Source organism: Schistocerca gregaria, chromosome 3 (genome assembly GCF_023897955.1).
Source record: "Schistocerca gregaria isolate iqSchGreg1 chromosome 3, iqSchGreg1.2, whole genome shotgun sequence".
In the NCBI taxonomy this organism is placed as follows: domain Eukaryota; kingdom Metazoa; phylum Arthropoda; class Insecta; order Orthoptera; family Acrididae; genus Schistocerca; species Schistocerca gregaria.
In genome coordinates, this window is record NC_064922.1 from 9,888,173 (window position 1) to 9,960,261 (window position 72,089).

The window sequence follows — 72,089 nt, forward strand, 5'->3', positions numbered from 1 at the left end:
GACTGTTTGAGACATTACTAACATGGAGGAAAGGGCGGATGGTGACTGTTGTATTCAATCCCGATTCAATTTCTGTGTTTCATCAACACTTTGAAGGTCCACAGATTACAGAATGCCTCCAGATGTGCATCGGAAACTACTACTGGTCTTCCAGGAAACGATAAAGGCGTAGACTGTTTGAGACATTGCTCCCATGGAGGAAAGTGCGCATGGTGACTGTTGTATTCAATCCCGATGCAATTTCTGTGTTTCATCAACACTACGATAGTCCACAGATTACAGAATGCCTCCAGATGTGCATCGGTAACTACTACTGGTCTTCCAGGGAACGATCAAAGCGTAGACTCTTTGAGACATTCCTCCCATAGAGGAAAGTGCGCATGGTGACTGTTGTATTCAATCCCGATGCAATTTCTGTGTTTCATCAACACTGTGATAGTCCACACATTACAGAATGCCGCCAGATATGCATCGGAATCTACTACTGGTCTTCCTGGGAACGATCAAATAGTAGACTGTTTGAGAATTACTCCGATGGAGGAAAGTACGCATGGTAACTGTTGTATTCAATCCCGATGCAATATCTGTGTTTCATCAACACTCTGATAGATCACAGATTACAGAATGCCTCGAGATGTGCATCGGAAACTACTACTTTTCATCCAGGTAACGATCAAAGCGTAGACTGTTTAAGAATTACTCCCACGGAGGAAAGTGCGCATGGTGACTGTTGTATTCAATTTCGATGCAATTTCTGTGTTTCATCAACACTCTGATAGTCCACAGATTACAGAATGACTCCATATGTGCATCGGAAACTACTACTGGTCTTCCCGGTACCGATAAAAGCGAGAACTCTTTGAGACATTACTCCCATGGAGGAAAGTGCGCATGGTGACTGTTGTATTCATTCCCGATGCATTTTCTGTGTTTCATCAACACTCCGATAGTCCACAGATTACAGATTGTCCCCAGATGTGCATTATAAGCTACTACTGGTCTTCCTGGGACCGATCAAAGCGTAGACTGTTTCAGACATTACTCCCATGGAGGAAAGTGCGCATGGTGACTGTTGTATTCAATCCCGAGGCAATTTCTGTGTTTCATCAAAACTTTGAAGTTCCTTCAGATTACAGAATGCCTCCATATGTGCATCGGAAACTACTACTGGTCTTCCAGGGAATGATGAAAGCGTACACTGTTAGAGACATTACTCCCATGGAGGAAAGTGCGCATGGTGACTGTTGTACTCAATCCCGATGCAGTTTCTGTGTTTCATCAATACTCTGATAGTCCACAGATTACAGAATGCCTCAAGATGTCCATCGGAAGCTACTACTGGACTTCTAGGGAACGATCAAAGCGTAGACTGTTTGAGAATTACTCCCATTGAGGAAAGTGCGGATGGTGACTGTTGTATTCAATACCGATGCAATTTCTGTGTTTCATCAAAAGTCTGATAGTCCACAGATTACAGAATGGCTCCATATGTGCATCGGAAGCTACTACTGGACTTCTAGGGAACGATCAAAGCGTAGACTGTTTGAGACATTACTAACATGGAGGAAAGTGCGGATGGTGACTATTGTATTCAATCCCGATGCAATTTCTGTGTTTCATCAACACTTTGAAGGTCCACAGATTACAGAATGGGTCCAGATGTGCATCGGAAACTACTACTGGTCTTCCAGGAAACGATCAAGTTGTAGACTGTTTGAGACATTGCTCAAATGGAGGAAAGTGCGCATGGCGACTGTTGTATTCAACCCCGATGCAATTCCTGTGTGTCATCAACACTGTGATATTCCACAGATTACAGAATGCCTCCAGATGTGCATCGGAAACTACGTCTGCTCTTCCAGGGAACGAGCATAGCGTAGACTGTTTGAGACATTACTCCCATTCAGGAAAGAGCGCATGGTGACTGTTGTATTCGATCCCGATGGAATTTCTGTGCTTCATCAACACTCAGATAGTCCACAGATTACCGAATGCCTCCAGATGTGCATCGGAAACTAATACTGGCCTTCCAGGGAACGATCAAAGCGTAGACTGTTTGAGTCATTACTCCCATGGAGGAAAGTTCGCATGGTGACTGTTGTATTCAATCCCGATGCATTTTCTGTGTTTCATCAACACTCTGATAGTCCACAGATTACAGAATGCCTCCAGATGTGCATCAGAAACTACCACTGGTCTTCCAGGGAACGATCAAAGCGTAGACTTATTGAGACATTACTCCCATGGAGTAAAGTGCACATGGTGACTGTTGTTTTCAATCCCGATGCAATTTCTGTGTTTCATCATCACTCTGATAGTCCACAGATTACAGAATGCCTACAGATGTGCATCGGAAACTACTGCTGGTCTTCCAGGGAACGATCAAATCGTAGACTCTTTCAGACATTACTCCCATGGAGGAAAGTGCGTATGGTGACTGTTGTATTCAATCCCGAGGCAATTTCTGTGTTTCATGAAAACCTTGAATGTCCACAGATTACAGATTGTGTCCAGATGTGCATCGGAAGCTACTACTGGTCTTCCTGGGAACGATCAAAACGTAGACTGTTTGAGAATTACTCCCATGGAGGAAAGTGCGCATGGTAACTGTTGTATTCAATCCCGATGCAATTTCTGTGTTTCAACAACACTCTGATAGTCCACAGATAACAGAATGCCTCCAGATGTGCATCGGAAATTACTACTGGTCTTCCAGGGATCGTCCGAAGCGTAGACTGTTTGGGACATTACTCCCATGGAGGAAAGTGAGCATGGTGACTGTTGTATTCAATCCCGATGCAATTTCTGTGTTTCATCAACAGTCTGACAGTCCACAGATTACAGAATGCCTCCAGATGTGCATCGGAAACTACTACTGGTCTTCCAGGTAACGATCAAGGCGAAAACTCTTTGAGACATTACTCCCATGGAGAAAAGTGCGCATGGTGACTGTTGTATTCATTCCCAATGCATTTTCTGTGTTTCATCAACACTCTGATAGCCCACAGATTACAGATTGTCTCCAGATGTGCATCGGAAACTACTACTGGTCTTCCTGGGAACGATCAAAAAGTAGAGTGTTTCAGACATTACTCCCATGGAGGAAAGTGCGCATGGTGACTGTTGTAGTCAATCCCGAGATAATTTCTGTGTTTCATCAACAATTTGAAGGTCCACAGATTACAGAATGCCTCCAGATGTCCATCGGAAACTACTACTGGTCTTCCAGGGAACGATCAAAGCGTAGCATGTTTGAGAATTACTCCCATGGAGGATAGTGCGGATGGTGACTGTTGTATTCACTCCCGATGCAATTTCTGTGTTTCGTCAACAGTCTGATAGTCCACAGATTGCAGAATGCCTCCAGATGTGCATCGGTAGCTACTACTTTTCTTCAAGGGAACGATCAAAGCGTAGACTCTTTGAGACATTACTCCCATAGAGGAAAGTGCGCATGGTGACAGTTGTATTCAATCCCGAGGCAATTTCTGTGTTTCATCAACACCTTGAAGGTCCACAGATTACAGATTGTCTCCAGACGTGCATCGGAAAGTACTACTGGTCTTCCAGGGAACGATCAAAGCGTCGACTGTTTGAGACATTACTCCTATAGAGGAATAGCGCATGGTGAGTGTTGTATTCAATCCCGATGCAATTTCTGCGTTTCATCAACACTCTGATAGTCCACAGATTACAGAATGGATCCAGATGTGCATCGGAATCTACTACTGGTCTTCCTGCGAACGATCAAAGTGTAAACTCTTTGAGACATTACTCCCACGAAGGAAAGTGCGCATGGTGACTGTTGTATTCATTCCCCATGCATTTTCTGTGTTTCGTCAACACTTTGATAGTCCACAGATTACAGACTGCCTCCAGATGTGCATCGGAAACTACTAGTGGTCTTCCTGGGAACGATCAGAGCGTAGACTGTTTGAGACATTACTCCCATAGAGGAAAGTGTACATGGTGACTGTTGTACTCAATCACGATGCAATTTCTGTGTTTCATCAACACTCTGATAGTCCACAGATTACAGAATGCCCCCAGATGTGCATCGGAATCTACGTCTGGTCTTCCAGTAAACGATCAAAGCGTAGACTGTTTGAGCCATTACTCCCATTCAGGAAAGTGCGCATGGTGACTGTTGTGTTCAATCCCGATGCAAATTTCTGTGTTTCATCAACACTCTGATAGTCCACAGATTGCAGAATGCCTCCAGATGTGCAATGGAAACTACTACTGGTCTTCCAGGGAACGATAAAAAGCGTAAACTCTTTGAGACATTACTCCCATGGAGGAAAGTGCGCATGGTGACTGTTGTATTCAATCCCGATGCAATTTCTGTGTTTCATCAACACTCAGATAGTCCACAGATTACAGAATGACTCCAGATGTGCATCGGAAACTAATACTGGCCTTCCAGCCAACGATAAAAGCGTAGACTGTTTGAGTCATTACTCCCATGGAAGAAAGTGCGAATGGTGATTGTTGTATTCAATCCCGATGTAATTTCTGTGTTTCATGAACACTCTGACAGTCCACCGATTACAGAATGCCTCCAGATGTGCATCGGAAACTACTACTGGTCTTCCAGGTAACGATCAAGGCGAAAACTCTTTGAGACATTACTCCCATGGAGGAAAGTGCGGATGGTGACTGTTGTATTCACTCCAGATGCAATTTCTGTGTTTTGTCAACACTCCGATAGTCCACAGATTACAGATTGTCTCCAGATGTGCATCGGAAACTACTACTGGTCTTCCTTTGAACGATCAAAGAGTAGACTGTTTCAGACATTACTCCCATGGAGGAAAGTGCGCATGGTGACTATTGTAATCAATCCCGAGATAATTTCTGTGTTTCATCAGCAATTTGAAGGTCCACAGATTACAGAATGCCTCCAGATGTCCATCGGAAACTACTACTGGTCTTCCAGGGAACGATCAAAGCTTACCCAATTTGAGAATTACTCCCATGGAGGAAAGTGCGGATGGTGACAGTTGTATTCACTCCCGATGCAATTTCTGTGTTTCGTCAACAGTCTGATAGTCCACAGATTACAGAATGCCTCCAGATGTGCATCGGAAACTACTACTGTACTTCTAGGGAACGATCAAAGCGTAGACTGTTTGAGACATTACTAACATGGAGGAAAGTGCGGATGGTGACTATTGTATTCAATCCCGATGCAATTTCTGTGTTTCATCAACACTTTGAAGGTCCACAGATTACAGAATGGGTCCAGATGTGCATCGGAAACTACTACTGGTCTTCCAGGAAACGATCAAGTTGTAGACTGTTTGAGACATTGCTCAAATGGAGGAAAGTGCGCATGGCGACTGTTGTATTCAACCCCGATGCAATTCCTGTGTGTCATCAACACTGTGATATTCCACAGATTACAGAATGCCTCCAGATGTGCATCGGAAACTACGTCTGCTCTTCCAGGGAACGAGCATAGCGTAGACTGTTTGAGACATTACTCCCATTCAGGAAAGAGCGCATGGTGACTGTTGTATTCGATCCCGATGGAATTTCTGTGCTTCATCAACACTCAGATAGTCCACAGATTACCGAATGCCTCCAGATGTGCATCGGAAACTAATACTGGCCTTCCAGGGAACGATCAAAGCGTAGACTGTTTGAGTCATTACTCCCATGGAGGAAAGTTCGCATGGTGACTGTTGTATTCAATCCCGATGCATTTTCTGTGTTTCATCAACACTCTGATAGTCCACAGATTACAGAATGCCTCCAGATGTGCATCAGAAACTACCACTGGTCTTCCAGGGAACGATCAAAGCGTAGACTTATTGAGACATTACTCCCATGGAGTAAAGTGCACATGGTGACTGTTGTTTTCAATCCCGATGCAATTTCTGTGTTTCATCATCACTCTGATAGTCCACAGATTACAGAATGCCTACAGATGTGCATCGGAAACTACTGCTGGTCTTCCAGGGAACGATCAAATCGTAGACTCTTTCAGACATTACTCCCATGGAGGAAAGTGCGTATGGTGACTGTTGTATTCAATCCCGAGGCAATTTCTGTGTTTCATGAAAACCTTGAATGTCCACAGATTACAGATTGTGTCCAGATGTGCATCGGAAGCTACTACTGGTCTTCCTGGGAACGATCAAAACGTAGACTGTTTGAGAATTACTCCCATGGAGGAAAGTGCGCATGGTAACTGTTGTATTCAATCCCGATGCAATTTCTGTGTTTCAACAACACTCTGATAGTCCACAGATAACAGAATGCCTCCAGATGTGCATCGGAAATTACTACTGGTCTTCCAGGGATCGTCCGAAGCGTAGACTGTTTGGGACATTACTCCCATGGAGGAAAGTGAGCATGGTGACTGTTGTATTCAATCCCGATGCAATTTCTGTGTTTCATCAACAGTCTGACAGTCCACAGATTACAGAATGCCTCCAGATGTGCATCGGAAACTACTACTGGTCTTCCAGGTAACGATCAAGGCGAAAACTCTTTGAGACATTACTCCCATGGAGAAAAGTGCGCATGGTGACTGTTGTATTCATTCCCAATGCATTTTCTGTGTTTCATCAACACTCTGATAGCCCACAGATTACAGATTGTCTCCAGATGTGCATCGGAAACTACTACTGGTCTTCCTGGGAACGATCAAAAAGTAGAGTGTTTCAGACATTACTCCCATGGAGGAAAGTGCGCATGGTGACTGTTGTAGTCAATCCCGAGATAATTTCTGTGTTTCATCAACAATTTGAAGGTCCACAGATTACAGAATGCCTCCAGATGTCCATCGGAAACTACTACTGGTCTTCCAGGGAACGATCAAAGCGTAGCATGTTTGAGAATTACTCCCATGGAGGATAGTGCGGATGGTGACTGTTGTATTCACTCCCGATGCAATTTCTGTGTTTCGTCAACAGTCTGATAGTCCACAGATTGCAGAATGCCTCCAGATGTGCATCGGTAGCTACTACTTTTCTTCAAGGGAACGATCAAAGCGTAGACTCTTTGAGACATTACTCCCATAGAGGAAAGTGCGCATGGTGACAGTTGTATTCAATCCCGAGGCAATTTCTGTGTTTCATCAACACCTTGAAGGTCCACAGATTACAGATTGTCTCCAGACGTGCATCGGAAAGTACTACTGGTCTTCCAGGGAACGATCAAAGCGTCGACTGTTTGAGACATTACTCCTATAGAGGAATAGCGCATGGTGAGTGTTGTATTCAATCCCGATGCAATTTCTGCGTTTCATCAACACTCTGATAGTCCACAGATTACAGAATGGATCCAGATGTGCATCGGAATCTACTACTGGTCTTCCTGCGAACGATCAAAGTGTAAACTCTTTGAGACATTACTCCCACGAAGGAAAGTGCGCATGGTGACTGTTGTATTCATTCCCCATGCATTTTCTGTGTTTCGTCAACACTTTGATAGTCCACAGATTACAGACTGCCTCCAGATGTGCATCGGAAACTACTAGTGGTCTTCCTGGGAACGATCAGAGCGTAGACTGTTTGAGACATTACTCCCATAGAGGAAAGTGTACATGGTGACTGTTGTATTCAATCACGATGCAATTTCTGTGTTTCATCAACACTCTGATAGTCCACAGATTACAGAATGCCCCCAGATGTGCATCGGAATCTACGTCTGGTCTTCCAGTAAACGATCAAAGCGTAGACTGTTTGAGCCATTACTCCCATTCAGGAAAGTGCGCATGGTGACTGTTGTGTTCAATCCCGATGCAAATTTCTGTGTTTCATCAACACTCTGATAGTCCACAGATTGCAGAATGCCTCCAGATGTGCAATGGAAACTACTACTGGTCTTCCAGGGAACGATAAAAAGCGTAAACTCTTTGAGACATTACTCCCATGGAGGAAAGTGCGCATGGTGACTGTTGTATTCAATCCCGATGCAATTTCTGTGTTTCATCAACACTCAGATAGTCCACAGATTACAGATTGTCTCCAGATGTGCATCGGAAACTACTACTGGTCTTCCTTTGAACGATCAAAGAGTAGACTGTTTCAGACATTACTCCCATGGAGGAAAGTGCGCATGGTGACTATTGTAATCAATCCCGAGATAATTTCTGTGTTTCATCAGCAATTTGAAGGTCCACAGATTACAGAATGCCTCCAGATGTCCATCGGAAACTACTACTGGTCTTCCAGGGAAAGATCAAAGCTTACCCAATTTGAGAATTACTCCCATGGAGGAAAGTGCGGATGGTGACAGTTGTATTCACTCCCGATGCAATTTCTGTGTTTCGTCAACAGTCTGATAGTCCACAGATTACAGAATGCCTCCAGATGTGCATCGGAAACTACTACTGTACTTCTAGGGAACGATCAAAGCGTAGACTGTTTGAGACATTACTAACATGGAGGAAAGTGCGGATGGTGACTATTGTATTCAATCCCGATGCAATTTCTGTGTTTCATCAACACTTTGAAGGTCCACAGATTACAGAATGGGTCCAGATGTGCATCGGAAACTACTACTGGTCTTCCAGGAAACGATCAAGTTGTAGACTGTTTGAGACATTGCTCAAATGGAGGAAAGTGCGCATGGCGACTGTTGTATTCAACCCCGATGCAATTCCTGTGTGTCATCAACACTGTGATATTCCACAGATTACAGAATGCCTCCAGATGTGCATCGGAAACTACGTCTGCTCTTCCAGGGAACGAGCATAGCGTAGACTGTTTGAGACATTACTCCCATTCAGGAAAGAGCGCATTGTGACTGTTGTATTCGATCCCGATGGAATTTCTGTGCTTCATCAACACTCAGATAGTCCACAGATTACCGAATGCCTCCAGATGTGCATCGGAAACTAATACTGGCCTTCCAGGGAACGATCAAAGCGTAGACTGTTTGAGTCATTACTCCCATGGAGGAAAGTTCGCATGGTGACTGTTGTATTCAATCCCGATGCATTTTCTGTGTTTCATCAACACTCTGATAGTCCACAGATTACAGAATGCCTCCAGATGTGCATCAGAAACTACCACTGGTCTTCCAGGGAACGATCAAAGCGTAGACTTATTGAGACATTACTCCCATGGAGTAAAGTGCACATGGTGACTGTTGTTTTCAATCCCGATGCAATTTCTGTGTTTCATCATCACTCTGATAGTCCACAGATTACAGAATGCCTACAGATGTGCATCGGAAACTACTGCTGGTCTTCCAGGGAACGATCAAATCGTAGACTCTTTCAGACATTACTCCCATGGAGGAAAGTGCGTATGGAGACTGTTGTATTCAATCCCGAGGCAATTTCTGTGTTTCATGAAAACCTTGAATGTCCACAGATTACAGATTGTGTCCAGATGTGCATCGGAAGCTACTACTGGTCTTCCTGGGAACGATCAAAACGTAGACTGTTTGAGAATTACTCCCATGGAGGAAAGTGCGCATGGTAACTGTTGTATTCAATCCCGATGCAATTTCTGTGTTTCAACAACACTCTGATAGTCCACAGATAACAGAATGCCTCCAGATGTGCATCGGAAATTACTACTGGTCTTCCAGGGATCGTCCGAAGCGTAGACTGTTTGGGACATTACTCCCATGGAGGAAAGTGAGCATGGTGACTGTTGTATTCAATCCCGATGCAATTTCTGTGTTTCATCAACAGTCTGACAGTCCACAGATTACAGAATGCCTCCTATTGTGCATCGGAAACTACTACTGGTCTTCCAGGTAACGATCAAGGCGAAAACTCTTTGAGACATTACTCCCATGGAGAAAAGTGCGCATGGTGACTGTTGTATTCATTCCCAATGCATTTTCTGTGTTTCATCAACACTCTGATAGCCCACAGATTACAGATTGTCTCCAGATGTGCATCGGAAACTACTACTGGTCTTCCTGGGAACGATCAAAAAGTAGAGTGTTTCAGACATTACTCCCATGGAGGAAAGTGCGCATGGTGACTGTTGTAGTCAATCCCGAGATAATTTCTGTGTTTCATCAACAATTTGAAGGTCCACAGATTACAGAATGCCTCCAGATGTCCATCGGAAACTACTACTGGTCTTCCAGGGAACGATCAAAGCGTAGCATGTTTGAGAATTACTCCCATGGAGGATAGTGCGGATGGTGACTGTTGTATTCACTCCCGATGCAATTTCTGTGTTTCGTCAACAGTCTGATAGTCCACAGATTGCAGAATGCCTCCAGATGTGCATCGGTAGCTACTACTTTTCTTCAAGGGAACGATCAAAGCGTAGACTCTTTGAGACATTACTCCCATAGAGGAAAGTGCGCATGGTGACAGTTGTATTCAATCCCGAGGCAATTTCTGTGTTTCATCAACACCTTGAAGGTCCACAGATTACAGATTGTCTCCAGACGTGCATCGGAAAGTACTACTGGTCTTCCAGGGAACGATCAAAGCGTCGACTGTTTGAGACATTACTCCTATAGAGGAATAGCGCATGGTGAGTGTTGTATTCAATCCCGATGCAATTTCTGCGTTTCATCAACACTCTGATAGTCCACAGATTACAGAATGGATCCAGATGTGCATCGGAATCTACTACTGGTCTTCCTGCGAACGATCAAAGTGTAAACTCTTTGAGACATTACTCCCACGAAGGAAAGTGCGCATGGTGACTGTTGTATTCATTCCCCATGCATTTTCTGTGTTTCGTCAACACTTTGATAGTCCACAGATTACAGACTGCCTCCAGATGTGCATCGGAAACTACTAGTGGTCTTCCTGGGAACGATCAGAGCGTAGACTGTTTGAGACATTACTCCCATAGAGGAAAGTGTACATGGTGACTGTTGTATTCAATCACGATGCAATTTCTGTGTTTCATCAACACTCTGATAGTCCACAGATTACAGAATGCCCCCAGATGTGCATCGGAATCTACGTCTGGTCTTCCAGTAAACGATCAAAGCGTAGACTGTTTGAGCCATTACTCCCATTCAGGAAAGTGCGCATGGTGACTGTTGTGTTCAATCCCGATGCAAATTTCTGTGTTTCATCAACACTCTGATAGTCCACAGATTGCAGAATGCCTCCAGATGTGCAATGGAAACTACTACTGGTCTTCCAGGGAACGATAAAAAGCGTAAACTCTTTGAGACATTACTCCCATGGAGGAAAGTGCGCATGGTGACTGTTGTATTCAATCCCGATGCAATTTCTGTGTTTCATCAACACTCAGATAGTCCACAGATTACAGAATGACTCCAGATGTGCATCGGAAACTAATACTGGCCTTCCAGCCAACGATAAAAGCGTAGACTGTTTGAGTCATTACTCCCATGGAAGAAAGTGCGAATGGTGATTGTTGTATTCAATCCCGATGTAATTTCTGTGTTTCATGAACACTCTGACAGTCCACCGATTACAGAATGCCTCCAGATGTGCATCGGAAACTACTACTGGTCTTCCAGGTAACGATCAAGGCGAAAACTCTTTGAGACATTACTCCCATGGAGGAAAGTGCGGATGGTGACTGTTGTATTCACTCCAGATGCAATTTCTGTGTTTTGTCAACACTCCGATAGTCCACAGATTACAGATTGTCTCCAGATGTGCATCGGAAACTACTACTGGTCTTCCTTTGAACGATCAAAGAGTAGACTGTTTCAGACATTACTCCCATGGAGGAAAGTGCGCATGGTGACTATTGTAATCAATCCCGAGATAATTTCTGTGTTTCATCAACAATTTGAAGGTCCACAGATTACAGAATGCCTCCAGATGTCCATCGGAAACTACTACTGGTCTTCCAGGGAACGATCAAAGCTTACCCAATTTGAGAATTACTCCCATGGAGGAAAGTGCGGATGGTGACAGTTGTATTCACTCCCGATGCAATTTCTGTGTTTCGTCAACAGTCTGATAGTCCACAGATTACAGAATGCCTCCAGATGTGCATCGGAAACTACTACTGTACTTCTAGGGAACGATCAAAGCGTAGACTGTTTGAGACATTACTAACATGGAGGAAAGGGTGGATGGTGACTGTTGTATTCAATCCCGATTCAATTTCTGTGTTTCATCAACACTTTGAAGGTCCACAGATTACAGAATGCCTCCAGATGTGCATCGGAAACTACTACTGGTCTTCCAGGAAACGATCAAGGCGTAGACTGTTTGAGACATTGCTCCCATGGAGGAAAGTGCGCATGGTGACTGTTGTATTCAATCCCGATGCAATTTCTGTGTTTCATCAACACTACGATAGTCCACAGATTACAGAATGCCTCCAGATGTGCATCGGTAACTACTACTGGTCTTCTAGGGAACGATCAAAGCGACGACTGTTTGAGACATTACTCCTATAGAGGAAAGTGCGCATGGTGACTGTTGTATTCAATCCCGATGCAATTTCTGTGTTTCATCAACACTGTGATAGTCCACACATTACAGAATGCCGCCAGATATGCATCGGAATCTACTACTGGTCTTCCTGGGAACGATCAAATAGTAGACTGTTTGAGAATTACTCCGATGGAGGAAAGTACGCATGGTAACTGTTGTATTCAATCCCGATGCAATATCTGTGTTTCATCAACACTCTGATAGATCACAGATTACAGAATGCCTCGAGATGTGCATCGGAAACTACTACTTTTCATCCAGGTAACGATCAAAGCGTAGACTGTTTGAGTCATTACTCCCATGGAGGAAAGTGTGCATGGTGACTGTTGTATTCAATCCCGATGCATTTTCTGTGTTTCATCAACACTCTGATAGTCCACAGATTACAGAATGAATCCAGATGTGCATCGGAAACTACTACAGGACTTCTAGGGAAACAATCAAAGCGTAGACTGTTTGAGACATTACTAACATGGAGGAAAGTGCGCATGGTGACTGTGTCTATTCATTCCCGATGCATTTTGTGTGTTTCATCATCACTCTGATAGTCCACAGTTTACAGAATGCCTTCAGATGTGCATCGGAAACTACTGCTGGTCTGCCAGGGAACATCAAATCGTAGACTCTTTCAGACATTACTCCCATGGAGGAAAGTGCGCATGGTGACTGTTGTATTCAATTCCGAGGCAATTTCTTTGTTTCATCAACACTCTGAAGGTCCACAGATTACAGATTGCCTCCAGATGTGCATCGGAAGCTACTACTGGTCTTCCTAAGAACGAACAAAACGTAGACTGTTTGAGAATTACTCCCATGGAGGAAACTGCGCATGGTAACTGTTGTATTCAATCCCGATGCAATTTCTGTGATTCAACAATACTCTGATAGTCCACAGATAACAGAATGCCTCCAGATGTGCATCGGAATTTACTACTGGTCTTCCAGGGAACGTATGTGCATCGGAAACTACTACTGGATTTCTAGGGTACGATCAAAGCGTAGACTGTTTGAGACATTACTAACATGGAGGAAGTGCGAATGGTTACTATTGTATTCAATCCCGATGCAATTTCTGTGTTTCGTCAACACTTTGAAGGTCCACAGATTAAGAATGCCTCCAGATGAGCATCGGAAACTACTACTGGTCTTCCAGGGAATGCGATTTCTGTGTTTCAACAATACTCTGATAGTCCACAGATAACAGAATGCCTACAGATGTGCATCGGAATTTACTACTGGTCTTCCAGGGAACGTCCGAAGCGTAGACTGTTTGAGACATTATTCCCATGGAGGAAAGTGCGCATGGTGACTGTTGTATTCAATCCCGATGCAATTTCTGTGTTTCATCAACACTCTGACAGTCCACAGATTACAGAATGCCTCCAGACGTGCATCGGAAACTACTACTGGTCTTCCAGGTAAAGATCAAAGCGAAAACTCTTTGAGACATTACTCCCATGGAGGAAAGTGCGCATGGTGACTGTTGTATTTATTCCCGATGAATTTTCTGTGATTCATCAACACTCTGATAGTCCACAGATTACAGATTGTCTCCAGTTGTGCATCGGAAACTACTACTGGTCTTACTGGGAACGATCAAAGCGTAGACTCTTTGAGACATTACTCCCATAGAGGAAAGTGCGCATGGTGACAGTTGTATTCAATCCCGAGGCAATTTCTGTGTTCCATCAACACTTTGAGGGTCCATAGATTACAGATTGTCTCCAGATGTGCATCGGAAGCTACTACTGGTCTTCCTGGGAACGAACAATACGTAGACTGTTTGAGAATTACTCCCATGGAGGAAAGTGCGCATGGTAACTGTTGTATTCAATCCCGATGCAATTTCTGTGTTTCAACAACACTCTGATAGTACACAGATAACAGAATGCCTCCAGATGTGCATCGGAAATTACTACTGGTCATCCAGGGATCGTCCAAAGCGTAGACTGTATGAGACATTACTCCCATGGAGGAAAGTGCGCATGGTAACTGTTGTATTCAATCCAGATGCAATTTCTGTGTTTCATCAACACTCTGACAGTCTACAGATTACAGAATGCCTCCAGATGTACATCGGAAACTACTACTGGTCTTCCAGGTAACGATCAAAGAGAAAACTCTTTGAGACATTTCTCCCATGGAGGAAAGTGCGCATGGTGACTGTTGTATTCATTCCCGATGCATTTTCTGTGTTTCATCAACACTCCGATAGTCCACAGATTACAGATTGTCTCCAGATGTGCATCGGAAACTACTACTGGTCTTCCTGGGAACGATCAAAGCGTAGACTGTTTCAGACATTACTCCCATGGAGAAAAGTGCGCATGGTGACTATTGTATTCAATCCAGAGATAATTTCTGTGTTTCATCAACAATTTGAAGGTCCACAGATTACAGAATACCTCCAGATGTCCATCGGAAACTACTACTGGTCTTCCAGGGAACGATCAAAGCTTAGCCAATTTGAGAATTACTCCCATGGAGGAAAGTGCGGATGGTGACTGTTGTATTCATTCCCGATGCTGTTTCTATGTTTCGTCAACAGTCTGATAGTCCACAGATTACAGAATGCCTCCAGATGTGCATCGGAAACTACTACTGGACTTCTTGGGAACGATCAAAGCGTAGACTGTTTTAGACATTACTAAAATGGAGGAAATGGCGGATGGTGACTGTTGTATTCAATCCCGATCCAATTTCTGTGTTTCATCAAAACTTTGAAGGTCCACAGATTACAGAATGCCTCCAGATGTGCATCGGAAACTACTACTGGTCTTCCAGGAAACGATCACGTCGTAGACTGTTTGAGACATTGCTCCCATGGAGGAAAGTGCGCATGGTGACTGTTGTATTCACTCCCGATGCAATTTCTATGTTTCGTCAACAGTCTGATAGTCCACAGATTACAGAATGCCGCCAGATGTGCATCGGAATCTACTACTGGTCTTCCTGGGAACGATCAAATAGTAGACTGTTTGAGAATTACTCCCATGGAGGAAAGTACGCGTGGTAACTGTTGTACTTAATCCCGATGCTATATCTGTGTTTCATAAACACTCTGATAGTTCACAGATTACAGAATGCCTCGAGATGTGCATCGGAAACAACTACTTTTCTTCCAGGTAACGATCAAAGCGTAGACAGTTTGAGTCATTACTCCCATGGTGGAAAGTGTGCATGGTGACTGTTGTATTCAATCCCGTTCCTTTTTCTGTGTTTCATCAACACTCTGATAGTCCACAGATTACAAAATGCCTCCAGATGTGCATCGGAAACTACTACAGGACTTCTAATGAACGATCAAAGCGTAGACTGTTTGAGACATTACTAACATGGAGGAAAGTGCGCATGGTGACTGTGTCTATTCATTCCCGATGCATTTTGTGTGTTTCATCATCACTCTGATAGTCCACAGTTTACAGAATGCCTTCAGATGTGCATCGGAAACTACTGCTGGTCTGCCAGGGAACATCAAATCGTAGACTCTTTCAGACATTACTCCCATGGAGGAAAGTGCGCATGGTGACTGTTGTATTCAATCCCGAGGCAATTTCTTTGTTTCATCAACACTTTGAAGGTCCACAGATTACAGATTGCCTCCAGATGTGCATCGGAAGCTACTACTGGTCTTCCTAAGAACGAACAAAACGTAGACTGTTTGAGAATTACTCCCATGGAGGAAACTGCGCATGGTAACTGTTGTATTCAATCCCGATGCAATTTCTGTGTTTCAACAATACTCTGATAGTCCACAGATAACAGAATGCCTCCAGATGTGCATCGGAATTTACTACTGGTCTTCCAGGGAACGTATGTGCATCGGAAACTACTACTGGATTTCTAGGGTACGATCAAAGCGTAGACTGTTTGAGACATTACTAACATGGAGGAAGTGCGAATGGTTACTATTGTATTCAATCCCGATGCAATTTCTGTGTTTCGTCAACACTTTGAAGGTCCACAGATTAAGAATGCCTCCAGATGAGCATCGGAAACTACTACTGGTCTTCCAGGGAATGTTCAAAGCGTAGACTGTTTCGGACATTACTCCAATGGTGGAAAGTGTGCATGGTTACTGTTGTATGCAATCCCAAGGCAATATCTGTGTTTCATCAACAATTTGATGGTCCACAGATTACAGAATGCCTCCAGATGTGCATCGGTAACTACTACTGGTCTTCCAGGGAACGATCAAAGCGTCGACTGTTTGAGACATTACTCCCATAGAGGAAAGTACTCATGCTGACTGTTGTATTCAATCCCGAGCAATTTTTGTGTTTCATCAACACTTTGAAGGTCCACAGATTACAGATTGTCTCCAGATGAGCATCGGAATCTACTACTGGTCTTTCTGGGAACGATCAAAGCGTAGACTGTTTGAGAATTACTCCCACAGAGGAAAGTGCGCATGGTGACTGTTGTATTCATTTTTGATGCAATTTCTGTGTTTCATCAACACTCTGATAGTCCACAGATTACAGAATGACTCCAGATGTGCATCGGAAACTACTACTGGTCTTCCAGGTAACGATCAAAGCGTAAACTCTTTGAGACATTACTCCCATGGAGGAAGGTGCGCATGGTGACTGTTGTATTCATTCCCGATGCATTTTCTGTGTTTCATCAACACTCCGATAGTCCACAGATTACAGATTGTCTCCAGATGTGCATTATAAGCTACTACCGGTCTTCCTGGGACCGATCAAAGCGTAGAATGTTTCAGACATTACTCTCATGGAGGAAAGTGCGCATGGTGACTGTTGTATTCAATCCCGAGGCAATTTCTGTGTTTCATCAAAACTTTGAAGTTCCTTCAGATTACAGAATGCCTCCATATGTGCATCGGAAACTACTACTGGTCTTCCAGGGAATGATGAAAGCGTACACTGTTAGAGACATTACTCCCATGGAGGAAAGTGCGCATGGTGACTGTTGTACTCAATCCCGATGCAGTTTCTGTGTTTCATCAATACTCTGATAGTCCACAGATTACAGAATGCCTCCAGATGTCCATCGGAAACTACTACTGGTCTTCCAGGGAACGATCAAAGCGTAGCCTGTTTGAGAATTACTCCCATTGAGGAAAGTGCGGATGGTGACTGTTGTATTCACTCCCGATGCAATTTCTGTGTTTCGTCAACAGTCTGATAGTCCACAGATTACAGAATGCCTCCAGATGTGCATCGGAAACTACTACAGGACTTCTAAGGAACGATCAAACCGTAGACTGTTTGAGACATTACTAAAATGGAGGAAAGGGCGGATGGTGACTGTTGTATTCAATCCCGATCCAATTTCTGTGTTTCATCAACACTTTGAAGGTCCACAGATTACAGAATGCCTCCAGATGTGCATCGGAAACTACTACTGGTCTTCCAGGAAACGATCAAGTCGTAGACTGTTTGAGTCATTGTTCCCATGGAGGAAAGTGCGCATGGTGACTGTTGTATTCAATCCCGATGCAATTTCTGTGTTTCATCAACACTACGATAGTCCACAGATTACAGAATGCCTCCAGATGTGCATCGGTAACTACTACTGGTCTTCAAGGGAACGATCAAAGCGTAGACTCTTTGAGACATTCCTCCCATAGAGGAAAGTGCGCGTGGTGACTGTTGTATTCAAACCCGATGCAATTTCTGTGTTTCATCAACACTCTGATAGTCCACAGATTACAGAATGCCTCCAGATGTGCATCGGTAACTACTACTGGTCTTCCAGGGAACGATCAAAGCGACGACTGATTGAGACATTACTCCTATAGAGGAAAGTGCGCATGGTGACTGTTGTATTCAATCCCGATGCAATTTCTGTGTTTCATCAACACTGTGATAGTCCACACATTACAGAATGCCGCCAGATGTGCATCGGAATCTACTACTGGTCTTCCTGGGAACGATCAAATAGTAGACTGTTTGAGAATTACTCCCATGGAGGGAAGTACGCATGGTAACTGTTGTATTCAATCCCGATGCAATATCTGTGTTTCATAAACACTCTGATAGTTCACAGATTACAGAATGCCTCGAGATGTGCATCGGAAACTACTACTTTTCTTCCAGGTAACGATCAAAGCGTAGACTGTTTGAGTCATTACTCCCATGGAGGAAAGTGTGCATGGTGACTGTTGTATTCAATCCCGATGCATTTTCTGTGTTTCATCAACACTCTGATAGTCCACAGATTACAGAATGCCTCCAGATGTGCATCGGAAACTACTACAGGACTTCTAGGGAACGATCAAAGCGTAGACTGTTTGAGACATTACTAACATGGAGGAAAGTGCGCATGGTGACTGTGTCTATTCATTCCCGATGCATTTTGTGTGTTTCATCATCACTCTGATAGTCCACAGTTTACAGAATGCCTTCAGATGTGCATCGGAAACTACTGCTGGTCTGCCAGGGAACATCAAATCGTAGACTCTTTCAGACATTACTCCCATGGAGGAAAGTGCGCATGGTGACTGTTGTATTCAATCCCGAGGCAATTTCTTTGTTTCATCAACACTTTGAAGGTCCACAGATTACAGATTGCCTCCAGATGTGCATCGGAAGCTACTACTGGTCTTCCTAAGAACGAACAAAACGTAGACTGTTTGAGAATTACTCCCATGGAGGAAACTGCGCATGGTAACTGTTGTATTCAATCCCGATGCAATTTCTGTGTTTCAACAATACTCTGATAGTCCACAGATAACAGAATGCCTCCAGATGTGCATCGGAATTTACTACTGGTCTTCCAGGGAACGTATGTGCATCGGAAACTACTACTGGATTTCTAGGGTACGATCAAAGCGTAGACTGTTTGAGACATTACTAACATGGAGGAAGTGCGAATGGTTACTATTGTATTCAATCCCGATGCAATTTCTGTGTTTCGTCAACACTTTGAAGGTCCACAGATTAAGAATGCCTCCAGATGAGCATCGGAAACTACTACTGGTCTTCCAGGGAATGTTCAAAGCGTAGACTGTTTCGGACATTACTCCAATGGTGGAAAGTGTGCATGGTTACTGTTGTATGCAATCCCAAGGCAATATCTGTGTTTCATCTACAATTTGATGGTCCACAGATTACAGAATGCCTCCAGATGTGCATCGGTAACTACTACTGGTCTTCCAGGGAACGATCAAAGCGTCGACTGTTTGAGACATTACTCCCATAGAGGAAAGTACTCATGCTGACTGTTGTATTCAATCCCGAGCAATTTTTGTGTTTCATCAACACTTTGAAGGTCCACAGATTACAGATTGTCTCCAGATGAGCATCGGAATCTACTACTGGTCTTTCTGGGAACGATCAAAGCGTAGACTGTTTGAGAATTACTCCCACAGAGGAAAGTGCGCATGGTGACTGTTGTATTCATTTTTGATGCAATTTCTGTGTTTCATCAACACTCTGATAGTCCACAGATTACAGAATGACTCCAGATGTGCATCGGAAACTACTACTGGTCTTCCAGGTAACGATCAAAGCGTAAACTCTTTGAGACATTACTCCCATGGAGGAAGGTGCGCATGGTGACTGTTGTATTCATTCCCGATGCATTTTCTGTGTTTCATCAACACTCCGATAGTCCACAGATTACAGATTGTCTCCAGATGTGCATTATAAGCTACTACCGGTCTTCCTGGGACCGATCAAAGCGTAGAATGTTTCAGACATTACTCTCATGGAGGAAAGTGCGCATGGTGACTGTTGTATTCAATCCCGAGGCAATTTCTGTGTTTCATCAAAACTTTGAAGTTCCTTCAGATTACAGAATGCCTCCATATGTGCATCGGAAACTACTACTGGTCTTCCAGGGAATGATGAAAGCGTACACTGTTAGAGACATTACTCCCATGGAGGAAAGTGCGCATGGTGACTGTTGTACTCAATCCCGATGCAGTTTCTGTGTTTCATCAATACTCTGATAGTCCACAGATTACAGAATGCCTCCAGATGTCCATCGGAAACTACTACTGGTCTTCCAGGGAACGATCAAAGCGTAGCCTGTTTGAGAATTACTCCCATTGAGGAAAGTGCGGATGGTGACTGTTGTATTCACTCCCGATGCAATTTCTGTGTTTCGTCAACAGTCTGATAGTCCACAGATTACAGAATGCCTCCAGATGTGCATCGGAAACTACTACAGGACTTCTAAGGAACGATCAAACCGTAGACTGTTTGAGACATTACTAAAATGGAGGAAAGGGCGGATGGTGACTGTTGTATTCAATCCCGATCCAATTTCTGTGTTTCATCAACACTTTGAAGGTCCACAGATTACAGAATGCCTCCAGATGTGCATCGGAAACTACTACTGGTCTTCCAGGAAACGATCAAGTCGTAGACTGTTTGAGTCATTGTTCCCATGGAGGAAAGTGCGCATGGTGACTGTTGTATTCAATCCCGATGCAATTTCTGTGTTTCATCAACACTACGATAGTCCACAGATTACAGAATGCCTCCAGATGTGCATCGGTAACTACTACTGGTCTTCAAGGGAACGATCAAAGCGTAGACTCTTTGAGACATTCCTCCCATAGAGGAAAGTGCGCGTGGTGACTGTTGTATTCAAACCCGATGCAATTTCTGTGTTTCATCAACACTCTGATAGTCCACAGATTACAGAATGCCTCCAGATGTGCATCGGTAACTACTACTGGTCTTCCAGGGAACGATCAAAGCGACGACTGATTGAGACATTACTCCTATAGAGGAAAGTGCGCATGGTGACTGTTGTATTCAATCCCGATGCAATTTCTGTGTTTCATCAACACTGTGATAGTCCACACATTACAGAATGCCGCCAGATGTGCATCGGAATCTACTACTGGTCTTCCTGGGAACGATCAAATAGTAGACTGTTTGAGAATTACTCCCATGGAGGGAAGTACGCATGGTAACTGTTGTATTCAATCCCGATGCAATATCTGTGTTTCATAAACACTCTGATAGTTCACAGATTACAGAATGCCTCGAGATGTGCATCGGAAACTACTACTTTTCTTCCAGGTAACGATCAAAGCGTAGACTGTTTGAGTCATTACTCCCATGGAGGAAAGTGTGCATGGTGACTGTTGTATTCAATCCCGATGCATTTTCTGTGTTTCATCAACACTCTGATAGTCCACAGATTACAGAATGCCTCCAGATGTGCATCGGAAACTACTACAGGACTTCTAGGGAACGATCAAAGCGTAGACTGTTTGAGACATTACTAACATGGAGGAAAGTGCGCATGGTGACTGTGTCTATTCATTCCCGATGCATTTTGTGTGTTTCATCATCACTCTGATAGTCCACAGTTTACAGAATGCCTTCAGATGTGCATCGGAAACTACTGCTGGTCTGCCAGGGAACATCAAATCGTAGACTCTTTCAGACATTACTCCCATGGAGGAAAGTGCGCATGGTGACTGTTGTATTCAATCCCGAGGCAATTTCTGTGTTTCATCAACACCTTGAAGGTCCACAGATTACAGAATGCCTATAGATGTGCTTCGGAAAACACTACTGTTCCTCCAGGAAACGATCATAGCGTATACTGTTTGAGACATTACTCCCATGGAGGAAAATGCGCATAATGAATGTTGTATTCAATCCTGATGCAATTTCTGTGTTTCATCAACACTGTGATAGTCTACACATTACAGAATGTCATCAGATGTGCATCGGAAACTACTACTGGTCTTCCGGAGAACGATCAAAGCGTAAACTGTTTAGACATTACTCCCATGGAGGAAAGTGAGCATGGTGACAGTTGTATTCAATACCGATGCAATTTCTGAGTTTCATCAACACTCTCATAATCCACAGATTACAGAATGCCTCCAGATCTGCATCGGAAACTACTACTGGTCTTCCAGGGAATGATGAAAGCGTACACTGTTAGAGACATTACTCCCATGGAGGAAAGTGCGCATGGTGACTGTTGTACTCAATCCCGATGCAGTTTCTGTGTTTCATCAATACTCTGATAGTCCACAGATGCCTCCAGATGTCCATCGGAAACTACTACTGGTCTTCCAGGGAACGATCAAAGCGTAGCCTGTTTGAGAATTACTCCCATTGAGGAAAGTGCGGATGGTGACTGTTGTATTCACTCCCGATGCAATTTCTGTGTTTCGTCAAAAGTCTGATAGTCCACAGGTTACTGAATGCCTCCAGATGTCCATCGGAAACTACTACTGGTCTTCCAGGGAACGATCAAAGCGTAGCCTGTTTGAGAATTACTCCTATTGAGGAAAGTGCGGATTGTGACTGTTGTATTCACTCCCGATGCAATTTCTGTGTTTCGTCAAAAGTCTGATAGTCCACAGATTACAGAATGCCTCCAGATGTGCATCGGAAGCTACTACTGGACTTCTAGGGAACGATCAAAGCGTAGACTGTTTGAGACATTACTAACATGGAGGAAAGTGCGGATGGTGACTATTGTATTCAATCCCGATGCAATTTCTGTGTTTCATCAACACTCTGAAGGTCCACAGATTACAGAATACGTCCAGATGTGCATCGGAAACTACTACTGATCTTCCAGGAAACGATCAAGGTGTAGACTGTTTGAGACATTGCTCAAATGGAGGAAAGTGCGCATGGTGACTGTTGTATTCAACCCCGATACAATTCCTGTGTTTCATCAACACTGTGATAGTCCACAGATTACAGAATGCCTCCAGATGTGCATCGGTAACTACTACTGGTCTTCAAGGGAACGATCAAAGCGTAGACTATTAGAGACATTCCTCCCATGGAGGAAAGTGCGCATGGTGACTCTTGTATTCAATCCCGATGCAATTTCTGTGTTTCATCAACACTCAGATAGTCTACAGATTACAGAATGCCTCCAGATGTGCATCGGTAACTACTACTGTTCTTCAAGGGAACGATCAAAGCTTAGACTCTTTGAGACATTACTCCCATAGAGGAAAGAGCGCATGCTGACGTTTGTATTCAATCCCGAGGTAATTTATGTGTTTGATCAACACTTTGAAGGTCCACAGATTACAGATTGTCTACAGATGTGCATCGGAAACTACTACTGGACTTCTAAGGAACGATCAAAACGTAGACTGTTTGAGACATTACTCCCATTCAGGAAAGTGCGCATGGTGACTGTTGTATTCAATCCCGATGCAATTTCTGTGTTTCATCAAAACTCTGATAGTCCACAGATTACAGAATGCCCCCAGATGTGCATCGGAAATTACGTCTGGTCTTCCAGGGAACGATCAAAGCGTAGACTGTTTGAGACATTACTCCCATTCAGGAAAGTGCGCATGGTGACTGTTGTATTCAATTCCGATGCAATTTCTGTGTTTCATCAACACTCTGATAGTCCACAGATTGCAGAATGCCTCCAGATGTGCATCGTAAACTACTACTGGTCTTCCAGGGACCGATCAAAACGTAAACTCTTTGAGACATTACTCCCATGGAGGAAAGTGCGCATGGTGACTGTTGTATTCGATCCCGATGCAATTTCTGTGTTTCATCAACACTCAGATAGTCCACAGATTACAGAATGCCTCGAGATGTGCATCAGAAACTACCACTGGTCTTCCTGGGAACGATCAAAGCGTAGACTGTTTGAGACATTACTCCCATTCAGGAAAGTGCGCATGGTGACTGTTGTATTCAATTCCGATGCAATTTCTGTGTTTCATCAACACTCTGATAGTCCACAGATAACAGAATGCCTACAGATGTGCATCGGAAATTACTACTGGCCTTCCAGGGATCGTCCAAAGCGTAGACTGTTTGAGACATTACTCCCATGGAGGAAAGTGCGCATGGTGACTGTTGTATTCAATCCCGATTCATTTTCTGTGTTTCATCAACACTTTGAAGGTCCACAGATTACAGAATGCCTCCAGATGTCCATCGGAAACTACTACTGGTCTTCCAGGAAACGATCAAGGCGTAGACTGTTTGAGTCATTGCTCCCATGGAGGAAAGTGCGCATGGTGACTGTTGTATTCAATCCCGATGCAATTTTTGTGTTTCATCAACACTACGATTGTCCACAGATTACAGAATGCCTTCAGATGTGCATCGGAAACTACTGCTGGTCTTCCAGGGAACATCAAATCGTAGACTCTTTGAGACATTCCTCCCATGGTGGAAAGTGCGCATGGTGACTGTTGTATTCAAACCCGATGCAATTTCTGTGTTTCATCAACACTCTGATAGTCCACAGATTACAGAATGTCTCCAGATGTGCATCGGAATCTACTACTGGTCTTTCTGGGAACGACCAAAGCGTAGACTGTTTGAGAACTACTCCCACGGAGGAAAGTGCGCATGGTGACTGTTGTATTCAATTTCGTTGCAATTTCCGTGAATCATCAACACTCTGATAGTCCACAGATTACAGAATGACTCCAGATGTGCATCGGAAACTACTACTGGTCTTCCAAGTAACGATCAAAGCGTAAACTCTATGAGACATTACTCCCATGGAGGAAAGTGCGCATGGTGACTGTTGTATTCATTCCCGATGCATTTTCTGTGTTTCATCAACACTCCGATAGTCCACAGATTACAGATTGTCTCCAGACGTGCATCATAAGCTACTACTGGTCTTCCTGGGACCGATCAAAGCGTAGACTGTTTCAGACATTACTCCCATGGAGGAAAGTGCGCATGGTGACTGTTGTATTCAATCCAGAGGCAATTTCTGTGTTTCATCAAAACTTTGAAGTTCCTCAGATTACAGAATGCCTCCATATGTGCATCGGAAACTACTACTGGTCTTCCAGTGAATGATGAAAGCGTACTCTGTTAGAGACGTTACTCCCATGGAGGAAAGTGGGAAAGTGCGCATGGTGACTGTTGTACTCAATCCCGATGCAGTTTCTGTGTTTCATCAATACTCTGATAGTCCACAGATTGCAGAATGCCTCCAGATGTCCATCGGAAACTACTACTGGTCTTCCAGGGAACGATCAAAGCGTAGCCTGTTTGAGACATTACTAAAATGGATGAAAGGGCGGATGATGACTGTTGTATTCAATCCCGATCCAATTTCTGTGTTTCATCAACACTTTGAATGTCCACAGATAACAGAATGCCTCCAGATGTGCATCGGAAACTACTACTGGTCTTCCAGGAAACGATCAAGTCGTAGACTGTTTGAGATATTGCTCCCATGGAGGAAAGTGCGCATGGTGACTGTTGTATTCAATCCCGATGCAATTTCTGTGTTTCATCAACACTACGATAGTCCACAGATTACAGAATGCCTCCAGATGTGCATCGGTAACTACTACTGGTCTTCAAGGGAACGATCAAAGCGTAGACTATTAGAGACATTCCTCCCATGGAGGAAAGTGCGCATGGTGACTCTTGTATTCAATCCCGATGCAATTTCTGTGTTTCATCAACACTCAGATAGTCTACAGATTACAGAATGCCTCCAGATGTGCATCGGTAACTACTACTGTTCTTCAAGGGAACGATCAAAGCGTAGACTCTTTGAGACATTACTCCCATAGAGGAAAGTGCGCATGCTGACTGTTGTATTCAATCCCGAGGTAATTTATGTGTTTCATCAACACTTTGAAGGTCCACAGATTACAGATTGTCTCCAGATGTGCATCGGAAACTACTACTGGTCTTCCTGGGAACGATCAAAACGTAGACTGTTTGAGAATTACTCCCATGGAGGAAAGTACGCATGGTAACTGTTGTATTCAATCCCAATGCAATTTCTGTGTTTCATCAACACTCTAATTGTCCACAGATTACAGAATGCCTTCAGATGTGCATCGGAAACTACTACTTTTCTTCCAGGGAACGATCAAAGCGTAGACTGTTTGAGACATAACTCCCAAGGAGGTAAGAGCGCATGGAGAGTGTTGTATTCAATCCCGATGCAATTTCTGTGTTTCATCAACACGCTGATAGTCCACAGATTACAGAATGCCTCTAGATGTGCATCGGTAACTACTACTGATCTTCCACGGAACGATCAAAGCGACGACTGTTTGAGACATTACTCCAATAGAGGAACGTGCGCATGGTGACTGTTGTATTCAATCCCGATGCAATTTCTGTGTTTCATCAACAATCTGATAGTCCACAGATTACAGAATTAGCATAGATGTGAATCGGAAACTACGTCTGGTCTTCCAGGAAACGATCAAATCGTAGACTCTTTCAGACATGACTCCCATGGAGGAAAGTGCGCATGGTGACTGTTGTATTCAATCCCGTTGCAAGATCTGTGTTTCATCAACACTCTGATAGTCCACAGATTACAGATTGTCTCGAGATGTGCATCGGAAACTACTACTGGTCTTCCTGGGAACGATCAAAACGTAGACTGTTTGAGAATTACTCCCATGGAGGAAAGTGCGCATGGTAACTGTTGTAATCAATCCCGATGCAATTTCTGTGTTTCATCAACACTCTGATAGTCCACAGATAACAGAATGCCTTCAGATGTGCATCTTAAATTACTACTGGTCTTCCAGGGAACGACCAAAGCGTAGACTGTTTGAGACATTACTCTCATGGAGGAAAAAGCGCATGGTGACTGTTGTATTAAATCCCGATGCAATTTCTGTGTTTCGTCAACAGTCTGATAGTCCACAGATTACAGAATGCCTCCAGATGTGCATCGGAAACTACTACTGGACTTCTAGGGAACGATCAAAGCGTAGACTGTTTGAGACATTACTAAAATGGAGGAAAGGGCGGATGGTGACTGTTGTATTCAATCCCGATCCAATTTCTGTGTTTCATCAACACTTTGAAGGTCCACAGATTACAGAATGCCTCCAGATTTGCAACGGAAACTACTACTGGTCTTCCAGGAAACGATCAAATCGTAGACTGTTTGAGTCATTGCTCCCATGTAGGAAAGTGCGCTTGGTGACTGTTGTATTCAATCCCGATGCAATTTCTGTGTTTCAACAACACTCTGATAGTCCACAGATTACAGAATGCCTCCAGATGTGCATCGGTAACTACTACTGGTCTTCCAGGCAACGATCAAAGCGACGACTGTTTGTGACATTACTCCTATAGAGGAAAGTGCGCATGGTGACTGTTGTATTCAATCCCGATGCAATTTCTGTGTTTCATCAACACTGTGATAGTCCACACATTACAGAATGCCGCCAGATGTGCATCGGAATCTACTACTGGTCTTCCTGGGAACGATCAAATAATAGACTGTTTGAGAATTACTCCCATGGAGGGAAGTACGCATGGTAACTGTTGTATTCAATCCCGATGCAATATCTGTGTTTCATAAACACTCTGATAGTTCACAGATTACAGAATGCCTCGAGATGTGCATCGGAAACTACTACTTTTCTTCCAGGTAACGATCAAAGCGTAGACTGTTTAAGTCATTACTCCCATGGAGGAAAGTGTGCATGGTGACTGTTGTATTCAATCCCGATGCATTTTCTGTGTTACATCAACACTCTGATAGTCCACAGATTACAGAATGCCTCCAGATGTGCATCGGAAACTACTACAGGACTTCTAGGGAACGATCAAAGCGTAGACTGTTTGAGACATTACTAACATGGAGGAAAGTGCGCATGGTGACTGTGTCTATTCATTCCCGATGCATTTTGTGTGTTTCATCATCACTCTGATACTCCACAGTTTACAGAATGCCTTCAGATGTGCATCGGAAACTACTGCTGGTCTGCCAGGGAACATCAAATCGTAGACTCATTCAGACATTACTCCCATGGAGGAAAGTGCTCATGGTGACTGTTGTATTCAATCCCGAGGCAATTTCTGTGTTTCATCAACACTTTGAAGGTCCACAGATTACAGAATGCCTCCAGATGTGCTTCGGAAAACACTACTGTTCCTCCAGGAAACAATCATAGCGTAGACTGTTTGAGACATTACTGCCATGGAGGAAAATGCGCATGATGAATGTTGTATTCAATCCTGATGCAATTTCTGTGTTTCATCAACACTGTGATAGTCCACACATTACAGAATGTCATCAGATGTGCATCGGAAACTACTACTGGTCTTCCAGGGAACGATCAAAGCGTAGCCTGTTTGAGAATTACTCCCATTGAGGAAAGTGCGGATTGTGACTGTTGTATTCACTCCCGATGCAATTTCTGTGTTTCGTCAAAAGTCTGATAGTCCACAGATTACAGAATGCCTCCAGATGTGCATCGGAAGCTACTACTGGACTTCTAGGGAACGATCAAATCGTAGACGGTTTGAGACAATACTAACATGGAGGAAAGTGCGGATGGTGACTATTGTATTCAATCCCGATGCAATTTCTGTGTTTCATCAACACTTTGAAGGTCCACAGATTACAGAATGCGTCCAGATGTGCATCGGAAACTACTACTGGTCTTCCAGGAAACGATCAAGGTGTAGACTGTTTGAGACATTGCTCAAATGGAGGAAAGTGCGCATGGTGACTGTTGTATTCAACCCCGATGCAATTCATGTGTTTCATCAACACTGTGATAGTCCACAGATTACAGAATGCCTACAGATGTGCATCGGTAACTACTACTGGTCTTCAAGGGAACGATCAAAGCGTAGACTATTAGAGACATTCCTCCCATGGAGGAAAGTGCACATGGTGACTCTTGTATTCAATCCCGATGCAATTTCTGTGTTTCATCAACACTCAGATAGTCTACAGATTACAGAATGCCTCCAGATGTGCATCGGTAACTACTACTGTTCTTCAAGGGAACGATCAAAGCGTAGACTCTTTGAGACATTACTCCCATAGAGGAAAGTGCGCATGCTGACTGTTGTATTCAATCCCGAGGTAATTTATGTGTTTCATCAACACTTTGAAGGTCCACAGATTACAGATTGTCTCCAGATGTGCATCGGAAACTACTACTGGTCTTCCTGGGAACGATCAAAACGTAGACTGTTTGAGAATTACTCCCATGGAGGAAAGTACGCATGGTAACTGTTGTATTCAATCCCAATGCAATTTCTGTGTTTCATCAACACTCTGATTGTCCACTGATTACAGAATGCCTTCAGATGTGCATCGGAAACTACTACTTTTCTTCCAGGGAACGATCAAAGCGTAGACTGTTTGGGACATTACTCCCAAGGAGGAAAGAGGGCATGGAGAGTGTTGTATTCAATCCCGATGCAATTTCTGTGTTTCATCAACACGCTGATAGTCCAGAGATTACAGAATGCCTCCAGATGTGCATCGGTAACTACTACTGATCTTCCAGGGAACGATCAAAGCGACGACTGTTTGAGACATTACTCCAATAGAGGAAAAGTGCGCATGGTGACTGTTGTATTCAATCCCGATGCAATTTCTGTGTTTCTTCAACACTCTGATAGTCCACAGATTACAGAATTAGCATAGATGTGAATCGGAAACTACGTCTGGTCTTCCAGGAAACGATCAAATCGTAGACTCTTTCAGACATGACTCCCATGGAGGAAAGTGCGCATGGTGACTGTTGTATTCAATCCCGTTGCAAGATCTGTGTTTCATCAACACTCTGATAGTCCACAGATTACAGATTGTCTCGAGATGTGCATCGGAAACTACTACTGGTCTTCCTGGGAACGATCAAAACGTAGACTGTTTGAGAATTACTCCCATGGAGGAAAGTGCGCATGGTAACTGTTGTAATCAATCCCGATGCAATTTCTGTGTTTCATCAACACTCTGATAGTCCACAGATAACAGAATGCCTTCAGATGTGCATCTTAAATTACTACTGGTCTTCCAGGGAACGACCAAAGCGTAGACTGTTTGAGACATTACTCTCATGGAGGAAAAAGCGCATGGTGACTGTTGTATTAAATCCCGATGCAATTTCTGTGTTTCGTCAACAGTCTGATAGTCCACAGATTACAGAATGCCTCCAGATGTGCATCGGAAACTACTACTGGACTTCTAGGGAACGATCAAAGCGTAGACTGTTTGAGACATTACTAAAATGGAGGAAAGGGCGGATGGTGACTGTTGTATTCAATCCCGATCCAATTTCTGTGTTTCATCAACACTTTGAAGGTCCACAGATTACAGAATGCCTCCAGATTTGCAACGGAAACTACTACTGGTCTTCCAGGAAACGATCAAATCGTAGACTGTTTGAGTCATTGCTCCCATGTAGGAAAGTGCGCTTGGTGACTGTTGTATTCAATCCCGATGCAATTTCTGTGTTTCAACAACACTCTGATAGTCCACAGATTACAGAATGCCTCCAGATGTGCATCGGTAACTACTACTGGTCTTCCAGGCAACGATCAAAGCGACGACTGTTTGTGACATTACTCCTATAGAGGAAAGTGCGCATGGTGACTGTTGTATTCAATCCCGATGCAATTTCTGTGTTTCATCAACACTGTGATAGTCCACACATTACAGAATGCCGCCAGATGTGCATCGGAATCTACTACTGGTCTTCCTGGGAACGATCAAATAATAGACTGTTTGAGAATTACTCCCATGGAGGGAAGTACGCATGGTAACTGTTGTATTCAATCCCGATGCAATATCTGTGTTTCATAAACACTCTGATAGTTCACAGATTACAGAATGCCTCGAGATGTGCATCGGAAACTACTACTTTTCTTCCAGGTAACGATCAAAGCGTAGACTGTTTAAGTCATTACTCCCATGGAGGAAAGTGTGCATGGTGACTGTTGTATTCAATCCCGATGCATTTTCTGTGTTACATCAACACTCTGATAGTCCACAGATTACAGAATGCCTCCAGATGTGCATCGGAAACTACTACAGGACTTCTAGGGAACGATCAAAGCGTAGACTGTTTGAGACATTACTAACATGGAGGAAAGTGCGCATGGTGACTGTGTCTATTCATTCCCGATGCATTTTGTGTGTTTCATCATCACTCTGATACTCCACAGTTTACAGAATGCCTTCAGATGTGCATCGGAAACTACTGCTGGTCTGCCAGGGAACATCAAATCGTAGACTCATTCAGACATTACTCCCATGGAGGAAAGTGCTCATGGTGACTGTTGTATTCAATCCCGAGGCAATTTCTGTGTTTCATCAACACTTTGAAGGTCCACAGATTACAGAATGCCTCCAGATGTGCTTCGGAAAACACTACTGTTCCTCCAGGAAACAATCATAGCGTAGACTGTTTGAGACATTACTGCCATGGAGGAAAATGCGCATGATGAATGTTGTATTCAATCCTGATGCAATTTCTGTGTTTCATCAACACTGTGATAGTCCACACATTACAGAATGTCATCAGATGTGCATCGGAAACTACTACTGGTCTTCCAGGGAACGATCAAAGCGTAGCCTGTTTGAGAATTACTCCCATTGAGGAAAGTGCGGATTGTGACTGTTGTATTCACTCCCGATGCAATTTCTGTGTTTCGTCAAAAGTCTGATAGTCCACAGATTACAGAATGCCTCCAGATGTGCATCGGAAGCTACTACTGGACTTCTAGGGAACGATCAAATCGTAGACGGTTTGAGACAATACTAACATGGAGGAAAGTGCGGATGGTGACTATTGTATTCAATCCCGATGCAATTTCTGTGTTTCATCAACACTTTGAAGGTCCACAGATTACAGAATGCGTCCAGATGTGCATCGGAAACTACTACTGGTCTTCCAGGAAACGATCAAGGTGTAGACTGTTTGAGACATTGCTCAAATGGAGGAAAGTGCGCATGGTGACTGTTGTATTCAACCCCGATGCAATTCATGTGTTTCATCAACACTGTGATAGTCCACAGATTACAGAATGCCTACAGATGTGCATCGGTAACTACTACTGGTCTTCAAGGGAACGATCAAAGCGTAGACTATTAGAGACATTCCTCCCATGGAGGAAAGTGCACATGGTGACTCTTGTATTCAATCCCGATGCAATTTCTGTGTTTCATCAACACTCAGATAGTCTACAGATTACAGAATGCCTCCAGATGTGCATCGGTAACTACTACTGTTCTTCAAGGGAACGATCAAAGCGTAGACTCTTTGAGACATTACTCCCATAGAGGAAAGTGCGCATGCTGACTGTTGTATTCAATCCCGAGGTAATTTATGTGTTTCATCAACACTTTGAAGGTCCACAGATTACAGATTGTCTCCAGATGTGCATCGGAAACTACTACTGGTCTTCCTGGGAACGATCAAAACGTAGACTGTTTGAGAATTACTCCCATGGAGGAAAGTACGCATGGTAACTGTTGTATTCAATCCCAATGCAATTTCTGTGTTTCATCAACACTCTGATTGTCCACTGATTACAGAATGCCTTCAGATGTGCATCGGAAACTACTACTTTTCTTCCAGGGAACGATCAAAGCGTAGACTGTTTGGGACATTACTCCCAAGGAGGAAAGAGGGCATGGAGAGTGTTGTATTCAATCCCGATGCAATTTCTGTGTTTCATCAACACGCTGATAGTCCAGAGATTACAGAATGCCTCCAGATGTGCATCGGTAACTACTACTGATCTTCCAGGGAACGATCAAAGCGACGACTGTTTGAGACATTACTCCAATAGAGGAAAAGTGCGCATGGTGACTGTTGTATTCAATCCCGATGCAATTTCTGTGTTTCTTCAACACTCTGATAGTCCACAGATTACAGAATTAGCATAGATATGAATCGGAAACTACGTCTGGTCTTCCAGGGAACGATCAAAGCGTAGACTGTTTGAGATATTACTCCCATGCAGGAAAGTGCGCATGGTGACTGTTGTATTCAATCCCGATGCAATTTCTGTGTTTCATCAACACTCTGATAGTCCACAGATTGCAGAATGCCTCCAGATGTGCATCGGAAACTACTACTGGTCTTCCAGGTAACGGTCAAAGCGTAAACTCTTTGAGACATTACTCCCATGGAGGAAGTGCGCATGGTGACTGTTGTATTCGATCCCGATGCAATTTCTGTGTTTCATCAACACTCAGATAGTCCACAGATTACAGAATGCCTCGAGATGTGCATCAGAAACTACCACTGGTCTTCCAGGGAACGATCAAAGCGTAGACTTTTTGAGACATTACTCCCATGGAGTAAAGTGCACATTGTGACTGTTGTTTTCAATCCCGATGCAATTTCTGTGTTTCATCATCACTCTGATAGTCCTCAGATTACAGAATGAATCCAGATGTGCATCGGAAACTACTGCTGGTCTTCCAGGGAACGATCAAATCGTAGACTCTTTCAGACATTACTCCCATGGAGGGAAGTGCGCATGGTGACTGTTGTATTCAATCCCGAGGCAATGTCTGTGTTTCATCAAAACTTTGAAGGTCCAAAGGTTACAGATTGTCTCCAGATGTGCATCGGAAGCTACTACTGGTCTTCCTGGGAACGATCAAAACGTAGACTGTTTCAGACATTACTCCCATGGAGGAAAGTGCGCATGGTAACTGTTGTATTCAATCCCGATGCAATTTCTGTGTTTCAACAACACTCTGATAGTCCACATATAACAGAATGCCTACAGATGTGCATCGGAAATTACTACTGGTCTTCCAGGAAACGATCAAGGCGTAGACTGTTTGAGTCATTGCTCCCATGGAGGAAAGTGCGCAAGGTCACTGTTGTATTCAATCCCGATGCAATTTTTGTGTTTCATCAACACTACGATTGTCCACAGATTACAGAATGCCTCCAGATGTGCATCGGAAACTACTACTGGTCTTCCAGGAAACGATCAAGGCGTAGACTGTTTGAGTCATTGCTCCCATGGAGGAAAGTGCGCAAGGTCACTGTTGTATTCAATCCCGATGCAATTTTTGTGTTTCATCAACACTACGATTGTCCACAGATTACAGAATGCCTCCAGATATGCATCGGTAACTACTACTGGTCTTCAAGGGAACGATCAAAGCGTAGACTCTTTGAGACATTCCTCCCATGGAGGAAAGTGCGCATGGTGACTGTTGTATTCAAACCCGATGCAATTTCTGTGTTTCATCAACACTCTGATAGTCTACAGATTACAGAATGCCTCCAGATGTGCATCGGTAACTACTACTGGTCTTCCAGGGAACGATCAAAGCGACGACTGTTTGAGACAATACTCCTATAAAGGAAAGTGCGCATGGTGACTGTTGTATTCAATCCCGATGCAATTTCTGTGTTTCATCAACACTGTGATAGTCCACACATTACAGAATGCCGCCAGATGTGCATCGGAATCTACTACTGGTCTTCCTGGGAACGATCAAATAATAGACTGTTTGAGAATTACTCCCATGGAGGGAAGTACGCATGGTAACTGTTGTATTCAATCCCGATGCAATATCTGTGTTTCATAAACACTCTGATAGTTCACAGATTACAGAATGCCTCGAGATGTGCATCGGAAACTACTACTTTTCTTCCAGGTAACGATCAAAGCGTAGACTGTTTAAGTCATTACTCCCATGGAGGAAAGTGTGCATGGTGACTGTTGTATTCAATCCCGATGCATTTTCTGTGTTTCATCAACACTCTGATAGTCCACAGATTACAGAATGCCTCCAGATGTGCATCGGAAACTACTACAGGACTTCTAGGGAACGATCAAAGCGTAGACTGTTTGAGACATTACTAACATGGAGGAAAGTGCGCATGGTGACTGTGTCTATTCATTCCCGATGCATTTTGTGTGTTTCATCATCACTCTGATACTCCACAGTTTACAGAATGCCTTCAGATGTGCATCGGAAACTACTGCTGGTCTGCCAGGGAACATCAAATCGTAGACTCATTCAGACATTACTCCCATGGAGGAAAGTGCTCATGGTGACTGTTGTATTCAATCCCGAGGCAATTTCTGTGTTTCATCAACACTTTGAAGGTCCACAGATTACAGAATGCCTCCAGATGTGCTTCGGAAAACACTACTGTTCCTCCAGGAAACAATCATAGCGTAGACTGTTTGAGACATTACTCCCATGGAGGAAAATGCGCATGATGAATGTTGTATTCAATCCTGATGCAATTTCTGTGTTTCATCAACACTGTGATAGTCCACACATTACAGAATGTCATCAGATGTGCATCGGAAACTACTACTGGTCTTCCAGGGAACGATCAAAGCGTAGCCTGTTTGAGAATTACTCCCATTGAGGAAAGTGCGGATTGTGACTGTTGTATTCACTCCCGATGCAATTTCTGTGTTTCGTCAAAAGTCTGATAGTCCACAGATTACAGAATGCCTCCAGATGTGCATCGGAAGCTACTACTGGACTTCTAGGGAACGATCAAATCGTAGACGGTTTGAGACAATACTAACATGGAGGAAAGTGCGGATGGTGACTATTGTATTCAATCCCGATGCAATTTCTGTGTTTCATCAACACTTTGAAGGTCCACAGATTACAGAATGCGTCCAGATGTGCATCGGAAACTACTACTGGTCTTCCAGGAAACGATCAAGGTGTAGACTGTTTGAGACATTGCTCAAATGGAGGAAAGTGCGCATGGTGACTGTTGTATTCAACCCCGATGCAATTCATGTGTTTCATCAACACTGTGATAGTCCACAGATTACAGAATGCCTACAGATGTGCATCGGTAACTACTACTGGTCTTCAAGGGAACGATCAAAGCGTAGACTATTAGAGACATTCCTCCCATGGAGGAAAGTGCACATGGTGACTCTTGTATTCAATCCCGATGCAATTTCTGTGTTTCATCAACACTCAGATAGTCTACAGATTACAGAATGCCTCCAGATGTGCATCGGTAACTACTACTGTTCTTCAAGGGAACGATCAAAGCGTAGACTCTTTGAGACATTACTCCCATAGAGGAAAGTGCGCATGCTGACTGTTGTATTCAATCCCGAGGTAATTTATGTGTTTCATCAACACTTTGAAGGTCCACAGATTACAGATTGTCTCCAGATGTGCATCGGAAACTACTACTGGTCTTCCTGGGAACGATCAAAACGTAGACTGTTTGAGAATTACTCCCATGGAGGAAAGTACGCATGGTAACTGTTGTATTCAATCCCAATGCAATTTCTGTGTTTCATCAACACTCTGATTGTCCACTGATTACAGAATGCCTTCAGATGTGCATCGGAAACTACTACTTTTCTTCCAGGGAACGATCAAAGCGTAGACTGTTTGGGACATTACTCCCAAGGAGGAAAGAGGGCATGGAGAGTGTTGTATTCAATCCCGATGCAATTTCTGTGTTTCATCAACACGCTGATAGTCCAGAGATTACAGAATGCCTCCAGATGTGCATCGGTAACTACTACTGATCTTCCAGGGAACGATCAAAGCGACGACTGTTTGAGACATTACTCCAATAGAGGAAAAGTGCGCATGGTGACTGTTGTATTCAATCCCGATGCAATTTCTGTGTTTCTTCAACACTCTGATAGTCCACAGATTACAGAATTAGCATAGATATGAATCGGAAACTACGTCTGGTCTTCCAGGGAACGATCAAAGCGTAGACTGTTTGAGATATTACTCCCATGCAGGAAAGTGCGCATGGTGACTGTTGTATTCAATCCCGATGCAATTTCTGTGTTTCATCAACACTCTGATAGTCCACAGATTGCAGAATGCCTCCAGATTTGCATCGGAAACTACTACTGGTCTTCCAGGTAACGGTCAAAGCGTAAACTCTTTGAGACATTACTCCCATGGAGGAAGTGCGCATGGTGACTGTTGTATTCGATCCCGATGCAATTTCTGTGTTTCATCAACACTCAGATAGTCCACAGATTACAGAATGCCTCGAGATGTGCATCAGAAACTACCACTGGTCTTCCAGGGAACGATCAAAGCGTAGACTTTTTGAGACATTACTCCCATGGAGTAAAGTGCACATTGTGACTGTTGTTTTCAATCCCGATGCAATTTCTGTGTTTCATCATCACTCTGATAGTCCTCAGATTACAGAATGAATCCAGATGTGCATCGGAAACTACTGCTGGTCTTCCAGGGAACGATCAAATCGTAGACTCTTTCAGACATTACTCCCATGGAGGGAAGTGCGCATGGTGACTGTTGTATTCAATCCCGAGGCAATGTCTGTGTTTCATCAAAACTTTGAAGGTCCAAAGGTTACAGATTGTCTCCAGATGTGCATCGGAAGCTACTACTGGTCTTCCTGGGAACGATCAAAACGTAGACTGTTTCAGACATTACTCCCATGGAGGGAAGTGCGCATGGTAACTGTTGTATTCAATCCCGATGCAATTTCTGTGTTTCAACAACACTCTGATAGTCCACATATAACAGAATGCCTACAGATGTGCATCGGAAATTACTACTGGTCTTCCAGGAAACGATCAAGGCGTAGACTGTTTGAGTCATTGCTCCCATGGAGGAAAGTGCGCAAGGTCACTGTTGTATTCAGTCCCGATGCAATTTTTGTGTTTCATCAACACTACGATTGTCCACAGATTACAGAATGCCTCCAGATGTGCATCGGAAACTACTACTGGTCTTCCAGGAAACGATCAAGGCGTAGACTGTTTGAGTCATTGCTCCCATGGAGGAAAGTGCGCAAGGTCACTGTTGTATTCAATCCCGATGCAATTTTTGTGTTTCATCAACACTACGATTGTCCACAGATTACAGAATGCCTCCAGATATGCATCGGTAACTACTACTGGTCTTCAAGGGAACGATCAAAGCGTAGACTCTTTGAGACATTCCTCCCATGGAGGAAAGTGCGCATGGTGACTGTTGTATTCAAACCCGATGCAATTTCTGTGTTTCATCAACACTCTGATAGTCTACAGATTACAGAATGCCTCCAGATGTGCATCGGTAACTACTACTGGTCTTCCAGGGAACGATCAAAGCGACGACTGTTTGAGACATTACTCCTATAAAGGAAAGTGCGCATGGTGACTGTTGTATTCAATCCCGATGCAATTTCTGTGTTTCATCAACACTGTGATAGTCCACACATTACAGAATGCCGCCAGATGTGCATCGGTAACTACTACTGGTCTTCCAGGGAACGATCAAAGCGACGACTGTTTGAGACATTACTCCTATAAAGGAAAGTGCGCATGGTGACTGTTGTATTCAATCCCGATGCAATTTCTGTGTTTCATCAACACTTTGAAGGTCCACAGATTACAGATTGTCTCCAGATGTGCATCGGAAGCTACTACTGGTCTTCCTGGGAACGATCAAAACGTAGACTGTTTGAGAATTACTCCCATGAAGGAAACTTCGCATGGTAACTGTTGTATTCAATCCCGATGCAATTTCTGTGTTTCAACAATACTCTGATAGTCCACAGATAACAGAATGCCTCCAGATGTGCATCGGAATTTACTACTGGTCTTCCAGGGAACGTCCAAAGCGTAGACTGTTTCAGACATTACTCACATGGAGGAAAGTGCGCATGGTGACTGTTGTATTCAATCCCGAGATAATTTCTGTGTTTCATCAACAATTTGAAGGTCCACAGATTACAGAATGCCTCCAGATGTCCATCGGAAACTACTACTGGTCTTCCAGGGAACGATCAAAGCGTAGCCTGTTTGAGAATTACTCCCATGGAGGAAAGTGCGGATGGTGACTGTTGTATTCACTCCCGATGCAATTTCTGTATTTCGTGAACAGTCTGATAGTCCACAGATTACAGAATGCCTCCAGATGTGCATCGGAAACTACTACTGGATTTCTAGGGTACGATCAAAGCGTAGACTGTTTGAGACATTACTAACATGGAGGAAGTGCGAATGGTTACTGTTGTATTCAATCCCGAGCAATTTCTGTGTTTCATCAACACTCTGAAGGTCCACAGATTACAGATTGTCTCCAGATGTGCATCGGAAACTACTACTGGTCTTCCAGGTAACGATCAAAGCGTAAACTCTATGAAACATTACTCCCATGGAGGAAAGTGCGCATGGTGACTGTTGTATTAATTCCCGATGCATTTTCTGTGTTTCATCAACACTCCGATAGTCCACAGATTACAGATTGTCTCCAGACGTGCATCATAAGCTACTACTGGTCTTTCTGGGAACGATCAAAGCGTAGACTGTTTGAGAATTACTCCCACGGAGGAAAGTGCTCATGGTGACTGTTGTATTCAATCCCGATGCAATTTCTGAGTTTCATCAACAGTCTAACAGTCCACAGATTACAGAATGCCTCCAGATGTGCATCGGAAACTACTACTGGTCTTCCAGGTAACGATCAAAGCGTAGCATGTTTGAGAATTACTCCCATGGAGGAAAGTGCGGATGGTGACTGTTGTATTGAATCCCGATGCAATTTCTGTATTTCATCAACACTCTGATTGTCCAAAGATTACAGAATGCCTCCAGATGTGTATCGGAAACTACTACTGGTCTTCCAGGAAACGATCAAAGCGTCGACCGTTTGAGACATTACTCCCATAGAGGAATAGCGCATGGTGAGTGTTGTATTCAATCCCGATGCAATTTCTGTGTTTCATCAACACTCTGAGAGTCCACAGATTACAGAATTTCTCCAGATGTGCATCGGTAACTACTACTGGTCTTCCAGGGAACGATCAAAGCTACGACTGTTTGAGACATTACTCCTATTGAGGAAAGTGCGCATGGTGACTGTTGTATTCAATCCCGATGCAATTTCTGTGTTTCATCAACACTGTGATAGTCCACACAATACAGAATGCCGCCAGATGTGCATCGGTATCTACTACTGGTCTTCCTTGGAACGATCAAATAGTAGACTGTTTGAGAATTACTCCCATGGAGGAAACTACGCATGGTAACTGTTGTATTCAATCCCGATGCAATATCTGTGTTTCATCAACACTCTGATAGTTCACAGATTACAGAATCCCACCAGATGTGCATCGGAAACTACTACTGGTCTTCCAGGTAACGATCAAAGCGTAGACTGTTTGAGTCATTACTCCCATGGAGGAAAGTGTGCATGGTGACTGTTGTATTCAATCCCGAGGCAATTTCTGTGTTTCATCAACACTTTGAAGGTCCACAGATTACAGATTGTCTCCAGATGTGCATCGGAAGCTTCTACTGGTCTTCCTGGGAACGATCAAAACGTAGACTGTTTGAGAATTACTCCCATGGTGGAAACTGCGCATGGTAACTGTTGTATTCAATCCCGATGCAATTTCTGTGTTTCAACAATACTCAACAATACTCTGATAGTCCACAGATAACAGAATGCCTCCAGATGTGCATCGGAATTTACTACTGGTCTTCCAGGGAACGTCCAAAACGTAGACTGTTTGAGACATTACTCCCATGGAGGAAAGTGCGCATGGTGACTGTTGTATTCTTTCCCGATGCAATTTCTGTGTTTCATCAACACTCTGACAGTCCACAGATAACAGAATGCCTCCAGATGTGCATCGGAATTTACTACTGGTCTTCCAGGGAACGTCCAAAACGTAGACTGTTTGAGACATTACTCCCATGGAGGAAAGTGCGCATGGTGACTGTTGTATTCATTCCCGATGCATTTTCTGTGTTTCATCAACACTCTGATAGTCCACAGATTACAGATTGTCTCCAGTTGTGCATCGGAAACTACTACTGGTCTTCCTGGGAACGATCAAAGCGTAGACTGTTTCAGACACTACTCACATGAAGGAAAGTGGGCATGGTGACTGTTGTATTCAATCCCGAGATAATTTCTGTGTTTCATCAAAAATTTGAAGGTCCACAGATTACAGAATGATTCCAGATGTCCATCGGAAACTACTACTGGTCTTCCAGGGAACGATCAAAGCGTAGCCTGTTTGAGAATTACTCACATGGAGGAAAGTGCGGATGGTGACTGTTGTATTCACTCCCGATGCAATTTCTGTATTTCGTCAACAGTCTGATAGTCCACAGATTACAGAATGCCTCCAGATGTGCATCGGAAACTACTACTGGACTTCTAGGGAACGATCAAAGCGTTGACTGTTTGAGACATTACTCCCATGGAGGAAAGTGCGCATGGTGACTGTTGTATTCAATCCCGATGCATTTTCTGTGGTTCACCAACACTCTGACAGTCTACAGATTACAGAATGCCTCCAGATGTGCATCGGAAACTACTACTGGTCTTCCAGGTAACGATCAAAGAGAAAACTCTTTGAGACATTACTCCCATGGAGGTAAGTGCGCATGGTGACTGTTGTATTCATTCCCGATGCATTTTCTGTGTTTCATCAACACTCCGATAGTCCACAGATTACATATTGTCTCCAGATATGCATCGGAAACTACTACTGGTCTTCCTGGGAAGGATCAAAGCGTAGATTGTTTCAAACATTACTCCCATGGAGGAAAGTGCGCATGGTGACTATTGTATTCAATCCCGAGATAATTTCTGTGTTTCATCAACAATCTGAAGGTCCACAGATTGCAGAATGCCTGCAGAAGTCCATCGGAAACTACTACTGGTCTTCCAGGGAACGATCAAAGCTTAGCCAGTTTGTGAATTACTCCCATGGAGGAAAGTGCGGATGGTGACTGTTGTATTCACTCCCGATGCAATTTCTGTGTTTCGTCAACAGTCTGATAGTTCACAGATTACAGAATGCCTCCAGATGTGCGTCGGAAACTACAACTGGACTTCTAGGGAACGATCAAAGCGTAGACTGTTTGAGACATTACTAACATGGAGGAAAGGGCGGATGGTGACTGTTGTATTCAATCCCGATTCAATGTCTGTGTTTCATCAACACTTTGAAGGTCCACAGATTACAGAATGCCACCAGATGTGCATCGGAAACTACTACTGGTCTTCCAGGAAACGATCAAGGCGTAGACTGTTTGAGACATTGCTCCCATGGAGGACAGTGCGCATGGTGACTGTTGTATTCAATCCCGATGCAATTTTTTGTGTTTCATCAACACTACGATAGTCCACAGATTACAGAATGACTCCAGATGTGCATCGGTAACTACTACTGGTCTTCAAGGGAACGATCAAAGCGTAGACTGTTTGAGACATTCCTCCCATGGAGGAATGTCCGCATGGTGACTGTTGTATTCAAACCCGATGCAATTTCTGTGTTTCATCAACACTCTGATAGTCCACAGATTACAGAATTTCTCCAGATGTGCATCGGAAACTACTACTGGTCTTCCAGGGAACGATCAAAGCGACGACTGTTTGAGACATTACCCCTATAGAGGAAAGTGCGCATGGTGACTGTTGTATTCAATCCCGATGCAATTTCTGTGTTTCATCAACACTGTGATAGTCCACACAATACAGAATGCCTCCAGATGTGCATCGGTATCTACTACTGGTCTTCCTGGGAACGATCAAATAGTAAACTGTTTGAGAATTACTCCCATGGAGGAAAGTACGCATGGTAACTGTTGTATTCAATCCCGATGCAATATCTGTGTTTCATCAACACTCTGATAGTTCACAGATTACAGAATGCCTCGAGATGAGCATCGGAAACTACTACTGGTCTTCCAGGTAACGATCAAAGCGAAAACTCTTTGAGACATTAATCCCATGGAGGAAAGTGCGCATGGTGACTGTTGTATTCATTCCCGATGCATTTTCTGTGTTTCATCAACACTCTGATAGTCCACAGATTACAGATTGTCTCCAGTTGTGCATCGGAAACTACTACTGGTCTTCCAGGGAACGATCAGAGCGTAGCCTGTTTGAGAATTACTCCCATGGAGGAAAGTCGGATGGTGACTGTTGTATTCAATCCCGATGCAACATCTGTGTTTCATCAACACTCTGATAGTTCACAGATTACAGAATCCCACCAGATGTGCATCGGAAACTACTACTGGTCTTCCAAGCAACGATCAAAGCGTAGACTGTTTGAGTCATTACTCCCATGGAGGAAAGTGTGCATGGTGACTGTTGTATACAATCCCGAGGCAATTTCTGTGTTTCATCAACACTTTGAAGGTCCACAGATTACAGATTGTCTCCAGATGTGCATCGGAAGCTTCTACTGGTCTTCCTGGGAACGATCAAACCGTAGACTGTTTGAGAATTACTCCCATGGAGGAAACTGCGCATGGTAACTGTTGTATTCAATCCCGATGCAATTTCTGTGTTTCAACAATACTCTGATAGTCCACAGATAACAGAATGCCTCCAGATGTGCATCGGAAACTACTACTGGACTTCTAGGGAACGATCAAAGCGTAGACTGTTTGAGACATTACTAACAGGGAGGAAAGTGCGAATGGTAACTGTTGTATTCAATCCCGATGCAATTTCTGTGTTTCAACAACACTCTGATAGTACACAGATAACAAAATGCCTGCAGATGTGCATCGGAAATTACTACTGGTCTTCCAGGGATCGTCTAAAGCGTAGACTGTTTGAGACATTACTCCCATGGAGGAAAGTGCGCATGGTGACTGTTGTATTCAATCCCGATGCATTTGCTGTGGTTCATCAACACTCTGACAGTCTACAGATTACAGAATGCCTCCAGATGTGCATCGGAAACTACTACTGGTCTTCCAGGTAACGATCAAAGAGAAAACTGTTTGAGACATTACTCCCATGGAGGAAAGTGCGCATGGTGACTGTTGTATTCATTCCCGATGCATTTTCTGTGTTTCATCAACACTCCGATAGTCCACAGATTACATATTGTCTCCAGATATGCATCGGAAACTACTACTGGTCTTCCTGGGAAGGATCAAAGCGTAGATTGTTTCAAACATTACTCCCATGGAGGAAAGTGCGCATGGTGACTATTGTATTCAATCCCGAGATAATTTCTGTGTTTCATCAACAATCTGAAGGTCCACAGATTGCAGAATGCCTCCAGAAGTCCATCGGAAACTACTACTGGTCTTCCAGGGAACGATCAAAGCTTAGCCAGTTTGTGAATTACTCCCATGGAGGAAAGTGCGGATGGTGACTGTTGTATTCACTCCCGATGCAATTTCTGTGTTTCGTCAACAGTCTGATAGTTCACAGATTACAGAATGCCTCCAGATGTGCGTCGGAAACTACTACTGGACTTCGAGGGAACGATCAAAGCGTAGACTGTTTGAGACATTACTAACATGGAGGAAAGGGCGGATGGTGACTGTTGTATTCAATCCCGATTCAATTTCTGTGTTTCATCAACACTTTGAAGGTCCACAGATTACAGAATGCCTCCAGATGTGCATCGGTAACTACTACTGGTCTTCCTGGGAACGATCAAATCGTAGACTGTTTGAGAATTACTCCATGGAGGAAAGTGCGCATGGTAACTGTTGTATTGAATCCCGATGCATTTTCTGTGTTTCATCAACACTCTGATAGTCCACAGATAACAGAATGCCTTCAGATGCGCATCGGATATTACTTCTGGTCTTCCAGGGAACGACCAAAGCGTAGACTGTTTGAGACATTACTCCCATGGAGGAAAGTGCACATGGTGACTGTTGTATTCAATCCCGATGCAATTTCTGTGTTTCATCAGCACTCTGATAGTCCACAGATTACAGAATGCCTCCAGATGTGCATCGGAAACTACTGCTGGTCTTCCAGGAAGCGATCATATCGTAGACTCTTTCAGACATTACTCCCATGTAGGAAAGTGCGCATGGTGACTGTTTTATTCAATCCCGAGGCAATTTCTGTTTTTCGTCAACACTTTGAAGGTACACAGATTACAGACTGTCTCCAGATGTGCATCGGAAACTACTATTGGTCTTCCTGGGAACGATCAAAGCGTAGACTGTTTCAGACATTACTCCCATGGAGGAAAGGGCACATGGTGACTGTTGTATTCAATCCCGATGCAATTTCTGTGTTTCATCAACACTCCAATAGTCCACAGATTACAGAATGCCTCCAGATGTGCATTGGATACTACCTCTGGTCTTCCAGGGAACGATCAAAGCGTAGACTGCTTGAGAATTTACTCCCATTCAGGAAAGTGCGCATGGTGACTGTTGTATTCAATCCCGATGCATTTTCTGTGTTTCATCAACAATCTGATAGTCCACAGATTACAGAATCCCACCAGATGTGCATTGGAAACTACTACTGGTCTTCCAAGTAACGATCAAAGCAAAAACTCTTTGGGACATTACTCCTATTTAGGAAAGTGCGCATGGCGACTGTTGTATTCATTCCCGATGCATTTTCTGTGTTTCATCAACACTCTGATAGTCCACAGATTACAGACTGTCTCCAGATGTGCATCGGAAACTACTACTGGTCTTCCTGGGAACGATCAAAACGTAGACTGTTTGAGAATTACTCCCATGGAGGAAACTGCGCATGGTAACTGTTGTATTCAATCCCGATGCAATTTCTGTGTTTCAACAATACTCTGATAGTCCACAGATAACAGAATGCATCCAGATGTGCATCGGAATTTACTACTGGTCTTCCAGGGAACGTCCAAAACGTAGACTGTTTGAGACATTACTCCCATGGAGGAAAGTGCGCATGGTGACTGTTGTATTCAATCCCGATGCAATTTCTGTGTTTCATCAACACTCTGACAGTCCACAGATTACAGAATGCCTCCAGATATGTATCGGAAACTACTACTGGTCTTCCAGGTAACGATCAAAGCGAAAACTCTTTGAGACATTACTCCCATGGAGGAAACTGCGCATGGTGACTGTTGTATTCATTCCCGATGCATTTTCTGTGTTTCATCAACACTCTGATAGTCCACAGATTGTCTCCAGTTGTGCATCGGAAACTACTACTGGTCTTCCTGGGAACGATCAAAGCGTAGACTGTTTCAGACATTACTCACATGAAGGAAAGTGCGCATGGTGGCTGTTGTATTCAATCCCGAGATAATTTCTGTGTTTCATCAACAATTTGCAGGTCCACAGATTACAGAATGCTTCCAGATGTCCATCGGAAACTACTACTGGTCTTCCATGGAACGATCAAAGCGTAGCCTGTTTGAGAATTACTCCCATGGAGGAAAGTGCGGATGGTGACTGTTGTATTCACTCCCGATGCAATTTCTGTATTTCGTCAACAGTCTGATAGTCCACAGATTACAGAATGCCTCCAGATGTGCATCGGAAACTACTACTGGACTTCTAGGGAACGATCAAAGCGTAGACTGTTTGAGACATTACTAACATGGAGGAAAGTGCGGATGGTGACTGTTGTATTCAGTCCCGATGCAATTTCTGTGTTTCATCAACACTATGATAGTCCACAGATTACAGAATGCCTCCAGATGTGCATCGGTAACTACAACTGGTCTTCCAGGGAACGATCGAAGCGTAGACTCTTTAAGACATTACTCCCATGGTGGAAAGTGCGCATGGTGACTGTTGTATTCAATCCCGAGGCAATTTCTGTTTTTCATCAACACTTTGAAGGTACACAGATTACAGATTGTCTCGAGATGTGCATCGGGAACTACTACTGGTCTTCCTGGGAACGATCAAAGCGTAGACTGTTTGAGAAATACTCCATTTAGGAAAGTACGCATGGTAACTGTTGTATTGAATCCTGATGCATTTTCTGTGTTTCATCAACACTCTGATAGTCCACAGATAACAGAATGCCTTCAGATGCGCATCGGAAATTACTACTGGTCTTCCAGGGAACGACCAAAGCGTAGACTCTTTGAGACATTACTCCCATGGAGGAAAGTGCACATGGTGACTGTTGTATTCAATCCCGATGCAATTCCTGTGTTTCATCATCACTCTGATAGTCCACAGATTACAGAATGCCTCCAGATGTGCATCGGAAACAACTACTGGACTTCTAGGGAACGATCAAAGCGTAGACTGTTTGAGACATTACTAACATGGAGGAAAGGGCGGATGGTGACTGTTGTATTCAATCCCGATTCAATTTCTGTGTTTCATCAACACTTTGAAGGTCCACAGATTACAGAATGCCTCCAGATGTGCATCGGAAACTACTACTGGTCTTCCAGGAAACGATCAAGGCGTAGACTGTTTGAGACATTGCTCCCATGGAGGAAAGTGCGCAAGGTGAGTGTTGTATTCAATCCCGATGCATTTTCTGTGTTTCATCAACACTCTGATAGTCCACAGATAACAGAATGCCTTTAGATGTGCATCTTAAATTACTACTGGTCTTCCAGGGAACGACCAAAGCGTACACTGTTTGAGACATTACTCTCATGGAGGAAAAAGCGCATGGTGACTGTTGTATTCAATCCCGATGCAATTTCTGTGTTTCATCAACACTCTGATAGTCCACAGATTACAGAATCCCACCAGATGTGCATCGGAAACTACTACTGGTCTTCCAAGTAACGATCAAAGCATAAACTAATTGAGACATTACTCCTATGGAGGAAAGTGCGCATGGCGATTGTTGTATTCATTCCCGATGCATTTTCAGTGTTTCATCAACACTGTGATAGTCCACAGATTACAGATTGTCACCAGATGTGCATCGGAAACTACTATTGGTCTTCCTGGGAACAATCAAAGCGTAGACTGTTTCAGACATTACTCCCATGGAGGAAAGTGCACATGGTGACTGTTGTATTCAATCCCGATGCAATTTCTGTGTTTAATCAACACTCCAATAGTCCACAGATTACAGAATGCCTCCAGATGTGCATTGGATACTACTTCTGGTCATCCAGGGAACGATCAAAGCGTAGACTGCTTGAGAATTTACTCCCATTCAGGAAAGTGCGCATAGTGATTGTTTTATTCAATCACGATGCATTTTCTGTGTTTCATCAACAATCTGATAGTCCACAGATTACAGAATCCAACCAGATGTGCATCGGAAACTACTACTGGTCTTCCAAGTAACGATCAAAGCATAAACTCATTGAGACATTACTCCTATGGAGGAAAGTGCGCATGGCGACTGTTGTATTTATTCCCGATGCATTTTCTGTGTTTGATCAACACTCTGATAGTCCACAGATTACAGACTGTCTCCAGATGTGCATCGGAAACTACTACTGGTCTTCCTGGGAACGATCTAAGCGTAGACTGTTTGAGACATTACTCCCATGGAGGAAAGTGCGCATGGTGACTGTTGTATTCAATCCCGAGATAATTTCTGTGTTTCATCAACAATTTGAAGGTCCACAGACTACAGAATGCCTCCAGATGTCCATCGGAAACTACTACTGGTCTTCCAGGGAACAATCAAAGCGTAGCCTGTTTGAGAATTACTCCCATGGAGGAAAGTGCGGATGGTGACTGTTGTATTCACTCCCGATGCAATTTCTGTGTTTCGTCACCAGTCTGATAGTCCACAGATTACAGAATGCCTCCAGAGGTGCATCGGAAACTACTACAGGACTTCTAGGGAACGATCAAAGCGTAGACTGTTTGAGACATTCCTAACATGGAGGAAAGTGCGCATGGAGACTGTTGTATTCATTCCCGATGCATTTTCTGTGTTTCATCAACACTCTGACAGTCCACAGATTACAGACTGTCTCCAGATGTGCATCGGAAACTACTACTGGTCTTCCTGGGAACGATCAAAGCGTAGACTGTTTGAGAATTACTCCCATGGAGGAAACTGTCCATGGTAACTGTTGTATTCAATCCCTATGCAATTTTTGTGTTTCAACAATACTCTGATAGTCCACAGATAACAGAATGCCTCAAGATGTGCATCGGAATTTACTACTGGTCTTCCAGGGAACGTCCAAAGCGTAGACTGTTTGAGACATTACTCCCATGGAGGAAAGTGCGCATGGTGACTGTTATATTCAATCCCGATGCAATTTCTGTGTTTCATCAACACTCTGACAGTCCACAGATTAAAGAATGCCTCCAGATGTGCATCGGAAACTACTACTGGTTTTCCATGTAACGATCAAAGCGAAAACTCTTTGAGACATTTCTCCCATGGAGGAAAGTGCGCATGGTGACTGTTGTATTCATTCCCGATGCATTTTCTGTGTTTCATCAACACTCTGATAGTCCACAGATTACAGATTGTCTCCAGATGTGCATCGGAAACTACTACTGCTCTTCCAGGAAACGATCAAGGCGTAGACTGTTTGAGACATTGCTCCCATGGAGGAAAGTGCGCATTGTGACTGTTGTATTCAATCCTGATGCAATTTCTGTGTTTCATCAACACTATGATAATCCACAGATTACAGGATGCCACCAGATGTGCATCACAAACTACCACTGGTCTTCCAGGAAACGATCAAATCGTAGACTCTTTCAGACATTACTCCCATGGAGGAAAGTGCGCATGGTGTCTGTTGTATTCAATCCAGTTGCAATTTCTGTGTTTCATCATCACTCTGATAGTCCACAGATTACAGAATGCCTCCAGATGTGCATCGGTAACTACTACTGGTCTTCCAGGGAACGATCAAAGCGTAGACTCTTTGAGACATTACTCCCATGGAGGAAAGTGCGCATGGTGACTGTTGTATTCCTTCCCGAGGCAATTTCTGTTTTTCATCAACACTTTGAAGGTACACAGATTACAGATTGTCTCGAGATGTGCATCTGGAACTACTACTGGTCTTGCTGGGAACGATCAAAACGTAGACTCTTTGAGAATTACTCCCATGGAGGAAAGTGCGCATGGTAACTGTTGTATTGAATCCCGATGCATTTTCTGTGTTTCATCAACACTCTGATAGTCCACAGATAACAGAATGCCTTCAGATGTGCATCGGAAATTACTACTGGTCTTCCAGGGAACGACCAAAGCGTAGACTGTTTGAGACATTACTCCCATGGAGGAAAGTGCACATGGTGACTGTTGTATTCAATCCCGATGCAATTTCTGTGTTTCATCATCACTCTGATAGTCCACAGATTACAGAATGCCTCCAGATGAGCATCGGAAACTACTGCTGGTCTTCCAGGAAACGATCATATCGTAGACTCTATCAGACATTACTAACATGGAGGAAAGTGCGCATGGTGACTGTCGTATTCAATCCCGAGGCAATTTCTGTTTTTTGTCAACACTTTGAAGCTACACAGATTACAGATTGTCTCGAGATGTGCATCGGAAACTACTACTGGTCTTCCTGGGAACGATCAAAACGTAGATTGTTTGAGAATTACTCCTATGGAGGAAAGTGCGCATGGTAACTGTTGTAATCAATCCCGATGCATTTTCTGTGTTTCATCTACACTCTGATAGTCCACAGATAACAGAATGCCTTTAGATGTGCATCTTAAATTACTACTGGTCTTCCAGGGAACGACCAAAGCGTACACTGTTTGAGAATTACTCCCATGGAGGAAATTGTGAAAGGTGACTGTTGTACTCAATCCCGATGCAATTTCTGTGTTTCATCAACACTCTGATAGTCCACAGATTACAGAATGCCTCCAGATGTGCATTGGAAACTACTACTGGTCTTCCAGGGAACGATCAAAGCGTAGACTGTTTGAGACATTACTCCCATGTTGGTTAGTGCGAATGGTGACTGTTGTATTCAATCCCGATGCAATTTCTGTGTTTCATCATCACTCTGATAGTCCACAGATTAGAGAATGCCTCCAGATGTGCATCGGAAACTACTGCTGGTCTTCCAGGGAACGATCAATGCGTAGAATCTTTGAGACATTACTCCAATGGAGCGAAGTGCGAATGGGGACTGTTGTATTCAATCCCGATGCAATTTCTGTGTTTCATCATAACTCTGATAGTCCACAGATTACAGATTGTCTCCAGTTGTGCATCGGAAACTACTACTGGTCTTCCTGGGAACGATCAAAGCGTAGACTGTTTCAGACATTACTCACATGGAGGAAAGTGCGCATGGTGACTGTTGTATTCAATCCCGAGATAATTTCTGTGTTTCATCAACAATTTCAAGGACCACAGATTACAGAATGCCTCCAGATGTCCATCGGAAACTACTACTGGTCTTCCAGGGAACGATCAAAGCGTAGCCTGTTTGAGAATTACTCCCATGGGGGAAAGTGCGGATGGTGACTGTTGTATTCACTCCTGATGCAATTTCTGTATTTCGTCAACAGTCGGATAGTCCACAGATTACAGAATGCCTCCAGATGTGCATCGGAAACTACTACTGGACTTCTAGGGAACGATCAAAGCGTAGACTGTTTGAGACATTACTAACATGGAGGAAAGTGCGGATGGTGACTGTTGTATTCAATCCCGATGCAATTTCACTGTTTCATCAACACTTTGATGGTCCACATATTACAGAATGCCTCCAGATGTGCATCGGAAACTACTACTGGTCTTCCAGGAAAAGATCAAGGCGTAGACTGTTTGAGACATTGCTCCCATGGAGGAAAGTGCGCATGGTGACTGTTGTATTCAATCCCGATGCAATTTCTGTGTTTCATCAACACTATGATAATCCACAGATTACAGAATGCCACCAGATGTGCATCACAAACTACCACTGGTCTTCCAGGAAACGATCAAATCGTAGACTCTTTCAGACATTACTCCCATGAAGGAAAGTGCGCATGGTGACTGTTGTATTCAATCCAGTTGCAATTTCTGTGTTTCATCAACACTCTGATAGTCCACAGATTACAGAATGCCCCCAGATGTGCATCGGTAACTACTACTGGTCTTCAAGAGAACGATCAAAGCGTAGACTGTTTGAGACATTACTCCCATGGTGGAAAGTGTGCATGGTGACTGTTGTATTCAATCCCGATGCATTTTCTGTGTTTCATCAACTCTCTGATAGTCCACAGATTACAGAATGCCCCCAGTTGTACATCACAAACTACTACTGGTCTTCCAGGAAACGATCAAATCGTAGACTCTTTCAGACATTACTCCCATGGAGGAAAGTGCGCATGGTGACTGTTGTATTCAATCCAGTTGCAATTTCTGTGTTTCATCAACGCTCTGATAGTCCACAGATTACAGAATACCTCCAGATGTGCATCGGTAACTACTATTGGTCTTCCAGGGAACGATTAAAAGCGTAGACTCTTTGAGACATTACTCTCATGGAGGAAAGTGCACATGTTGACTGTTGCATTCATTCCCGAGGCAATTTCTGTTTTTCATCAACACTTTGAAGGTACACAGATTACAGATTGTCTCGAGATGTGCATCGGAAACTACTACTGGTCTTCCTGGGAACGATCAAAACGTAGACTGTTTGAGAATTACTCCCATGGAGGAAAGTGCGCATGGTAACTGTTGTATTCAATCCCGATGCATTTTCTGTCTTTCATCAACACTCTGATAGTCCACAGATAACAGAATGCCTTCAGATGTGCATCGGAAATTACTACTGGTCTTCCAGGGAACGACCAAAGCGTAGACTGTTTGAGACATTACTCCCTTGGAGGATAGGGCACATGGTGACTGTTGTATTCAATCCCGATGCAATTTCCGTGTTTCATCAACACTCCGATAGTTCACAGATTACAGAATGCCTCCAGATGTGAATTGGATACTATTTCTGGTCTTCCAAGGAACAATCAAAGCGTAGACTGTTTGAGACTTTACTCCCATTCAGGAAAGTGCGCATGGTGACTGTTGTATTCAATCCCGATGCAATTTCTGTGTTTCATCAACACTATGATAATCCACAGATTACAGAACGCCACCAGATGTGCATCACAAAATACCACTGGTCTTCCAGGAAACGATCAAATCGTAGACTCTTTCAGACATTACTCCCATGGAGGAAAGTGCGCATGGTGACTGTTGTATTCAATCCAGTTGCAATTTCTGTGTTTCATCAACACTCTGATAGTCCACAGATTACAGAATGCCCCCAGAAGTGCATCGGTAACTACTACTGGTCTTCAAGAGAACGATCAAAGCGTAGACTGTTTGAGACATTACTCCCATGGTGGAAAGTGTGCATGGTGACTGTTGTATTCAATCCCGATGCATTTTCTGTGTTTCATCAACCCTCTGATAGTCCACAGATTACAGAATGCCCCCAGATGTACATCACAAACTACTACTGGTCTTCCTGGGAACGATCAAAACGTAGACTGTTTGAGAATTACTCCCATGGAGGAAAGTGCGCATGGTAACTGTTGTATTGAATCCCGATGCATTTTCTGTGTTTCATCAACACTCTGATAGTCCACAGATAACAGAATGTCTTCAGATGTGCATCGGAAATTACTACTGGTCTTCCGGGGAACGCCCAAAGCGTAGACTGTTTGAGACATTACTCCCATGGAGGAAAGTGCACATGGTGACTGTTGTATTCAATCCCGAGGCAATTTCTGTGTTTCATCATCACTCTGATAGTCCACAGATTACAGAATGCCTCCAGATGTCCATCGGAAACTACTGCTGGTCTTCCAGGAAACGATCATATCGTAGACTCTTTCAGACACTACTCCCATGGAGGAAAGTGCGCATGGTGACTGTTGTATTCAATCCCGAGGCAATTTCTGTTTTTCGTCAACACTTTGAAGGTACACAGATTACAGATAGTCTCGAAATGTGCATCGGAAACTACTACTGGTCATCCTGGGAACGTTCAAAGCGTAGACTGTTTGAGAATTACTCCTATGGAGGAAAGTGCGCATGGTAACTGTTGTAATCAATCCCGATGCATTTTCTGTGTTTGATCAACACTCTGATAGTCCACAGATAACAGAATGCCTTTAGATGTGCATCTTAAATTACTACTAGTCTTCCAGGGAACGAACAAAACGTACACTGTTTGAGACATTACTCTCATGGTGGAAAAAGCGCATGGTGACTGTTGTATTCAATCCCGATGCAATTTCTGTGTTTGATCATCACTCTGATAGTCCACAGAGTAAAGAATCCCACCAGATGTGCATCGGATACTACTACTGGTCTTCCAAGTAACGATCAAAGCATAAACCCTTTGAGACATTACTCCTATGGAGGAAAGTGCGAATATCGACTGTTGTATTCATTCCCGATGGATTTTCTGTGTTTCATCAACACTTTGATAGTCCACAGTTTACAGATTGTCTCCAGATGTGCATCGGAAACTACTACTGGTCTTCCTGGGAACGATCAAAGCGTAGACTGTTTCGGACATTACTCCGATGGTGGATAGTTCGCATGGTGACTGTTGTATTCATTCCCGAGGCAATATCTGTGCTTCATCAACAATTTGAAGGTACACAGATTACAGAATGCCTCCATATATGCATCGAAAACTACTACTGGTCTTCCAGGAAACTATTAAAACATAGACCGTTTGAGAATTACTCCCATGGAGGAAATTGTGCAAGGTGACTGTTGTACTCAATCCCGATGCAATTTCTGTGTTTCATCAACACTCTGATAGTCCACAGATTACAGAATGCCTCCAGATGTGCATCGGAAACTACTACTGGTCTTCCAGGGAACGATCAATGCGTAGACTCTTGGAGACATCACTCCAATGGAGCGAAGTGCGAATGGTGACTGTTGTATTCAATCCCGATGCAATTTCTGTGTTTCATCATAACTCTGATAGTCCACAGATTCTGTAGAATGCCTCCAGATGTGCATCGGAATATTCTGCTGGTCCTCCAGGGAACGATCAATGCGTAGACTATTTGAGACATTACTCCCATGGAGGAAAGTGCGCATGGTGACTGTTGTATTCAATCCCGATGCAATTTCTGTGTTTCAACAACACTCTGATTGTCCATAGATTACAGAATGCCTCCAGATGTGCATCGGAAACTACTACTGTTCTTCCAGGGAACGATCAAATCGTAGACAGTTTGAGACATTACTCCCATGGAGGAAAGTTCGCATGGTGACTGTTGTATTCAATCCCGATTCAATTTCTGTGTTTCAACAACACTCTTATAGTCCACAGATTACAGAATGCCTCCAGATGTGCATCGGAAACTACTACTGGTCTTCAAGAGAACGATCGAAGCGTAGACTCTTTGAGACATTACTCTCATGGAGGAAAGTGCGCATGTTGACTGTTGTATTCAATTCCGAGGCAATTTCTGTTTTTCATCAACACTTTGAAGGTACACAGATTACAGATTGTCTCGAGATGTGCATCGGAAACTACTACTGGTCTTCCTGGGAACGATCAAAGCATAGACTGTTTCGGACATTACTCCAATGGTGGAAAGTGCGCATGGTGACTGTTGCATTCAATCCTGAGGCAATATCTGTGTTTCATCAACAATTTGAAGGTACACAGATTACAGAATGCCTACATATATGCATCGAAAACTACTACTGGTCTTCCAGGAATCTATCAAAACATAGACCGTTTGAGAATTACTCCCATGGAGGAAATTGCGCAAGGTGACTGTTGTACTCAATCCCGATGCAATTTCTGTGTTTCATCAACACTCTGATAGTCCACAGATTACAGAATGCCTCCAGATGTGCATCGGAAACTACTACTGGTCTTGCAGGGAACGATCAAAACGTAGACTGTTTGAGACATTGCTCACGTCTAGGGAAGTGCGAATTGTGACTGTTGTATTCAATCCCGATGCAATTTCTGTGTTTCATCATCACTCTGATAGTCCACAGATTACAGAATGCCTCCAGATGTGCATCGGAAACTACTGATGGTCTTTCGGGGAACAATCAATGCGTAGACTCTTTGAGACATTACTCCAATGGAGGGAAGTGCGAATGGTGACTCTTGTATTCAATCCCGATGCAATTTCTGTGTTTCATCATCACTCTGATAGTCCACAGATTACAGAATGCCTCCAGATGTGCATCGGAAACTACTGCTGGTCTTCCAGGGAACGATCAATGCGTAGCCTGTTTGAGAATTACTCCCATGGTGGAAAGTGTGCATGGTGACTGTTGTATTCAATCCCGATGCATTTTCTGTGTTTTATCAACCCCCTGATAGTCCACAGATTACAGAATGCCCCCAGATGTACATCACAAACTACTACTGGTCTTCCTGGGAACGATCAAAACGTAGACTGTTTGAGAATTACTCCCATGGAGGAAAGTGCGCATGGTAACTGTTGTATTCAATCCCGATGCATTTTATGTCTTTAATCAACACTCTGATAGTCCACAGATAACAGAATGCCTTCAGATGTGCATCGGAAATTACTACTGGTCTTCCAGGGAACGACCAAAGCGTAGACTGTTTGAGACATTACTCCCTTGGAGGATAGGGCACATGGTGACTGTTGTATTCAATCCCGATGCAAATTCTGTGTTTCATCAACACTCCGATAGTTCACAGATTACAGAATGCCTCCAGATGTGCATTGGATACTACTTCTGGTCTTCCAAGGAACGATCAAAGCGTAGACTGTTTGTGACTTTACTCCCATTCAGGAAAGTGCGCATGGTGACTGTTGTATTCAATCCCGATGCAATTTCTGTGTTTCATCAACACTATGATAATCCACAGATTACAGAATGCCACCAGATGTGCATCACAAACTACCACTGGTCTTCCAGGAAACGATCAAATCGTAGACTCTTTCAGACATTACTCCCATGGAGGAAAGTGCGCATGGTGACTGTTGTATTCAATCCAGTTGCAATTTCTGTGTTTCAACATAACTCTGATAGTCCACTGACTACAGAATGCCTCCAGATGTGCATCGGTAACTACTACTGGTCTTCCAGGGAACGATCAAAGCGTAGACTCTTTGAGACATTACTCCCATTGAGGAAAGTGCGCATGGTAACTGTTGTATTCAATCCCGAGGCAATTTCTGTTTTTCATCAACACTTTGAAGGTACACAGATTACAGATTGTCTCTAGATGTGCATCGGGAACTACTACTGGTCTTCCTGGGAACGATCAAAACGTAGACTGTTTGAGAATTACTCCCATGGAGGAAAGTGCGCATGGTAACTGTTGTATTGAATCCCGATGCATTTTCTGTGTTTCATCAACACTCTGATAGTCCACAGATAACAGAATGCCTTCTGATGTGCATCGGAAATTACTACTGGTCTTCCGGGGAACGCCCAAAGCGTAGACTATTTGAGACATCACTCCCATGGAGGAAAGTGCACATGGTGACTGTTGTATTCAATCCCGAGGCAATTTCTGTGTTTCATCATCACTCTGATAGTCCACAGATTACAGAAGGCCTCCAGATGTCCATCGGAAACTACTGCTGGTCTTCCAGGAACCGATCATATCGTAGACTCTTTCAGACACTACTCCCATGGAGGAAAGTGCGCATGGTGACTGTTGTATTCAATCCCGAGGCAATTTCTGTTTTTCGTCAACACTTTGAAGGTACACAGATTACAGATTGTCTCGAGATATGCATCGGAAACTACTACTGGTCTTCCTGGGAACGTTCAAAGCGTAGACTGTTTGAGAATTACTCCTATGGAGGAAAGTGCGCATGGTAACTGTTGTAATCAATCCCGATGCATTTTCTGTGTTTGATCAACACTCTGATAGTCCACAGATAACAGAATGCCTTTAGATGTGCATCTTAAATTACTACTAGTCTTCCAGGGAACGACCAAAACGTACACTGTTTGAGACATTACTCTCATGGTGGAAAAAGCGCATGGTGACTGTTGTATTCAATCCCGATGCAATTTCTGTGTTTCATCAACACTCTGATAGTCCACAGATTACAGAATCCCACCAGATGTGCATCGGAAACTACTACTGGTCTTCCAAGTAACGATCAAAGCATAAACTCTTTGAGACATTACTCCTATGGAGGAAAGTGTGCATATCGACTGTTGTATTCATTCCCGATGGATTTTCTGTGTTTCATCAACACTTTGATAGTCCACAGATTACAGATTGTCTCCAGATGTGCATCGGAAAGTACTACTGGTCTTCCTGGGAACGATCAAAGCGTAGACTCTTTCGGACATTACTCCAATGGTGGATAGTGCGCATGGTGACTGTTGTATTCAATCCCGAGGCAATATCTGTGTTTCATCAACAATTTGAAGGTACACAGATTACAGAATGCCTCCATATATGCATCGAAAACTACTACTGCTCTTCCAGGAAACTATCAAAACATAGACCGTTTGAGAATTACTCCCATGGAGGAAATTGTGCAAGGTGACTGTTGTACTCAATCCCGATGCAATTTCTGTGTTTCATCAACACTCTGATAGTCCACAGATTACAGAATGCCTCCAGATGTGCATCGGAAACTACTACTGGTCTTCCAGGGAACGATCAAAGCGTAGACTGTTTGAGACATTATTCCCATTGAGGTTAGTGCGAATGGTGACTGTTGTATTCAATCCCGATGCAATTTCTGTGTTTCATCATCACTCTGATAATCCACAGATTACAGAATGCCTCCAGATGTGCATCGGAAACTACTGCTGGTCTTCCAGGGAACGATCAATGCGTAGACTCTTGGAGACATTACTCCAATGGAGCGAAGTGCGAATGGTGACTGTTGTATTCAATCCCGATGCAATTTCTGTGTTTCATCATAACTCTGATAGTCCACAGATTCTGTAGAATGCCTCCAGATGTGCATCGGAATACTCTGCTGGTCCTCCAGGGAACGATCAATGCGTAGACTCTTTGAGACATTACTCCCATGGAGGAAAGTGCGCATGGTGACTGTTGTATTCAATCCCGATGCAATTTCTGTGTTTCAACAACACTCTGATTGTCCACAGATTACAGAATGCCTCCAGATGTGCATCGGAAACTACTGCTGGTCTTCCAGGGAACCATCAAATCGTAGACTCTTTCAGACATTACTCCCATGGTGGAAAGTGCGCATGGTGACTGTTGTATTCAATCCCGAGGCAATTTCTGTGTTTCATCAACACTTTGAAGGTCCACAGATTACAGATTGTCTCCAGACGTGCATCGGAAGCTACTACTGGTCTTCCTGGGAAGGATCAAATCGTAGACTGTTTGAGAATTACTCCCATGGAGGAAAGTGCGCATGGTAACTGTTGTATTCAATCCCGATGCAATTTCTGTGTTTCAACAATACTCTGATAGTCCACAGATAACACAATGCCTCCAGATGTGCATCGGAGTTTACTACTGGTCTCCCAGGGAACGTCCAAAGCGTAGACTGTTTGAGACATTACTCCCATGGAGGAAAGTGCGCATGGTGACTGTTGTATTCAATCCCGATGCAATTTCTGTGTTTCATCAACACTCTGACAGTCCACAGATTACAGATTGTCTCCAGTTGTGCATCGGAAACTACTACTGGTCTTCCTGGGAACGATCAAAGCGTAGACTGTTTCAGACATTACTGATATGGAGGAAAGTGCGCATGGCGACTGTTGTATTCAATCCCGAGATAATTTCTGTGTTTCATCAACAATTTGAAGGTCCACACATTACAGAATGCCTCCAGATGTCCATCGGAAACTACTACTGGTCTTCCAGGAAACGATCAAAGCGTAGACTGTTTGAGATATTGCTCCCATGGAGGAAAGTGCGCATGTTGACTGTTGTATTCAATCCCGAGGCAATTTCTGTTTTACATCAACACTTTGAAGGTACACAGATTACAGATTGTCTCGAGATGTGCATCGGAAACTACTACTGGTCTTCCTGGCAACGATCAAAACGTAGACTGTTTGAGAATTACTCCCATGGAGGAAAGTGCGCATGGTAACTGTTGTATTCAATCCCGATGCATTTTCTGTCTTTCATCAACACTCTGATAGTCCACAGATAACAGAATGCCTTCAGATGTGCATCGGAAATTACTACTGGTCTTCCAGGGAACGACCAAAGCGTAGACTGTTTGAGACATTACTCCCTTGGAGGATAGGGCACATGGTGACTGTTGTATTCAATCCCGATGCAATTTCTGTGTTTCATCAACACTCCGATAGTTCACAGATTACAGAATGCCTCCAGATGTGCATTGGATACTACTTCTGGTCTTCCAAGAAACGATCAAAGCGTAGACTATTTGAGACTTTACTCCCATTCAGGAAAGTGCGCATGGTGACTGTTGTATTCAATCCCGATGCATTTTCTGTGTTTCATCAACACTCTGATAGTCCACAGATTACAGATTGTCTCCAGATGTGCATCGGAAACTACTACTGGTCTTCCTGGGAACGATCAAAGCATAGACTGTTTCGGACATTACTCCAATGGTGGAAGTGCGCATGGTGACTGTTGCATTCAATCCCGAGGCAATATCTGTGTTTCATCAACAATTTGAAGGTACACAGATTACAGAATGCCTACATATATGCATCGAAAACTACTACTGGTCTTCCAGGAATCTATCAAAACATAGACCGTTTGAGAATTACTCCCATGGAGGAAATTGCGCAAGGTGACTGTTGTACTCAATCCCGATTTAATTTCTGTGTTTCATCAACACTCTGATAGTCCACAGATTACAGAATGCCTCCAGATGTGCATCGGAAACTACTACTGGTCTTGCAGGGAACGATCAAAACGTAGACTGTTTGAGACATTGCTCCCGTCTAGGGAAGTGCGAATTGTGACTGTTGTATTCAATCCCGATGCAATTTCTGTGTTTCATCATCACTCTGATAATCCACAGATTACAGAATGCCTCCAGATGTGCATTGGAAACTACTGATGGTCTTTCGGGGAACAATCAATGCGTAGACTCTTTGAGACATTACTCCAATGGAGGGAAGTGCGAATGGTGACTCTTGTATTCAATCCCGATGCAATTTCTGTGTTTCATCATCACTCTGATAGTCCACAGATTACAGAATGCCTCCAGATGTGCATCGGAAACTACTGCTGGTCTTCCAGGGAACGATCAATGCGTAGCCTGTTTGAGAATTACTCCCATGGAGGAAAGTGCGGATGGTGACTGTTGTATTCACTCCCGATGCAATTTCTGTGGTTCAACAACACTCTGATAGTCCACAGATTACAGAATGCCTCCAGATGTGCATCGGAAACTACTACTGGTTTTCCAGGTACGATCAAAGCGAAAACTCTTTGAGACATTACTCCTATGGAGGAAAGTGCGCATGGCGACTGTTGTATTCATTCCCGATGCATTTTCTGTGTTTCATCAACACTCTGATAGTCCACAGATTACAGATTGTCTCCAGATGTGCATCGGAAACTACTACTGGTCTTCCTGGGAACAATCAAAGCGTAGACCGTTTCAGACATTACTCCCGTGGAGGAAAGTGCGCATGGTGACTGTTGTATTCAATCCCGAGATAATTTCTGTGTTTCATCAACAATTTGAAGGTCCACAGGTTACAGAATACCTCCAGATTTCAATCGGAAACTACTACTGGTCTTCCAGGGAACGATCAAAGCGTAGCCTGTTTGAGAATTACTCCGATGGAGGAAAGTGCGGATGGTGACTGTTGTATTCACTCCCGATGCAATTTCTGTGTTTCGTCAACAGTCTGATAGTCCACAGATTACAGAATGCCTCCAGAGGTACATCGGAAACTACTACAGGACTTCTAGGGAACGATCAAAGCGTAGACTGTTTGAGACATTACTAACATGGAGGAAAGTGCGCATGGTGACTGTTGTATTCATTCTCGATGCATTTTGTGTGTTTCATCAACACTCTGATAGTCCACAGATTACAGACTGTCTCCAGATGTGCATAGGAACCTACTACTGGTCTTCCAGGTACGATCAAAGCGAAAACTCTTTGAGACATTACTCCTATGGAGGAATGCGCATGGCGACTGTTGTATTCATTCCCGATGCATTTTCTGTGTTTCATCAACACTCTGATAGTCCAGAGATTACAGATTATCTCCAGATGTGCATCGGAAACTACTACTGGTCTTCCTGGGAACATTCAAAGCGTAGACTGTTTCAGACATTACTCCCGTGGAGGAAAGTGCGCATGGTGACTGTTGTATTCAATCCCGAGATAATTTCTGTGTTTCATCAACAATTTGAAGGTCCACAGGTTACAGAATACCTCCAGATGTCAATCGGAAACTACTACTGGTCTTCCAGGGAACGATCAAAGCGTAGCCTGTTTGAGAATTACTCCGATGGAGGAAAGTGCGGATGGTGACTGTTGTATTCACTCCCGATGCAATTTCTCTGTTTCGTCAACAGTCTGATAGTCCACAGATTACAGAATGCCTCCAGAGGTACATCGGAAACTACTACAGGACTTCTAGGGAACGATCAAAGCGTAGACTGTTTGAGACATTACTAACATGGAGGAAAGTGCGCATGGTGACTGTTGTATTCATTCTCGATGCATTTTGTGTGTTTCATCAACACTCTGATAGTCCACAGATTACAGACTGTCTCCAGATGTGCATCGGAAACTACTACTGGTCTTCCTGGGAACGATCAAAGCGTAGACTGTTTGAGACATTACTCACATGGAGGAAAGTGCACATGGTGACTGTTGTATTCAATCCCGATGCAATTTCTGTGTTTCATCAACACTCTGATAGTCCAAAGATTACAGAATGCCTCCAGATGTGCATTGGATACTAGTGTGGTCTTCCAGGGAACGATCAAAGCGTAGACTGTTTGAGACTTTACTCCCATTCAGGAAAGTGCGCATGATGACTGTTGTATTTAATCGCTATGCATTTTCTGTGTTTCATCAACACTCTGATAGTCCACATATTACAGATTGTCTCCAGATGTGCATCGGAAGCTACTACTGGTCTTCCTGGGAACGATAAAATCGTAGGCTGTTTCGGACATTACTCCAATGGTGGAAAGTGCGCATGGTGACTGTTGGATTCAATCCCGAGGGAATATCTGTGTTTCATCAACAATTTGAAGGTACACAGGTTACAGAATGCCTCCATATGTGCATCTAAAACTACTACTGGTCTTCCAGGAAACTATCAAAACATAGACCGTTTGAGAATTACTAACATGGAGGAAATTGCGAGAGGTGACTGTTGTACTCAATCCCAATGCAATTTCTGTGTTGCATCAACACTCTGATAGTCCACAGATTACAGAATGCCTCCAGATGTGCATCGGAAACTACTGCTGGTCTTCCAGGGAACGAACAATTCATAGACTCTTTGAGACATTACTCCCATGGAGGGAAGTGCGAATGGTGACTGTTGTATTCAATCCCGATGCAATTTCTGTGTTTCATCATCACTCTGATAGTCCACAGATTACAGAATGCCTATAGATGTGCATCGGAAACTACTGCTGGTCTTCCAGAGAACGATCAATGCGTAGACTCTTTGAGACATTACTCCCATGGAGGAAAGTGCGCATGGTGACTGTTGTATTCAATCCCGAAGCAATTTCTGTGTTTCAACAACACTCTGATAGTCCACAGATTACAGAATGCCTCCAGATGTGCATCGGTAGCTACTAGTGTTCTTCCAGGGAACGATCAAATAGTAAACTGTTTGAGACATTACTCCCATGGAGGAAAGTGCGCATGGTGAGTGTTGTATTCAATCCTGATGTAATTTCTGTGTTTCTTCAACACTCTGATAGTCCAAAGATTACAGAATGCCTCCATATGTGCATCGGACACTACTACTGGTCTTCCAGGGAACGATCACAGCGTAAACTCTTTGGGACATTACTCCCATGGAGTAAAGTGCGCACGGTGACTGTTGTATTCATTCCCGAGTCATCTTCTGTGTTTCATCAACACTTTGATAGTCCACAGATTAAAGACTGCTTCCAGATGTACATCGGAAACTACTACTGGTCTTCCTGGGAACGATCAACGCGTAGACTGTTTGAGACATTTCTCCCATGGAGGAAAGGGCACATGGTGACTGTTGTATTGAATCCCGATGCAATTTCTGTGTTTCATCAACATTCTCTTAGTCCACAGATTACAGAATGCCTCCAGATGTGCATTGGATACTAATTCTGATCATCCAGGGAACGATCAAATCGTAGACAGTTTGAGACATTACTCCTATTCAGGAAAGTACGCATGGTGACTGTTGTATTCAATCCCGATGCAATTTCTGTGTTTCATCAACACTCTGATGGTCCACAGATTACAGATTGTCTCCAGATGTGCATCGGAAACTACTACTGGTCTTCCTGGGAACGATCAAAGCGTAGACTGTTTCGGACATTACTCCAATTGTAGAAAGTGCGCATGGTGACTGTTGTATTCAATCCCGAGGCAATATCTGTGTTTCATCAACAATTTGAAGGTCCACATATTACAGAATGCCTCCATATGTGCATCGAAAACTACTACTGGTCTTCCAGGAAACGATCAAAACATAGACCGTTTGAGAATTACTCCCATGGAGGAAAGTGCGCAAGGTGTCTGTCGTAATCAATCCCGATGCAATTTCTGTGTTTCATCAACACACTGATAGTCCAGAGATTACAGAATGCCTCCAGATGTGCATCTGAAACTACTACTGGTCTTCCAGGGAACGATGAATGCGTAAACTCTTTGAGGCATTCCTCCCATGGAGGAAAGTGCGCATGGTGACTGTTGTATTCAATCCAAATGCAATTTCTGTGTTTCATCAACACTCTGATAGTCCACACATTACAGAATGCCAACAGATGTGCATCGGAAACTACTTCTGGGCTACCAGTTAACAATCAAAGCGTAAACTGTTTGAAACCTTACTCCCATGGAGGAAAGTGCGCATGGTGACTGTTGTATTCAATCCTGGCGCAATTTCTGTGTTTCATCAACACTCTGATGGTCCACACATTACAGGATGCCCCCAGATGTGCATCGGAAACTACTACTGGTCTTCCAGGGAGCGATCAAAGCGTAAACTGTTTGAGACATTACTCCCATGGAGGAAAGTGCACATGGTGACTATTGTATTCAACCCTGATGCAATTTCTGTGTTTCATCAACACTCTGATAGTCCACACATTACAGAATGTCAGAAGATGTGCATCGGAAACTACTACTGGTCTTACAGGGAGCGATCAAATCGTAAACTGTTTGAGACATTACTCCAATGGAGGAAAGTGCGCATGGTGACTGTTGTATTCAATCACGATTCAATTTCTGTGTTTCATCAACACTTTGAAGGTCCACAGGTTACAGAATGCCTCCAGATGTATTCGGAAACTACTACTGGTCTTCCAGGAAACGATCAAAGCGTAGACGGTTTGAGACATTACTCCCATGGAGGAAAATGCGCATGGTAACTGTTGTATTCAATCCCGATGCAATTTCTGTGTTTCATCATCACTCAGAGAGTCCACAGATTACAGTATGCCTCCAGATGTGCATCGGAATTTACTGCTGGTCTTCCAGGAAACGATCAAATCGTAGACTCTTTCAGAATTAACTCCCATGGAGGAAAGTGCGCATGGTGACTGTTGTATTCAATCCCGTTGCAAGATCTGTGTTTCATCAACACTCTGATAGTCCACAGATACAGAATGCCTCCAGATGTGCATCGGTAACTACTACTGGTCTTCCAGGAAACGATCAAAGCGTAGACTCTTTGAGACATTACTCACATGGAGGAAAGTGCGCATGGTGACTGTTGTATTCATTCCCGATGCATTTTCTGTGTTTCATCAACACTCTGATAGTCCACAGATTACAGATTGTCTCCAGATGTGCATCGGAAACTACTACTGGTCTTCCTGGGAACAATCAAAGCGTAGACTGTTTCAGACATTACTCCCATGGAGGAAAGTACAATGGTGACTGTTGTATTCAATCCCGAGATAATTTCTGTCTTTCATTAACAATTTGAAGGTCCACAGATTAGAGAATGCCTCCAGATGTCCATCGGAAACTACTACTGGTCTTCCAGGGATCGATCAAAGCGTAGCCTGTTTGAGAATTACTCCCATGGCGGAAAGTGCGGATGCCGACTGTTGTATTCACTCCCGATGCAATTTGTGTGTTTCGTCAGCAGTCTGATAGTCCACAGATTACAGAATGCCTCCAGAGGTGCATCGGAAACTACTACAGGACTTCTAGGGAACGATCAAAGAGTAGACTGTTTGAGACATTACTAACATGGAGGAAAGTGCACATGGTGACTGTTGTATTCCATCCCGTTGCAAGATCTGTGTTTCATCAACACTCTGATAGTCCACAGATTACAGAATGCCTCCAAATGTGCATCGGGAACTACTACTGGTCTTCCAGGAAACGATCAAAGCGTAGACTCTTTGAGACATTACTCCCATGGAGCAAAGTGCGCATGGTAACTGTTGTATTCAATACCGAGGCAATTTCTGTTTTTCATCAACACTTTGAAGGTATACAGATTACAGATTGTCTCGAGATGTGCATCGGAAACTACTACTGGTCTTCCTGGGAACGATCAAAATGTAGACTGTTTGAGAATTACTCCCATGGAGGAAAGTGCGCATGGTAACTGTTGTAATCAATCCCGATGCAATTTCTGTGTTTCATCAACACTCTGATAGTCCACAGATAACAGAACGCCTTCAGATGTGCATCTTAAATTACTACTGGTCTTCCAGGGAACGACCAAAGCGTAGACTGTTTGAGACATTACTCTCATGGAGGAAAAAGCGCATGGTGACTGTTGTATTCAATCCCGATACAATTTCTGTGTTTCATCAACACTCTGATAGTCCACAGATTACAGAATCCCTCCAGATGTGCATCGGAAACTACTACTGGTCTTCCAGGTAACGATCAAAGCGAAAACTCTTTGAGACAATACTCCCATGGAGGAAAGTGCTGCATGGCGACTGTTGTATTCATTCCCGATGCATTTTCTGTGTTTCATCAACACTCTGATAGTCCACAGATTACAGATTGTCTCCAGATGTGCATCGGAAATTACTACTGGTCTTCCTGGGAACAATCAAAACGTAGACTGTTTCAGACATTACTCCCATGGAGGAAAGTGCGCATGGTGACTGTTGTATTCTATCCCGAGATAATTTCTGTGTTTCATCAACAATTTGAGGGTCCACAGGTTACAGAATGCCTCCAGATGTCCATCGGAAACTACTACTGGTCTTCCAGGGAACGATCAAAGCGTAGCCTGTTTGAGAATTACTCCCATGGAGGAAAGTGCGGATGGTGACTGTTGAATTCACTCCCGATGCAATTTCTGTGTTTCGTCAACAGTCTGATAGTCCACTGATTACAGAATGCCTCCATAGGTGCATCGGAAACTACTACAGGACTTCTAGGGAACGATCAAAGAGTAGACTGTTTGAGACATTACTAACATGGAGGAAAGTGCACATGGTGACTGTTGTATTCATTACCGATGCATTTTTGTGTTTCATCAACACTCTGATAGTCCACAGATTACAGAATGCCTCCAGATGTGCATCGGAAACTACTGCTGGTATACCAGGGAACGATCAATGCGTAGACTCTTTGAGACATTACTCCCATGGAGGAAAGTACGCATGGAGACTGTTGTATTCAATCCCAATGCAATTTCTGTGTTTCAACAACACTCTGATAGTCCACACATTACAGAATGCCTCCAGATGTGCATCGGTAACTACTACTGGTCCTCATGGAAGCTATCAAAACATAGACCGTTTGAGAATTACTCCCATGGAGGAAATTGCGCAAGGTGACTGTTGTACTCAATCCCGAGGCATTTTCTGTGTTTCATCAACACTTTGATAGTGCTCAGATTACAGACTCCTTCCAGATGTGCATCGGAAACTACTACTGGTCTTCCAGGGAATGATGAAAGCGTACACTGTTAGAGACATTACTCCCATGGAGGAAAGTGCGCATGGTGACTGTTGTACTCAATCCCGAGGCATTTTCTGTGTTTCATCAACACTTTGATAGTGCTCAGATTACAGACTCCTTCCAGATGTGCATCGGAAACTACTACTGGTCTTCCAGGGAACGATCAAAGCGTAGCCTGTTTGAGAATTACTCCCATTGAGGAAAGTGCGGATGGTGACTGTTGTATTCACTCCCGATGCAATTTCTGTGTTTCATCAACACTCTGATAGTCCACAGATTACAGAATCCCGCCAGATGTGCATCGGAAACTACTACTGGTCTTCCTGGGAACGATCAAAGCGTAGACTGTTTGAGACATTTCTCAGTTTGGAGGAAAGGGCACATGGTGACTGTTGTATTTAATCCCGATGCAATTTCTGTGTTTCATCAACACTCTGATAGTCCACAGATTGCAGAATGCCTCCCGATGTGCATCGGAAACTACTACCGGTCTTCCAGGGAACGATCAAAGCGTAGACTGTTTGAAACATTACTCATATGGAGGAAAGTGCGCATGGTGCCTGTTGTATTCAATCCAAATGCAATTTCTGTGTTTCATCAACACTCTGATAGACCACACATTACAGAATGAGGCCAGATGTGCATCGGAAACTACTACTGGTTTCCAGGGAACGATCAAAGCGTAAACTGTTTGAAACCTTACTCCCATGGAGGAAAGTGCGCATGGTGACTGTTGTATTCAATCCTAGCGCAATTTCTGTGTTTCATCAACACTCTGATAGTCCACACATTACAGGATGCCCCCACATGTGCATCGGAAACTACTACTGGTCTTCCAGGGAACGATCAAAGCGTAAACTGTTTCAGACATTACTCCCATGGAGGAAAGTGCACATGGTGACTGTTGTATTCAAACCTGATGCAATTTCTGTGTTTCATCAACACTCTGATAGTCCACACATTACAGAATGTCAGAAGATGTGCATCGGAAACTACTATTGGTTTTCCAGGGAACGATCAAAGCGTAGACTGCTTGAGACATTACTCCCATGGAGGAAAGTGCGCATGGGGATTGTTGTATTCAATCCCGTTGCAAGACCTGTGTTTCATCAACACTCTGATAGTCCACATATTGCAGAATGCCTCCAAATGTGCATCGGGAACTACTACTGGTCTTCCAGGAAACGATCAAAGCGTAGACTCTTTGAGACATTACTCCCATGGAGCAAAGTGCGCATGGTAACTGTTGTATTCAATACCGAGGCAATTTCTGTTTTTCATCAACACTTTGAAGGTATACAGATTACAGATTGTCTCGAGATGTGCATCGGAAACTACTACTGGTCTTCCTGGGAACAATCAATACGTAGACTCTTTGAGAATTACTCCCATGGAGGAAAGTGCGCATGGTAACTGTTGTAATCAATCCCGATGCAATTTCTGTGTTTCATCAACACTCTGATAGTCCACAGATAACAGAATGCCTTCAGATGTGCATCTTAAATTACTACTGGTCTTCCAGGGAACGACCAAAGCGTAGACTGTTTGAGACATTACTCTCATGGAGGAAAAAGCGCATGGTGACTGTTGTATTCAATCCCATATGCAATTTCTGTGTTTCATCAACACTCTGATAGTCCACAGATTACAGAATCCCTCCAGATGTGCATCGGATACTACTACTGGTCTTCCAGGTAACGATCAAAGCGAAAACTCTTTGAGACAATACACCCATGGAGGAAAGTGCGCATGGCGACTGTTGTATTCATTCCCGATGCATTTTCTGTGTTTCATCAACACTCTGATAGTCCACAGATTACAGATTGTCTCCAGATGTGCATCGGAAATTACTACTGGTCTTCCTGGGAACAATCAAAACGTAGACTGTTTCAGACCTTACTCCCATGGAGGAAAGTGCGCATGGTGACTGTTGTATTCAATCCCGAGATAATTTCTGTGTTTCATCAACAATTTGAGGGTCCACAGGTTACAGAATGCCTCCAGATGTCCATCGGAAACTACTACTGGTCTTCCAGGGAACGATCAAAGCGTAGCCTGTTTGAGAATTACTCCCATGGAGGAAAGTGCGGATGGTGACTGTTGTATTCACTCCCGATGCAATTTCTGTGTTTCGTCAACAGTCTGATAGTCCACTGATTACAGAATGCCTCCAGAGTTGCATCGGAAACTACTACAGGACTTCTAGGGAACGATCAAAGAGTAGACTGTTTGAGACATTACTAACATGGAGGAAAGTGCACATGGTGACTGTTGTATTCATTACCGATGCATTTTTGTGTTTCATCAACACTCTGATAGTCCACAGATTACAGAATGCCTCCAGATGTGTAGCGGAAACTACTGCTGGTCTTCCAGGGAACGATCAATGCGTAGAATCTTTGTGACATTACTCCCATGGAGGGAAGTGCGAATGGTGACGGTTGTATTCAATCCCGATGCAATTTCTTTGTTTCATCATCACTCTGATAGTCCACAGATTACAGAATGCCTCCTGATGTGCATCGGAAACTACTGCTGGTATACCAGGGAACGATCAATGCGTAGACTCTTTGAGACATTACTCCCATGGAGGAAAGTGCGCATTGTGACTGTTGTATTCAATCCCGATGCAATTTCTGTGTTTCAACAACACTCTGATAGTCCACACATTACAGAATGCCTCCAGATGTGCATCGGTAACTACTACTGGTCCTCATGGAAGCTATCAAAACATAGACCGTTTTAGAATTACTCCCATGGAGGAAATTGCGCAAGGTGACTGTTGTACTCAATCCCGAGGCATTTTCTGTGTTTCATCAACACTTTGATAGTGCTCAGATTACAGACTCCTTCCAGATTTGCATCGGAAACTACCACTGGTCTTCCTGGGAACGATCAAAGCGTAGACTGTTTGAGACATTTCTCCCATGGAGGAAAGGCCACATGGTGACTGTTGTATTCAATCCCGATGCAATTTCTGTGTTTCATCAACACTCTGCTAGTCCACAGATTACAGAATGCCTCCAGATGTGCATTGGATACTAATTCTGGTCTTCCAAGGAACGATGAATGTGTAGACTGTTTGAGACGTTACTCCCATTCAGGAAGGTACGCATGGTGAATTTTGTATTCAACCGGATGCAATTTCTGTGTTTCATAACACTCCGATAGTCCACAGATTACAGATTGTCTCCAGATGTGCATCGGAAACTGCTACTGGTCTTCCTGGGAACGATCAAAGCGTAAACTGTTTGAGACATTACTCCCATGGAGGAAAGTGCACATGGTGACTATTGTATTCAATCCTGATGCAATTTCTGTGTTTCATCAACACTCTGATAGTCCACACATTACAGAATGTCAGAAGATGTGCATCGGAAACTACTATTGGTTTTCCAGGGAACGATCAAAGCGTAGACTGTTTGAGACGTTACTCCCATGAAGGAAAGTGCACATGGTGACTGTTGTATTCAATCATGATGCAATTTCTGTGTTTCATCAACACTCTGATAGTCCACAGAGTACAGAATGCCTCCAGATGTGCATTGGATACTACTTCTGGTCTTCCAAGGAACGATTAAAGCGTAGACTGTTTGAGACATTACTCCCATTCAGGAAAGTGCGCATGGTGACTGTTGTATTCAATCCAAATGCAATTTCGGTGTTTCATCAACACTCTGATAGTTCACACATTACAGAATGCCCCCAGATGTGCATCGGAAACTACTACTGGTCTTCCAGGGAACGATCAAAGCGTAAACTGTTTGAAACCTTACTCCCATGGAGGAAAGTGCGCATGGTGACTGTTGTATTCAATCCCGATGCAATTTATGTGTTTCATCAACACTTGGAAGGTCCACAGATTACAGAATGCCTCCAGATGTGCATCGGAAAATACTACTGGTCCTCCAGGAATCGATCAAAGCGTAAACTGTTTGAGACATTAGTCCCATGGAGAAAGTGCGCATGGTGACTGTTGTATTCAATCCTGACGCAATTTCTGTGTTTCATCAACATTTTGAAGGTCCACAGTTTACAGAATGCCTCCAGATGTGCATCGGAAGCTACTACTGGTCTTGCTGGGAACGATCAAAGCGTAGACTGTTTGAGACATTACTCCCATGGAGGAAAGTGCGCATGGTGTCTGTTGTATTCAATCCCGATGCAATTTCTGTGCTTCATCAACACTCTGATAGTCCACAAATTACAGAATGCCTCCAGATGTGCATCGTAAACTACTACTGGTCTTGCAGGAAACGATCACAGCGTAGACTGTTTGAGACATTACTCCCATGGAGGAAAGTGCGATGGTGACTGTTGTATTCAATCCTGATGCAATTTCTGTGTTTCATCAACACTCTGATAGTCCACAGATTACAGAATGACACCAGATGTGCATCGGAAACTACAACTTGTCTTCCAGGGAA